The 70,728-nt window shown below is 45.1% G+C and overlaps 1 protein-coding gene and 16 non-coding genes across 17 annotated transcripts; 9 read left to right on the forward strand and 8 right to left on the reverse strand.

Moving 5' to 3' along the window:
* The first annotated feature begins 3,884 nt into the window (after window positions 1–3,884).
* trnan-guu (transfer RNA asparagine (anticodon GUU)) lies at window positions 3,885–3,958 on the forward strand. The gene has a single exon. It is a non-coding gene; the product is annotated as a tRNA-Asn (tRNA).
* A 1,360-nt stretch (window positions 3,959–5,318) lies between these two features.
* trnar-ccu (transfer RNA arginine (anticodon CCU)) lies at window positions 5,319–5,390 on the forward strand. The gene has a single exon. It is a non-coding gene; the product is annotated as a tRNA-Arg (tRNA).
* A 1,533-nt stretch (window positions 5,391–6,923) lies between these two features.
* trnat-agu (transfer RNA threonine (anticodon AGU)) lies at window positions 6,924–6,997 on the forward strand. The gene has a single exon. It is a non-coding gene; the product is annotated as a tRNA-Thr (tRNA).
* A 6,523-nt stretch (window positions 6,998–13,520) lies between these two features.
* On the forward strand, window positions 13,521–13,684 carry LOC148663185 (U1 spliceosomal RNA). The gene has a single exon (XR_015938704.1). It is a non-coding gene; the product is annotated as a U1 spliceosomal RNA (small nuclear RNA).
* An 8,649-nt stretch (window positions 13,685–22,333) lies between these two features.
* Window positions 22,334–22,406, forward strand: trnav-aac (transfer RNA valine (anticodon AAC)). The gene has a single exon. It is a non-coding gene; the product is annotated as a tRNA-Val (tRNA).
* Window positions 22,407–22,981: 575 nt separating this feature from the next.
* Window positions 22,982–23,053, reverse strand: trnah-gug (transfer RNA histidin (anticodon GUG)). Its single transcript has one exon. It is a non-coding gene; the product is annotated as a tRNA-His (tRNA).
* A 7,819-nt stretch (window positions 23,054–30,872) lies between these two features.
* Window positions 30,873–30,944, reverse strand: trnah-gug (transfer RNA histidin (anticodon GUG)). The gene has a single exon. It is a non-coding gene; the product is annotated as a tRNA-His (tRNA).
* Window positions 30,945–31,638: 694 nt separating this feature from the next.
* Window positions 31,639–31,711, forward strand: trnav-cac (transfer RNA valine (anticodon CAC)). The gene has a single exon. It is a non-coding gene; the product is annotated as a tRNA-Val (tRNA).
* Window positions 31,712–35,229: 3,518 nt separating this feature from the next.
* On the reverse strand, window positions 35,230–35,301 carry trnad-guc (transfer RNA aspartic acid (anticodon GUC)). Its single transcript has one exon. It is a non-coding gene; the product is annotated as a tRNA-Asp (tRNA).
* Window positions 35,302–36,323: 1,022 nt separating this feature from the next.
* trnaf-gaa (transfer RNA phenylalanine (anticodon GAA)) lies at window positions 36,324–36,396 on the forward strand. Its single transcript has one exon. It is a non-coding gene; the product is annotated as a tRNA-Phe (tRNA).
* A 109-nt stretch (window positions 36,397–36,505) lies between these two features.
* Window positions 36,506–36,578, forward strand: trnav-aac (transfer RNA valine (anticodon AAC)). The gene has a single exon. It is a non-coding gene; the product is annotated as a tRNA-Val (tRNA).
* A 558-nt stretch (window positions 36,579–37,136) lies between these two features.
* Window positions 37,137–37,208, reverse strand: trnah-gug (transfer RNA histidin (anticodon GUG)). Its single transcript has one exon. It is a non-coding gene; the product is annotated as a tRNA-His (tRNA).
* A 1,344-nt stretch (window positions 37,209–38,552) lies between these two features.
* Window positions 38,553–38,626, reverse strand: trnan-guu (transfer RNA asparagine (anticodon GUU)). The gene has a single exon. It is a non-coding gene; the product is annotated as a tRNA-Asn (tRNA).
* A 6,117-nt stretch (window positions 38,627–44,743) lies between these two features.
* On the reverse strand, window positions 44,744–44,825 carry trnal-uag (transfer RNA leucine (anticodon UAG)). Its single transcript has one exon. It is a non-coding gene; the product is annotated as a tRNA-Leu (tRNA).
* A 5,107-nt stretch (window positions 44,826–49,932) lies between these two features.
* Window positions 49,933–50,020, reverse strand: trnay-gua (transfer RNA tyrosine (anticodon GUA)). The gene is given in 2 exon segments: window positions 49,933–49,968; window positions 49,984–50,020. It is a non-coding gene; the product is annotated as a tRNA-Tyr (tRNA).
* A 754-nt stretch (window positions 50,021–50,774) lies between these two features.
* LOC148663197 (histone H4-like) lies at window positions 50,775–51,278 on the forward strand. The gene has a single exon (XM_088633027.1). The coding sequence runs from the start codon at window positions 50,775–50,777 to the stop codon at window positions 51,084–51,086; it is 312 nt and encodes a 103-aa protein (XP_088489153.1). The 3' UTR covers window positions 51,087–51,278.
* Window positions 51,279–51,384: 106 nt separating this feature from the next.
* Window positions 51,385–51,440, reverse strand: LOC148663198 (U7 small nuclear RNA). The gene has a single exon (XR_015938934.1). It is a non-coding gene; the product is annotated as a U7 small nuclear RNA (small nuclear RNA).
* Between the last annotated feature and the right edge of the window lie 19,288 nt (window positions 51,441–70,728).

The following is a 70,728-nucleotide window of genomic DNA, read 5'->3' on the forward strand; positions in this document are numbered from 1 at the left end:
ATGTGTCTTATTTCCAGCACATGTAGATAAAAGAATGATCAATCAATCGGGCCTGATTTCATCTAGCAATTTCCAAAAACACTGCCTTCACAGAGCACTGAACAACAAAAACAATGTGTATACATCAGGGGAAATACAGAGATAGATACAAGCAAACAGAACAAGCAGCAGAATTGTTCAAATGATAAAAACATCTCACACGTAGACAAAAATGACTAAAATAATCCTTACTACATTAATCCCAGGCAACTGCAGCAAGGCTCAAACTCTAGACTCTTCAGTCAGAACTGATGAGTCATCTTTTCACATTAGGTTTTGGAAGACTGAATGTAACCCGAATGCTTTTAGAAGAATAATTATTTTTGTTTTGAAGTACTCCAGGATGGTTGGGTATGAACTTTGCAAAATAAACATGTTGTCTAATAAACATGTCTGGATGAGTGTTGCCGCAGACATCTGAACACACAGATTGGAAGTCACGTTCCTGCTCAGTGGCTTTTTTGGCTTTGATATAGTCTAGCTTTTTATACTTACATAAGTCATTTTTAATATGTTTGTAATATGCTTTATGTACTGTAAATTGAATGTATCACTTTGGGCTAAATTTTTAAATAAAGCTTTACTTTTCACAGACCTGGTGAAAGTCTTTTTCCTGGTTAATAATATAATATTGAAAGTGACAGTAGGGTTAAGAACTACAACCATATACAGTACATATGGTTCAGCCACAGAACCAGGAGATCATATCTCCTTCTTCTAATAATATTATTGTGGTTTTGTTTTTGTTACAGAGAGATCTTGGTACATAATATATATATAAAACAATTTTTTGTTGTAATTCAAGGTTCTGGATCGTAAAAAAAAAATATTTTTCCTTGCTGAAAGTCTAACAAACAAGAGAGAATGGTGATATACATAGAAAAATTGGTACCAGATGATAATTTATAGCGGCTTCCTGAATATTTGCCCTGTAAGAGGCACTTTTTTGTGGAAACTATCAGGTTTTGTTGTACTACCGTGTGAACTCTTGCTCTTAAGATGGTAAGAGATTGCATTTGGTATTGCATGTAATTAAATGGCAATTCTTTTATTTGCTCTGTTTCCTACAGTATATCAGGAAAATAAAATATATGCTCAGTAGAGGGGCAAAGGTTTTGAGTAGTGTTGTAGGAAGTTTCTCTAAACACTTAAATAAAAAAGCAGAAAGAGATTCTTCTTCAAATAGCGAATATGATGCCTTTTTGGGGCCGAATATTAGACAGAGTCATCGTGCAGAGTTTATTCCTCCTCTACCGCAGTCTCTGCCTTGGACCCACCCCTCTTGGTACATCAATTTTCTGTATAGAACACCGAATATCTTGAGGAAGTCTTGCAAGCGAGGACAGCTGGATTATTGAGGTACAAACATTGGTTCAAAATCAACATCCTCTGCTATTGCCGTTGCTTCTTTGATAGTTTCTTCAAATTCTTCATCTGACCTTCAATATCGATGGATATTTATCATAATACTATACAAATAAACAAGCCTTTTTTACAGATATTTTAGATGGTTGGCAAGGTGTAATCCTCAGCTAAAATATTTTAAAAGTACAACAAAATAACATAATATTGAACAGCACTTACAGTAGGTTAACATTTAGAATTCAAATTAAGGTAAATATACGAAAATATTAAAGTACAACTCCGGTCGACCTGTTGTTTTGGCTTGTCAAGTTCTTAAACAATTTTGCGTTGTATTTTAAATTACTTAAGTTGAACATGCTCACACAAGCTCACACCTGAAGAAGGCTTCACAGCCGAAACGTTGTTTTCTCTCTTCTCTGTTCAGCATTAAATAAACCTATTACTTGTTCCCCTGCAGACTACGCATACTGATGCAGCTACCCACCTGAACTACTTTTATTAATAAAGCCGTTTATTGATGAAATTCATTCTGAATAGTTGTGGTGTCTGGAAAGGAATTTTATTTAAAATAACAATAATCTTCAATCGAGTGGTAAATAAGTTCATTACTTAGTGTCTATATTATTTCCACTACATTGAGGGCAGTTCCAATTGAGGTCAGCTGCAACAATCATGGCTGCTGAAATTTGTCAGCAGCTCTGTACAAAACCTATTCTCAATTGCAACAAACGTAAAATAACAACTGCTGCCCATTAGATGTTACTGAAGTAGGAGACTAACAAACCACCTCTTCACAGGTTAAAGCAACTCAGTAGGGGACTAAGCAGAACATTACATTTGTCCTGAATGTAGTGGAAATAATATAGTCACTAAATAACGAGCTTATGCACCACTCTCTTGAAAATTATTATTATTATATTTAATTACAATTGTTTTCCAGACACCACAACTATTCACGATCAATCTTATGAATACACGTCTTTTATTAATAAAAGTGTTATTTATTAATAATTGTGTTATACGTGTATTTAGATACTATGTCGTTCAGTTTGTCTGTTTGAGCGTCGTCCTGAAATTCCCACACGAGGGAAGTCACACGAAAGAAATCACAGAAAAGATATACAGTATCGTAGAAAGAAATCCAGAGTGGAGACACCGACAATTGAAAACGGCTTCAGACACGCGATGCATGTGGTCTACCACTGAACTTAACTCCACACTGCTCCTTTCGCTTGCGGTTCTTTAATTATGTTAGGAAGAGTGGGAGTCGACTGAACATTTTAAAGGTCGAAGCAAGACACCGGGGTAAAGTTAGCTTGAAGTTCGAAAACGATTTTGGCACGCCTGTAGCGTTTACACGAAACCTCTTAGAGTTGCGAGAATACTTCCTTTGTGTATAAAATATATTGTGAATGCTTTCTCAGCATTTACTTTTAGTTTTTATGACATTTGTTTGACCAAGCACGAATATTCTTTTGTCGATATCTTCGCAATGGAAGCACAGAATGCCTTCAAACCAAATGCATTTTAAAGACCACGACTTGTGGATATTTCCACAGCCTTTACATCAAACTATCAGTGAGCTAATTATCTTTTTTAAAACCTCCGGTTTTTCATTGATGCTTAATTACGCACTATCTGGAACCCGGGGGACCGCTGTGTACAGACGTTCACAACGCGAGAAATACTGTTCAATACGGCTTTGTGTGAAAAACCCGTATATGACCATAGGAAGCAGAACAGCCCTGTCTCCAATTACCCAGACTGTAAGCACGGGAATAAAGCTTTGTTTGATTTCTGAAACCCTTTCTTTATGTCCTGTTTTCATTCAGGTAAGGGTCAACTATATTGACAATACTACTGACAGCAGGAAGATTAAAATATTCTTTACTCAGCAGCTTATTAAAACAGCTCCCATGACGTTCAAACCGACTTTTTTCACAGAACACTGACACAGCTTTGTGTTCTGAATCTCTTTTCTCGTGCTTTTATTTAATGTGGCACAATGCACTGAGATAGCGTGCCAAAACTGTTTTCGAACTTCAACATAACTTTACCCCGGTGGAGGACGCTTGCTCAGCCAGCAGACTCAGCGCTTACAGAACGCAGATGGCTCAGAGCGGTGTGTCCAAGCGGCTGTAAAAGAGGAGAATTCTGCCGGCGCCGTAGCTTAGTTGCTTTAAGTACCTGTCTCGTTAACTGGAGATCCTGGCTCCACATCCCAGCTGAGCCTTTCTTCCTGTCTTTTTGTGCAGAAAGTACCATTTTGGACAACCGCGTAGGGCTTGATTTAGTTTAATGCATGAATGCATTTCCTTTCTGCAACAACTTGTTTTTCAAGACATTAATACAGTTTGTGAAAAATGAAATTTAATTCTTGCCTATCAGAGCAGAAGGAATATTGCCGACAGGCAAGAAAATGCAAGCAATGTTTATTTTTTGACCGGAAAAGTGCGAATGGAGTAGAGCCTCTCTCGTCAGTCTCTGTGGCGCAATCGGTGAGCGCTTTCAGTTGTTAACTGAAAGGTTGGTGGTTCAAGCCCACCCAGGGACGATCTTCTTATTATTGTCAATGTAAACACTGCCTCCGCTAAAGCCGAAACCTTAAACCTCTTTATATTTGCCGAAAATGCAAGTCTTTTGCCCGTGTCCAACAACAACACTTGAGACCGGGGAAGTCCAATAGTGATCAACACCGCAACTCCCCAGACAACCATATTCACCCATGGAAAAGTATCTTTGAAGGGCTGGCGGGAGATATCATTTACACTCCTGTTGCGTCCTCTGCTAAAATAGTTTAGAAATATTTTGATATATTTACCTTCATTTTAACATAAATATAAACATAAATGCTGTATAATCTACGCTGTACAGTCAAACACTGTATATTTTGAGTCTCGTGCTGATCGTCCTGTGGATCCAAAAGAAAATGTTAAAGCTGATACATTTTCGATTGCATCTAGCTATAACGTCCCTGGAAAAGAGATTTTATTAGTTGCGTGCAATCGGTATCTTTTACTTTACGTATGGTAGTGGAAATAGTTTTAAAAATGTTTTCTAAAGAAGATTGTATTGCCAGGACCTGCCTTTAGCGCTCAGTAGCGATGACGCTGTTGATATAGATGGAGAAGAAATGTAAGATGAATTGATGATCTAAGCTAAAATATCCCTAACACGCCTCCTGTAACAGTGTTTGTATTCATAGCAAGTAATATTCTTTTTCAAACCCGAACGTTGCTTTTGCATTAAGTGCTATGTAACCATTAGCGGTTTGGTAGCTTCTGAAGAGCGCACTTTTCCAAACTGAAGCCTATAAGAACATTATTCAAGATGCACCATGGCCCAGAATCGTGCATCGGGACAAGGATCAACATCAATTGAAAGTACTCCCAAATAAAAGATTTGACCGAAAAATTGAAAGAGTAGGCAAGTATTAAAACAAAACCATAACTTCTTGACTTCCAATCTCTTTCCTGGTTCAGGCCATGTAAAATGACATCATCAGTGGAGTCATGCCGAGGTTGTGAGTTTAAGCCTCACCTGGAGCAGCCTGGTTTTCTGTCTTGACAGGTAAACAGTGTTTTGTGTTATTTGCTAAATGGAGAGAGGATTCTGTGTTAATTGTGCTCTCTCCTGGGAGAGGTCAAGATGAGAAGTTCACGAGGCTGGTGGTAAATATCCTGTCCAGGAATATCGGGGTTGTAGGGGGTCAGATCTATAGATGTAGTAAACACATCAGTGGAGACGGTGTGTCTGCTCTCTGTGAGAGAGCCGGGCGGAAAGAATAATCTGTGGTCTGGGAAGAAGAGACCCTCGTTGGAAGAGCGGCGCTCCTCACAGGAGAGAATGAAAAAAATATTTTTCAGGGACGCTGATTGTTCTCTTTGGGGGAATTAAAAGCACGTGTGGCGAGTGACCTCGTGGTGCAACGGTAGCGCGTCTGACTCCTGATCAGAAGGTTGTGTGTTCAAATCATGTCGAGGTCAGCTGATGTGTTTGCAGGTGCTGCTGGTACCAAACCTGGAAATCACACCATGCAGTTGGGTTTTATCTGTCCACCACATAAATAATCTGAATGAAATAACAGTGCAGTACAGAACACCCAGTCAGGAGCGTATGCAGCAAATCATCTTGAACACGACAAGAGAAAAGGCACACTGCACATGTGCGAAACATCACGTCCGACTTTAGAGACAGTAACATCAGAGAATAGAAGTTTCAGACCTTCTTTCTGTTACAGGTTCAAGCAAACCTGAAAGTTAGGGAGTGTTTGGTCACTTTTGTATGAAAAAGTGTCTGAAGCCTGTAATTATAATTTGCCCTTTTTTAATTGTGGTTGAAATCAACTCCCATGTACCAAGACCTTACAGTATATTCATGTTTACTTAAATGACTAACGCTATTGAACATTAGTTGGTGTTTTGTTTTTGTAACGATTTGCTATTTCATGCAGGAAAGAAAGGAACCCAGACCCACCGTTTGCTTTCAGGTGCGGTTCATTTACATAACGGACATCTATTTCTGAGGAGCCTGATTTAAATCACACAACCCCGGTAGAAGTCGAATCGACAATCTAATAAACGAAATCAGACGCGTTATCCATTAAACCACTAGCCCGTCACGTAAATGAATTGCACCACGGTGAGTTCAGCGCCGCTACTAGTAATACCCCACCCCCATCTTAAATTTCTAAATGAGAAACGTGTTTTCTACATTTTTATCAGTTTTAAAAAATCATCACTTTTAAGCAGACAAAGCCTTTATTTGTCGCTCTGAATTTCTAATTGATTTAGAATTCCAAGAAAAAAGCATTTTGTTCCACAGCGGCGTGAAAAATTCATGTCTTTCACTCTACTTCTCTCTAGTAGTAAAGCAGACCTTGCTAGGTGAGCATTTGCTCCGGTAAATTAGGTCACTTTTCATGTTAACTCACTTCTTCTAAACACAACATTTCCTGGTGCATGTTTTCTCCATGAAAAAAGACATTTTCCCTTACATGATTTCTTGTTTTGTTTCATCAAAGAGTACAGAAAGAAGAAAGAAAGGAAAAGTGTCGTAAATGAACTCTGTCATCCTTGGGAGATGTCAAGAGCATTGGACATGAAAAGTGCCCGATAAAAGCCATTTCTGTACGTTTCTCTTAGTGTCGGGGCCCGAATGTAAAGGAGGCAACATGCTCAGCCAGCCGACTCAGCTTACTGAACGCAGGTGTCTCAGAGTGGTGTGTCCAAGCGGCAGTAAAAGAGGAGAATTCTGCCGGCGCCGTGGCTTAGTTGGTTAAAGCACCTGTCTAGTTAACGGGAAATCCTGGCTCCAAATCCCAGCAGTCCATCGCCTGTGTTGCACTAGACACCCTGTAGATAATCAAAAGCATATTGAGCTCCTTGTTAATGAAATTGGCGGATAAAAGCCATTTCACATCCTTTCTCAACTTGCTCAGTGAGCAGGCTCACCGCACACCGAACGAAGATATAACAGAGCAGTGTGTCCAACTGGCTGAAAAAGGGCAGTGCTTTGCCGGCGCTGTGGCTTAGTTGGTTAAAGCGCCTGTCTAGTAAACAGGAGATCCTGGGTTCAAATCCCAGCAGTGCCTTACTTCCTGTCTTTGCCCACCGTTTATTGTTACAGACAATATGCTTCTGCATTATGTTTAAATGAAGTGTTCATTTCGTTTTTGGCACAACTTGTTTTTTAAGAAATCCACACATTGCGAAAGATAAAATGCTCATCTTTCTTATCAGTGCAAAAGAATTACTGCCAGCTGGCAAGAAAATGACAACGATTTTTTTTTTTTACTTTAGCCAAAAATCTGTGAATGTAGAAAAATATGACATGTGTCAGTTTCTATGGCACACTCAGTCGGGGTGTGCTTCAGTTAAACACAATGTTGGTAGATCAAACGCACCCAGAGACACACTTCGAATTAATCTGATCTAAACATTACCTTCTCTAAATGTGATTGAGTTTCTTTCCACGTCCTTAGCCATCTTGATGTTTGCAGAAATTTTCAACTTTTGACACGAGTCAAACTACAAGTAAATAGTGGAGTACCTAAGTCAATATCACCGGGAATGTGAATATAAATGTAAACATCAATATTTCTGCTGTCTCCCGAGAAACACAAGTAAAGAGTCAAAACACAATAAATAATACCAAAAAAACTATTCAGTTAACACCCAGATGTGACAAAACACATTTAAGACTTGCATCCCCTTTAAATATGTATTTCCTTAATATCAGTTCTCTTCCCTCGCCAGGATACCTGCAAATTCACTATCGCATATTAAAAGCTGTGTGTAAGTCTTACGTGTGCTCTGTCACATCTGGGTGTTAAATTAATAGATGTGTTGTGTACTTTAATATGATTTGGCTCTACGCTTGTGTTTCTCAGGAGACAGCAGAAATATTGGGGATTTGCGGCTTCAGAAAATAATGTGAACTTTACAGGCAAATGTAAGGTTACGTTAAAGAAACAAAAACTTATTGTCACCTTTTTCAACGTGATTTTTTAAGACATTTGTTCGGAATAGTATATCTTCTCGTGTCTTTGGCTGTTATCTTACAATAACGGTGTTGAAATAGCAGGAATGTGCGGAAAGAATCGGAGATGGAACAGAAGATTCACCCAGTCGATAGTAAGGTTGTGTATGACCGCACACACTACGGTACCAGTGTTGAGTAGCTTGGTTTAAACCAGAAAAGAGTAGAAATCTAAGGTCTTCGGATCCGTAGTCAGACACGTTATCCATTGCGCCACTGGCATTCCTATAGCATTTCCATACAGCACCACATTGAGCTCAGAGCCGCTATTAGTAATACATCGCTCCGGTCAACATTTTCTCAATTAGATTCACGTGTTTTTGTACGTGTGTCTAATTACTAAGTCTTTCATTATGTCTGGATTAAAATAGTCTCTTTTAAATTGACAAAGGTTTTATGAGTCTCCCCGAAATTCACACACGAAGAATAAAAGATATCGCGTTTAAAAAGAATCCAGAGACGCCGGCAATAGAAAACGGAGCGTCTTAAGTGCGGGCTATCACTGAACTAAACTCCCGATCGGTAAGTTTGTCGGCGGCTTTTTAATTGTGTTAGGAAGAGCAAACAGTCCACAGTGTACATTTTAAAGGTCTAAGCAAAACAATCAGACGTGAGGAATTATTCAGAAAAGGAGCCTCTCCTTCTTTGGATACTGAGCTTTCGGGTGAACGTCAAAGTGAAAGACAAATTCGCAATTTTCACTTTTTGATTAAGGAACAAGAAAACACCATCCTTCAAACTGGATTCAGACCAGGGACATAAGAAATACTCGCTGCTTTTTCTACAGTCTTAAGAGCTAGCAACTGAGCTATCGAGAGGTCGGAAAATAAACGTTTAATCACACGCCCAGTCTAGCCCAGTCTAGTGTAGTGTTCCTCTTTATTTAAATCCCAGTTCGACATCAAAATACTCACACCCATAGTCTCGTTTAGTAAAAGAAATGGACCAGGCTTCTACTCTATAAACGTCCAGAGTTCTTATAAAACATTTAAAGGGATATCAGTGCAGGCGGAAATTGACTCTTTTTCTAATGGGATCAGGATCACATAAAACCTTTCGTTTGGATTGAGAAGAGGATCATGGTGACACTCAAAACAAACAGATGCAGCCATTCAAAATGCGCGGGCAAAACCGCATTAATTTCCGGTACGCTGTACGCAGTCTACCGCAAGCTACCGGTAAATACCGCGAGTTACCGGTAAATACCGCGAGTTACCGTAAATTCTCCTATAGTACGACAAGCAAAATAATAGTATCCGGAATTTCCGCAAGGTGGAGCTAATAAAGCTCAACCTCTCATGTTTGAGCTGTGGCCATCAGTCTTTAACGAAGATATTACTAATAGTATTAATAATGAATGACCTTGGACAAGCTGTAAGTGTAAACTCAAAGTATTGCCCTGGTCAACATTCTTTTTTTCATTGACCGTCTTTGTAAAAGTAACACCACAGGATTTCGCAATCACGCATTTGTTTCCAATCATGCAAAGTACAGTGATTCACCATGCCTTTCACATGCTCTTAAAAGAGATTGATTTAGGAACATAAACATATTACCGTATGCAAACTGTACTGTATACAGTATGTATATGTATATTTAATGTCTTAACTGTGCCCGTTTAAGTATTGAATATTCATATCTAATTTTACCACTGAAGGGAAATCTTAGTAGCTGAGCATAAAAAGAATAGGAGCATACTGCAACGCGTGTGAAGGCCATAAACGATATTAATTTTGGAACATAAACATACAGTATATAGCTGGTCTTGGTACTTTAAAGAAAAAAATACACACCAGTATTCCATTTCTCCCTAAACATTTTAAGTCTTTAACTAACATGATACCGGAGTCAACAAGCATACTTTTAGAATTTGATTAAAAGGGAATATAATATGGAATCGCGTATCTAAAGAATTTAATAACGGTATGATTATATTCGTGTACTGCGACAGGGCTGTGTAAGGCTGTTTCGCCTTCTGTTGATGTGAGTTGTCTTGTAGCCTACTGGTCTATGTGTGTGACTAACAACGCACAAGTTGTGTGTTTGAATCCAGCTGGTGCTGGACCTTTCTTTTAACAAACATTTCTTCGAAAAAATAGAATAGCGATATTATGGACAATCAATTGACTTTTATATTTCAAAATATCTCAACATGATCGATTCTAAGTCATTTTTGATAACAATGAATAGTCACCTTCTTCCCTTCTGACAACGGTTCCTGCTTCTATTGTGTGTGTGTGTGCAACAGAGTAAATTTTTATAGAGAATTGGAGGCTGGACAGTATGTGTTACAATATAAACATTTATATTGATTTAAATCATGTTCTGATTTAAATCGCAAACGCGTGTTTAATTATGTGTTTTTTAATCATAATCAGGCTAATGCATTTCTACATTTTCTGTATGAACCAGCTTAGAGGTTCATACAGAAAGACAGCTTGTGTTTAAATTGAGTGTAAGGTAATTTATGCTTCTAAAGTCATGGTCAGCATTTATTATTGTACTGTGCTGTAAACTTTTTCTGTGCCTAGTCACATTATTTTATAGCGTTTTTGTTGTGTTAGTAAATCTGGTGGCGCTGTGTGTTAGTTTCCTGACTCCCATGTCACATGGTCTGTGATTGTATCCCATGGAACTATGACTTTATTTTTTAACAAACATTTCTTTGAAAAAATGAAACGTTTCCCTTGGTCAGAGATTAAATAAAACCTCACTCACACAAAACAAATTTATATTTCAAAATATCACGACATGATCGAATTTAAGTCTTTTTAATAACAATGAATAGTCACCTATGCGTTACAAAATATACATTTATATTGATTTGAATCGCGTTTTGATTTAAATCGTAAACGCGTGTTTAAATATATGTGTTTAAAGGCGATATACTGTATAAAAGCGCTGATTCCTATGGAGTGTGTTCCGCCGGGGATTCAAAAAAATTATTTTAAATAGGCTGATAAAGCTTAGACTACTGTAACTGTATTCTAGCCTGTATTACAACAGAACATTGGACAATGCAACGTAAATTGCAAAAATGCACTTGGAATCTGTCCAAGCCCTCCTACAAAAATTATTTAAACTGCGGCACTGATCATTCATCTCTAAATAAACTTTATTTTAGCGTTTTAAGCAAATAGGTAATTAGATTGCTCATAAACCTAATCGCTTTTTCTACATGAACACAGCGTGATTGCTCTCTGAAAATGCTTTTCCTTTATATTTACAGTAGGCTCAGATTTCAACTATAGATCATATTATTATAAATTTTCTTGGAAAAATGTATTTTATGTAAACCATGTTTGCTATTAATTCATTTAGGGCTAAAATACGTTCATTGTCTTCCAATCGAGTCGAGTTGACATTGGAAGCTTGCCACACCCGGACTGTTAAACCAACGCATTAGCACGTCAAAGCCCATTGAGGGTATTGAGCCAGTATTGGCTTTAGTATTCCCCCCCTCTCCCCTCAATTCAATTCAAGGTGTTTTATTTGCATGACAGATGGGTACAAGCAGTGTTGGGTATGTATATTGTAACGCTTACGGCCGACAGGCACTGTGTAAGAGCCGGCGTACCAGAGCAGACCGTCACCTCTTTTACGACGCTGCTTTTTTTCCCTTGCGTTTTTCTCTTCTTCCCACGTTCTCTCTCTTCACTGCCTTCATCCCCGCTCTATTTCACTTCAGCCTTTCACTCTTGCTTCCTTCCAATGAAGACAGAGCTTCGGGAGAAAGGGCGCTATAGAGGATCGCTGTGGAGAGCTGCTGTTGTGCTTTGACATCTGAGCTCTGTGGAAAACGATCTCAATACAAATCTGAAAAATTCTGAAAAATTCAGAAGGAGCATGTAAAAACGTTTCCGAAACGTGGTAAAACCTTACTACATGTAAGACTTTGATGCTTAAAATGTTTAGGAAGAAAGTGGAATACTGGTGTGTATTTTTTCTTTAAACTACCAATACGAGCCATATACAGTTTACACTATATGTTTATGTTCCTAAATTAATATAGTTTATGGTGGTGTATCGTGGTTGTAGAGGTTTGATGGGTTTACTGAGACAATTATTAATTGTAGCAGTAATCACGAGGTTGTTCGTTGTGGCTTTTAGAAAATCAATCGTCAGAACAACTAACAACGCACACACACGGGTTCAATACACGAGATACATTTATTCATATAAATTGTGCACCAAACATATACTAGTCTGCCTGGATACGAGCGGCAGACCTTACTGTGAGGGTTATCAATATAAAAGGTATATAATCTCAAAGAGATGCCAACACAAAGAGATACACAACAGAGAATATATATCAATATATATCGTTCGGTTACCAAATCGCTAATCAGTGTTATTACCCACTGTTACTCTAAACTCGGAAGTAAATACATTACTCATGAATTAAATTGATAACAACTTGTGTTGAGGTACAATTGAATTCTCGAGACACAATGTGGAACATGGGGTTTACTTATCCACTGTGTATGGATTTGGAATTTCCCGGCACGAACACCAAACCAGCTGACAGGCTCTGTTGCAGCCTCTGTTCCAGCGGTCACACCTCTTGCAGGAGCAACAGCAACCTGAGCTTTTCCGGGGGGAATCTCCCATCCGGGTGCCGGCTAGGCTCACACCTGCTGGGCTGCCGTGGGTGAGCCCAGTCGAGAGTCGCAGGGTGAGATCTAGTCACCGGGGAGAAACGATACAAGCGAAGGATTACTCGGCTCCCAGCACTTGAAAAGACCGACAAATGACTCGTTCCCGCCGGAGCTGAATGTACCTGCATGTGTCGTGTCGTCTACTTCCCCCGCCCCGCTGTGTTTGCTGTATTGTCTTTGAAGCCGGCCCCTGAGACGAGACGGGCTGTTCCTGTGCCCCAATTAACACTTTACAGGTGCCATTCCCCGGCATTGTGGCCATTGACGGTGGTCACACGCGATAAGATAAGGTGGAGGAGAGCGGGGCATGCCCAGCGCCAGACATTCAAGGAGGGGGCTGTGCGAGGTGAAGTGAGGTGCGACACGCCGGAGCCCCGACGCTGCTAATGCGGAGCACTTGTTGAACTGGCATTGAAAGGACGTGTGTGCACGGAGCGAGCCTTCCCTGCGGCGGAGCGTGGAAACTTTCTCCCCGCGCTGCAGGAGTTGTGTGCGCTGCAGCGGTGCCGAGAGAACAACACAGAAGGCAGCAGGCTCTGGAGAGCAGGTAAGAGACGGAGCCTTGTCGGCAGGCGAGCAGGCCCGTTTTTGGAAATTGCTGAAAAGGCACCGGTGTTTGTTCAGTGTGTGGCAGGCGCACGATGGGAGCTTGCGTAGCGATCTGCCGGTCTGGTGTTATGCAAATGAGGCCGAATTGCGTCCCGGGACATGCTGCGAATGCGCAATGGCGACTGCAGATGTGTAGGAAACGGCGCGCTCGTTTTCTCGTTTTGCCCACCCTTTTGAGTGTTAGTGTGGCGTGTGAGTATGCGAAAGAGTGGGCCCAGCAGGAGGCGGTGGCGTGCGGGGCGAGGAGCTGGCCTAGGCTGTGTGCTTTGTGCTGTGGGTGCGGGCCGCTTGCAGGGGCTTGTACAGCTCATACTTACCTGGCAGGGGAGATACCTTGATCAAGAAGGAGGTTCACCCAGAGCGAGGCTCGGCCATTGCACTCCGGCTGTGCTGACACCTGCAAATTCCCCAAATGTGGGAATCTCGACTGCATAATTTTTGGTAGTGGGGGACTTCGTACGCGCTCTCCCCTGATGTGCTTGGTCCAATATCAGTTACGGAAGAGTAACGACACCACGAGCTGCGATAGGATCCCAGTTCGAAAGGAGTCGATGCCACTGCTGGTTCCCGGTTTCTTTTAGTTAGAGGTCCGGAGAAGCATTTCAAGCTGGTTACACTACTTCTTCCGGACATTCGTTCCCTTTTCAAAGTCAGTCGTTTTGCTGTAGTCTGCATTATTTAGGCTGATTATCGAGGTTAGCCTTTATTTGGTCATGGGGGCCTCGGTACTGTATGCTAATTCTCAAGACAGTTTCACCCGTTTTCTGATTGCTAGGTTCTGTACCAGTGCAGACATGTCAAACAGTGAATGGCTGTACCTCTATTGTATCCGTGCTCAATGAATGAAATCAGTAATAAATTAATATATGTATAGTTATACGAAAAACAAGTGGTTTATCGACTCATCTTCAGTTGCAGATTTAGAGGCAGCTTCGATATTCGTTTTACAAACGGGTTTTTTTTTTATATGGGTCACACACATGCCATAGCAACAAAACACCTCTAGAGATGAGGCTATAGATCACCTTTCCATCCTCCAGGTTTTCCTCCCAAAGCCTACGGTACCAATGGCGACCTCTGCTGGCCGAGAGAGTAAAAGCTTGCAGCACCTGGTATTCCCAGGTGGTCTCTCACCCAAGTACTAACCAGGCCCAACCATGCTTAGCTTCCGAGATCAGACAAGATCGGGCACTTGTCTGCGGGACTGAAGGATCGTTCATATGCAACTCTTTGGAAAGGAGCCTCTTTCCAAATCGCATTGCGTACCTGGATGTTGGCGAATGTGCTCCCTTGTGTTGGCTTGTCCTGCACTGGAGGAGCACAAGGCAAGTCTTCACAAGACAAAAACCTCCAGTGTGTTTTCAGAGTGCTGTGTACTGGAGGTTGGCTGGGAGAGAAGGTCACACACTGTATTATTATTATTGAGAGACAGGCTCACTGTCTGTTCCTCAGGCTAGGACAGGAAGTCACACACTGTATTATTATTATTGAGAGACAGGCTCTGTCTGTTCCTCAGGCTGGGACAGGAGATCATAATCTGCTTTATTATTATTGAGAGACTGGCTCACTCCTGTCTGTTCCTCAGGTTGGGACAAGAGATCACACACTGTATTATTATTATTGAGAGTCTGGCTCACTGTTCCCCAGGCTGGGACAGGAGATCCCACACTGTATTATTATTATTTAGAGACAGACTCACTGTCTTTTCCTCAGTCTGGGACAGATGGTCACACACTGTGTATTATTATTGAGACAGGCTCACTGTCTGTTCCTCAGGCTGGGACAGTAGATCACACTGTATTATTATTATTAATATTATTGAGAGTCTGGCACACTGTTCCCCAGGCTGGGACAGAAGATCACACACTGTGTTATTATTGAGAGACAAGCTCACTGTCTGTTCCTCATTCTGGGACAGGAGATCACATAGTTTATTAATATTATTGTTGAGAGACATGCTCACTGTCTATTCCTCTGGCGGGGGCAGGAAATGACACACTGTATTATTAGTTTTGAGAGACAGGCTCAGTGTTCCCCAGGCTGGGACAGGAGATCACACACTGTATTATTATTATTATTATTATTATTGAGATACAGGCTCACTGTCTGTTCCTCTGGCTGGGACTTGAGATCACACACTGTTCTATTATTATTGAGAGACAGGATCACTGTCTGTTCCTCAGGCTGGGACAGGAAATGACACACTGTATTATTATTATTGAGAGACAGGCTCGCTGTCTGCTCCTCAGGCTGGGACAGGAGGTCACACACTGTATTATTATTATTATTGAGAGACAGGTTCACTGTCTGCTCCTCAGGCTGGGACAGGAGATCACACACTGTATTATTATTATTGAGAGACAGGCTCACTGACTGTTCCTCAGGCTAGGACAGGAAGTCACACACTGTATTATTATTATTATTGAGAGACAGGCTCACTGTCTTTTCCTCAGGCTGGGAAAGGAAGTCACACACTGTATTATTATTATTGAGAGACTGGCTCACTCCTGTCTGTTCCTCAGGTTGGGACAGGAGATCACACACCGTATATGTTACGGATTCGGTAAGAGAAACCGAAACCAGTGAGAGAACCCACTTGCAGGAGCTGACAAAGCCTAGCCGTGATCCAAAGAAAGCCGTAGTCGAAGAAACGAGCCGAGAGTCCAGGGGAAGCCAGAGATCCAAAAGGGAACGAGTTACCGAAGTCAAAGCGTGATCCAAAATCGTAGACAATAGAGCAATCCGATAGTCCAGGGGTAGCCAGAGATCCAAAACAGAGCGTGAGTAACGAAGCCAAGCCGTGATCCGAAAAGCTGTAGTCAAAAGGGGAAAAACCGTAAACCGAAAGCCAAGAAGAACACTAGGTAGAAGAAGGAGTAGGGCAACCAGGAAGCTCGAAAGGGAAACCAATACTGAGCAAGGAGGTAGGGAAAGACAGGTGCTTAAGTAGGATGAGACGGGGGTGTGGTGGTGAATAGGAAAACTGATAGGAAAACTTATTATTATTAGGATTATTATTGAGAGACGGGCTGACTGTCTGTTCCTCAGGCTGGGACAGGAGATCACACAGTTTATTCATATTATTGTTGAGAGACATGCTCACTGTCTGTTCCTCTGGTTGGGGCAGGAAATGACACACTGTATTATTATTATTGAGAGACAGGCTCGCTGTCTGCTCCTCAGGCTGGGACAGGAGATCACACACTGTTGTAGTGTGCTCTCACGAGGCACCAGTTCTGTAGGGGTTTGGGCATTTACGGGGACAATTATTAATTGTGGCAATAAATCACAAAATTGATTCTTTTAATGGTCTTAGAATCCAACCATGCGATATAACTCAAAAAACGCACACACAGGTACTAATATACGAGGATACATTTATTAATATATGGAATATGCATGTAAACCTAACAGATCTTATCGTAAAGGTTATCAGAATACAAAAGATATATATTCATTCAGTTACAGTTACACATATCAAGAGGACATACGTTCAGTATATCATTCATTTAGACCGTTTCGTAATTGAACTTGTTTAAAACTTCTACATTAGATACTCAAAACAAGAACATAACTCTTAGGAATTAAATTGATATCAACTGGTTGGGATAACAATTGAATTCTCGAGCAGTAATGCAGTGAAGTGGAATACTCATTCAATCTCTGGGGATTTAGGTCTCTTGCGGGCTCAATGTCTCCGTGCATGGCTGTGCTGTGTGGCTTGAGACGTTGCGCTGCTGATGCTCTCTGAAGACCGGCTAGTTAGTTTTGGCTGAAACTAGCGAAGTTTGTGCACAGGAGAAAAGATGACTGTGGGTCCCAGCAGGTCAGGAAGAAGACCAGTTCGTTCCTGATGAAGCGATAGTTCTGAATAGTGATTCAGCTGTCCAGAGTTCCGACCTGTTCACGAGGCTTGCTGCTGGTGCTAACCTCGGGTGGATCCTTTGGTTACTCTCTGGCTACCTCCGCTCTCGACTCTTAGAACAAAGCAAAGTTCTGGCACTCGGACACACTGGCCGTTCCGTGGTTGTCCAGGCTGAGTCTCAGGATGGTCAGGAGGCGCGCTGCGAGAATGTTCTGCTCTTGGGAGCCTTTCTGCTCCTGGGCCGTCCCGCCCTGGAATTATGTCACAGCCCTGGAATTCTCCTTTGAATTCCCTTTAGAATAGTCTTGGAGCTTTGTGTTGCCTGTTTTTACCTGGAGGAACTTCAGCTCGTTTATTGGATGAAAGTTTCATGGGCATCAGAGACCCACGTGGGTTACTCTGCCCTACCAGTCCCTGATTGGTTGATCAAGGTGAGATATGAGTCACTTACTCCTGACACTTAGGAATGCAGTCCAGATGTCCATCTGGCACTCCCTAGACAGATAGGCGCCAATGGATGCCCATTGATCATGATAGCCAGGCTTAGCTAAATGCATTCCCATTTGGGAGCTGTCCCTTATCAAAAGAAAACATCTTTAAATCAGCCTGCCTGAATAGCTTCTCTGTGGCTGCACCACAGAGATGAAGAGAGAGATGGGGCCTCATTTGGGAAAGCACAGCAACACTTAATTCTGTCTTATTAACAAGCATTGCCGCTACAATTAGTAGGAAGAAAGATACAATGTTTTGAAAATGTAATATGTTTTAAAGGATTAAAGGGAAAAGAAATACTTTATATACGCAAACTAATTCAACTGAGCTCCTCTAAACAATATCGCCTGAAGAATTGCCAAAGCACAGTGTATGAATTTGGGTGACACTGGGGGAAAAGGATCACAACATTGAAAACCACAAGGCTTATTTTCAACAGCAAAATTTGTGCTTGAAAACATTTGACAAAAAAAGGAATATTACACGCACGGAAACCAATATTTACCACTAGGATAGAATGCAGCATAGAACAGTTGGATAGAAGGTTAGTGTAACTCTATAGTGCATCACAGAGGTCAGTCTCTTCCCCCTCATTATGCAGGCTGACTTCACTGTCCTCCAGCGATAGTCAGCTGTAATCACTGATGCAGACATGATGTTAATACTCTGACAGCATCTTGGCTGATTTGGTTAAAGTGTTTTCCTATTAAACAGGAGATTCTGCGTTCAAATCCCAGCAGTGTCTTTCTTCCTGTCTTGTCTTACAAAATGTTTCACTATGGATGATTACATGCAGCTTGATTTTGTTTAATGCAAGTTTTCATTCCCTTTCTGATGGCTCTCTACAGTAATTTTAAAAGTACTAATCGGGATGGATTACTGTACATATCCTCAGTAAAGGGGAATATATAAGTAGTGACCAACCAAATTGCATTTTTGTGTGAAACACATTTCAGAAAATTGAAAACCAATTTTTTAAAACTCACAATAACAAGACATAGGCAAAACATAAGTTCACTTTCACTTTATGCATATTTACCACAACCTTGCCTTCTGATCATAAAAAGTCTTAATTTTAATATAGCAGTTTTAAATGGAACATTCAGAACATGGCATATGAGAATATATGGTTAACCGAGGATGAGCAAAGGATGATTGCACTTTCTGCTTATTGCTATGAACCTACCCCTGGTTATAAAAATGTCTCAAAATTCTGACACTGAGGTGTGAGACACAATGTAACAGGCTCTCATAATCCCGAAATACAAGAAATTTTACTGTAGCGTTTTATAAATTTGACCCTGTGAACATTGCATGTCCCTCCTTCCTCATTACCAAAACATCTCAATGTCTCGGCATTATGTACATTTGTAATTACAACACTTCACTGTTTCATTTATGAGTTGTGACATTGTGAACATGGCATGTTAAAGTATATAGAAAATCTAGATCAGAACAGGCTAAATGCAATTCCTAGTGATTTATCATTTTCTTACTTTCTAAATGAAAAAAATATTTTTTCAGTGATTATGACACTTCAGTATGACATAAAATATGCTTCAATGACAGAATAAATAATAATAATAATAATAATAATAATAATAATAATAATAATAATAATAATAATAAATAAATAATCATGGAAAAAATACCCAAAGTGGACATTCATAGTTGTGATTATAGGAATGTTAGATATCGGGTGGGTAGATGCGTCAGCATGCGTAGGCTGCAAAGGAACAAGTAAAGGACTATTCCTGCTGAAAAGAGAAGAAAAGAATCACAATGTTTCGGCTGTGGAGCCTTCTTCAGGTGTGAGAAAGACAGGGCAGTAAGCAAAGGTAATTTTCTTTTTATCTTTGCTGAGTGCAGTTTATCGCTGATGTCAACATCAAAGACATTAAGGAGTTTTTACGGCTAACAGCTCCACATCAACTTCCTTTCATAACTAACCTCATCAGATCCTTCAACTCCCAACTCTTCCAGTTTCTCACTTCAGAGAAGGATAAAAAACTCAATCATCCTCTACAGAGAAAAACCATCAACACCCTTATCACCTCCACCAATCCTAACCTTGGACTACACCCTCTGACCTTTCCCTTTCACCCCTTTGCATCCTCAGCTAACATATTTTAACAGTACAACAAAATTACAATAGATTGTACAGTATTTATGTTTAAAATTAAAGTAAATGTGTCAAAATATCGAAGTCCAAATGCACGGTGCTAATGTAACAATGCTTGCAAGTTCCTTAACAAATCTGCATTGTATTTTTAAAATATTTCAGCAGAGGATGCAACGGGGGTATAAATGACGACTCGACTTTTCTTGGGTGAATATGGTTTTCTGGGGAGTTGCGACGTTGGACATACAGTGACTGGACATTTCCCGGTGATTCTGACACGTGTTAAGGACTCGCATTTCCTGCAAATATTAAAATGGTAAAGGTTTCGCTGAGAAATCCAATCGACCTTTGCGAAGACAATGTTTACATCGCAAAAGAAACCTGTCCCTAGGTGGACTGGAACCACCAACCTTTCAGTTAACAACCAAACACGCCACACAGAGGGAATGGTGGGTCCGTGTCTTGCATCACAACTTTCCGGTAAAAAAAAAACCTTTTTTTGCCAGCTGGTAATATTTCTTCTGCACTGATAATCAAGAATTGAATTTAATTTCTCGCAAGCTGTGTGAATTTCTTGAAATACAAGTTTCCCAGAAAGGGTATAAATACATGCATTTAACGAAATCAAGCCCTTTGTGACAGTCCGAAACGGTACGTTATGATAGAAGAAGATAGGAAAAAAAACATGACTGGGATTTTAAGCTACGTGACCTACGGTACCAGACTGGGGTAAAGTTAGCATGAAGTTCAAAAACGATTTTGGCACGCCTGTAGCATTTACACGAAACCTCTAAGAATCGCGAGAATACTTGTGTATAAAACACATTGTGAATGCTTTCTCAGCCTTTACTTTTTCATTTATATGACATTTTTTTGACCAAGCACGAATATTCTTTTGTCCATATCTTCGCAACGGAAGCACAGAACGCCTTCAAACCAAATACATTTTAAAGACCACGACATGTGGATATTTCCACAGCCTCTACATCAAAGTATCAGTGAGCTAATTATCTTTTTTTAAACCTCCGGTTTTTCATCGATGCGTAATTACGCACTTACTGGAACCCGGGGGACCGCTGCATACACAAGTTCACAACACGAGAAATACTGTTCAATACGGCTTCATGCGAAAAACCCATATATGACTATAGGCAACAGAATAGTGCAGTCTCCAATTACTCAGACTGTAAGCACGCAAATAAAGCTTTGTCTGAATTCTAAAACCCTTCCTTTACGTCCTGTTTTCATTCAGGTAAGAGTCAACTATATGCACAATACTACTGACAGCAGGAAGACTAAAATATTCTTTACTCAGCAGCTAATTAAAAACAGCTCCCATGATGTTCAAACCGATTTTTTACACAGAACACTGACACAGCTTTGCGTTCTGAATCTCTTTTTCTCGTGCGTTTATTTAATGTGGCACAATGCACTGGGATAGGGGTATTCTGTTCACAAACCAATAACATTTAAACCACAGCAACCACAATGCTGCAAGTAAGTGTTTTGCACGCTAAGCAGAGAGCGATGTCTTCCTCGTTAGTATAGTGGCAAGTATCCCCACCTGCTACGCGGGAGACCAGGGTACATCAGGACATGCATTGAAGTGAAAGCAGGAAGCGCTGCGACATCCACTGTGCAGATCCCGCCACACTAAGAGGTGAGTGGGTCTGTTCGATCACAGCGCTAGGCGAATCCCCAAACAGTGTGCGTGGCAACAAACGAAACGGGCCTGTTTCCGCTCAGTTTCGATCCGGGGAAATAGGGCCCAGTAGTGGCGGTATCTGTACAGTGCATGTCGCAGCGCTTCAATGTGCTTCCTGATGTCCTACCCCGTGAAAAGAAAAGACAGCGTCCGCAGCAACAACAGCTCAGGTCTCTGCACAGGAGCTAAGCTGCCCCCATCTCCTCTGCTCTGCGGCTCCTGCGGAGCAGAGTCCTGCCTGGAGCCGTGTTTGCAGGCGGCGGCTCCCCGCGCTCTGTCTGTGCGTCGTGTCCAAGAGCTCCTGGGAGGAAGAGCGAGCCCTCCCACTCGGGGGCTTTTCCACGGTCTGTGTGAGGAGGGGCGGGTGTGTCCAGTAGCTTATCGAGCGGAAGCCTGGGGCGGCGGAGAGCTGTGATCGTGCAGACCTTGAGGTGTCACCTCTTTGTCTGCTTTCCCGCCCCCCCTCCGCCCAAGCTCTGCTCCAAAGTAGCCCGGCAACCCCTCACACCTGCACGTGTCACAACCTAAGGTGCGGTCATGAGACACCCATGGGGTGCCGTTCTGTTCTTGCTAATTGTTTCCTGCCCGTTGCAGGCAGGAGTCCATGCGAGGAAGATGCGCTGGACAGAGCTCAGAGGGCGCAGCTGGGTGGCTTTCCTTCTGAGTGACGTTCCTGCAACACTCTCCCGCTCCTCTTGGTGCGCTCATGCCGCAACACAGGAAGGCTGGAGCAGGTGGCTGTATGCTCTCTGCACCGCCGAAATAGCTCAGCTGGGAGAGCGTTAGACTGAAGATCTAAAGGTCCCTGATTCGATCCCGGGTTTCGGCATTCTATTTCATCGCGCCCTTTGTTCCTCTCTCCAGCGCCCCCTGCTTAAGGTGTCGCTTCCCTTTCTCAGCCCGAAACGCAAGCGAGACACCAGCAGCGGTCCCTGCAGGTTTCCGTAGTGTAGGGGCTATCACGTTCGCCTAACACGCGAAAGGTCCCCGGTTCGAGACCGGGCGGAAACAGCCTCGTTTTGCACGCTCCTGTACTTCACAGAGGTCTTGAGCGACCGGTCATTTGTTCCCAATGTATTTCCGGTGCCTTCGTGCACTCTTGTACCAAACGCACGTTCCTTCTGTACGCGGAGCCGATCATTTGCAATTGGGCTGTGCCGACAGACCAGGACGAGCTCTGTCGGCTCAAAAGCAGCGCAGGACCTGCAAGAACAACAGAAAGATTAGCATCCAGCGGGGGCCTCTTAGTGAGCCCAAGAGCTCATCAAGAATCGGCTCCAGCAACAGGGCTGGGCGCATTGTTCCATTCTCCGCCCACTCTTGGTGTAAACAAGTCCCTCCTGGTCTCTGCTTGAAATGCACTTTCCTGCGTTTGCTTTGGTGTAACTGGCTTCCCCTGCATGGGCAAATGTGAAGAAGATCCTTAGTAAGTCATTGAAGAAAACCGAGAAGAGGTCGGAATGGCCTCTGTCGTTCATCAACGATCCAGTCAGGCAGTACTCCTCTGTAAAGCGCCGTTCGTTCACATCGATTGGCTTTTTTTTTGCCTTCATTCGTGCGAGTAGTAAAAGCAGACGCCCCTATTCTGCCGTGACCCGGATTCGAACCGGGGTTGTTGCGGCCACAACGCAAAGTACTGACCACTATACGATCACAGCGAGTTACCGAGACACACACGGCAGGGCGGAAAGGGCTGTGCTCTCTTCGTGTGACATAATTCGGAAAAGTCCTGACGTTGCATTTCAACTGAGCCCCAGTATACATCGACCCTTCGACACTCTGAGTGACAACTCTCTTGCGTGTTTTCTCATATTTATGTAGTTTGCTTGCATGATGCCGGGAACAGCATGGTTGTTCGCTGCCATATAGTCTAGCGGTTAGGGTTCCTGGTTTTCACCCAGGCGGTTCGACTCGGTTTTGCCTCCTGCTTTCCAAAAGATCAGCACCTTGTACGAAAGAGCCGCATTAAAACTACTCGAACGTGCAAAACGTGCGAGAAGAGGGGGCGCTTGTTTCCAACCGAAACTTCTCGCGTGTGAGACGAGCTGATTATCGCTGTGGGAGGGTTACTCTGGTAGACAGGGCTGACCTTCGGCAATAGGATTTATAGTCTCCAAGATGATATTTGCACTTTCTGGAGAGGCGATTTTCTCCACTTCAGTAGCCTGATTTTGTCGATTGCGTGGAGAGGGCTGTAGAATGTGGCGCCGCCTTTCCTGCTCCGTCCATGACAGGCGTGCTGGTCTCTGGAGAGACAGCACAGTCCATCAGCGCACTCCAATAAAGGCACTGGAAGCAGCTGAATCGCATTGGCGAAGCTCAGCACTGGGCCGCTGGGCTCGTCTTACCACCGTTTCCGTAGTGTAGTGGTTATCACGTTCGCCTCACACGCAAAAGGTCTCCGGTTCAAAACCAGGTGGAAACAGACATCTTTTGTCGCCAGGCACAAAAGGGGATTGGGGATTCGCCTAGCGCTGTGATCCAACAGACCCACTCACCTCTTAGTGTGGCGGGATCTGCACAGTGCATATCACAGCGCATCCTGCTTTCACTTCAATGCGCGCCCTGATGTACCACAGTCTCCCGCGTGACAGGTGGGGACAGGTGACAGGTCCTATACTAATGAGGAAGACATCGCTCTCTCCGACCCCCGGCATCGTGTCCCGACCCACCGTGCTGGAAGCCGACGCGTGCTGTGATTCCTTTACGGAGCAGAAATGACAACCGAGGAGCCGAGAGATCATTTCAGCATTTCGCGTCTGAACGGAAAACACAAACGACCAACTCGGAATGACTTGCCTTTGACGCTTTTCAAAGCGTTCTTTGTGCACGACGACTGCGCCGCCTAGCAGATACAAATGGGTTGTACAACTTTGAACTAGCAAATGTTTTTTATTTGTCTTTTGTCTTTTAAATGTCTTTTAGCCCAGTTCGATCTGTCTCCCAGAATCACCAGGGCGCACACACACACACCCGTGCCGTTGAAGTGCTCTGCTTCATTTCTAAGGGCAACTCAACATTCACTCCTACCCCGAGTGCAGAAAAGACAGCGTCCGCAGCAACAACAGCTCAGGTCTCTGCACAGGAGCTAAGCTGCCCCCATCTCCTCTGCTCTGCGGCTCCTGCGGAGCGGAGTCCTGCCTGGAGCCGTGTTTGCAGGCGGCGGCTCCCCGCGCTCTGTCTGTGCATCGTGTCCAAGAGCTCCTGGGAGGAAGAGAGAGCCCTCCCACTCGGGGGCTTTTCCACGTTCTGTGTGAGGAGGGGCGGGTGTGTCCAGTAGCTTATCGAGCAGAAGCCTGGGGCGGCGGAGAGCTGGAGGGTGGGTGTCAGGGCCATACGACACTTCTTTACGCAGGGAGTGGCAGGGGTGGGATGTCAGGGCCTGACGATACTGCTTTACGCAGATAGTGGCGGGGGTGGGATGTCAGGGCCATACGACACTTCTTTACGTAGAGAGTGGCGAGGGTGGGATGTCAGGGCCTGACAACACAGATTAACGCAGATAGTGGAGGGTGGGTGTCAGGGCCATACGACACTTCTTTACGTAGAGAGTGGCAGGGGTGGGATGTCAGGGCTTGACGACACTGTTTTATGCAGAGAGTGGAGGGGTGGGTCTCAGGGTTATACGACAATGCTTTACGCAGAGAGTGGTGGGGGTGTGATGTCAGGGCCATACGACAGTGCTTTACACAGAGAGTGGCGGGGGAGGGATGTCAGGGCTTGACGACACTGCGTTATGTAGAGAGTGGAGGGGAGGGTTTCAGGGCCATAAGAGACTGCTTTATACAGAGAGTGGAGGGATTGGTGTCAGGGCCATATGACACTGCTTTACACAGAGAGTGGCGGGGGTGGGATGTCAGGGCCTGACAACACAGCTTAACGCAGAGAGTGGAGGGGTGGGTGTCAGGGCTAGACGACACTGTTTTATGCAGAGAGTGGAGGGGTGGGTCTCAGGGTTATACGACAGTGCTTTCCGCAGAGAGTGGTGGGGGTGTGATGTCAGGGCCTTATGACAGTGTTTTACACAGAAAGTGGCGGGGGTGGGATGTCAGGGCCTGACAACACAGCTTAACGCAGAGAGTGAAGGGGTGGGTGTCAGTGCCTGAAGATACTGCTTTTCGCAGAGAGCGGAGGAGGTGGGTTACGACAGTGCTTTCCACTGAGAGTGGTGGGGGTGGGATGTCATGGCCATAAGACACTGCTTTATGCAGAGAGTTGAGGGATTGATGTCAGGGCCATACGACAGTGCTCCACTCAGGCTTCTGCTTGAATTTGTACTCCTCCTCTCTCTCCCTACCTCTACCTCTCCCTCTCTCTACCTCTCTCCCTACCTCTCCCTTTTCCCCTCCCTACCTCTCTCCCTACCTCTATTTCAATTCAAGGTGCTTTATTAGCATGACCGATGGGTACAATCAGTGTTACCAAAACAAATAAAAATAATAAAATTAACATGGAACCAAACAAGAAATAGAAGTAAAATAACATCTACAGACATGTTACAGACATTTACAACAAAGACATATTATAAAATATTAACATATACTGTAGGTGGCTGGAGCATTATTGGGAGACAGACTCACTGTTCCTCAGGCTGTGACAGGAGATCACATACTGGGCTGCCAGATCAACTGAGTTCCCTCCTCCCTCTCCCAGTAGGATTGGGACCCGTTGTGGTTTTGGCAGGTGTGGGAACTCTGAGATTAGATTTCTGAATTTCGGGAAGAATGTTTCTCTAATCCCAGAGTATCTGTCACAGTGCAGTAGGGAGTGCACCTCTGTCTCTATTTCTCCCTGCTGGCAGTGGGAGCACAGCCTGTCCTCTCTGGGCAGCCAGGTCTGCCTGTGTCGCCCAGTTTCTATGGCCAGGTTGTGGTCACTGAGCCTGTACTTCGTCAGGGTCTGTTTCTGTTTGTTATTTGTTATTTTGGTCAAATATTCGGCTAGTGTGTATTGTCTGTTTAAGGTTCTGTAGCATTCCAGTTTATGTTGTGTTTGTGTGTGTCGCAGTGTGTGAGATATTGCTGTTTGATCTGTGCTGTGATGTGGTTGAGTCTGGGTTGTGGTGCTCTACCTCTCTCTCTCTGTGGGGCCAGCAGGGGGTGCTCACCCTGCGGTCTGTGTGGGTCCTATTGCCCCAGTATAGTGACGGGGGACACGATCTGGCCCACCAGCGACGAGCAGGTTACCAGATCTTGACAAAGGGGGCAACTCTTAGTCGTATGAGCTTAGTCACACATCGCAGCGATTAAAAAAACAAAACAAACATATTATGTCCGTTACTAACAACTTTTTTTTCCAACATTGAAAGTCTCTTTCCTGGGTGATTTTCTACCGCGCCTGGGGCTCTTCATTTCTCCTCGGTGTCTCATCACAGGCGGATTTGAAACAGACCACAGAACTCTCATCCTGCATCACCAATCTTACACAGGTGGGACGGAGCTGGATTTCTGTCTGGAAAATAAACTCCAGAGTGAGAGAGAGCAGAGAGGGGTAGGGAGAGGTAGAGCGGTAGAGAGGTAGAAAGAGGGAGAGAGGTGGAGGGCAAGGGAGAGGGAGAGAGGTGGAGAGAGAGGGGGTAAGGGAGAGAGGGAGAAGTAGAGAGAGGGAGAGGTAGAGGTAGGGAGGAGGAGTACAAATTCAAGAAGGGGAAAATCCACAACACAACACAGGCATCAGCATGCGTGGGCTACAAAAGGAACAAGTAAAATGTTTCTTCTGGGCTGAAAAGAGAAGGAAGGAAAACACACCGTTGCGGCGCTACGACACGAAGACGCCGAACCATTTAAGCACAGCAAACCCAACCTGTTCTCACAAGTTGCTTGCGCTTCAGGCGAAATAAAAGCTGCTGAGCTAAATCAGGAAAGCGGTAACTATTAGGACTGCTCACTGTTCCTCAGGCTGGGACAGGAGAGCACAAACTGTATTATTATTATTGAGAGACAGGCTCACTGTCTGTTCCTCAGGCTGGGACAGAGGATCACACACTGTATTATTATTATTTAGAGACAGGCTCACTGTCTGTTCCTCAGAGTTTGACAGGAGATCCCACACTGAATAATTATTATAGAGAGACAGGCTCACTGTATGTTCCGCAGGCTGGGTCAGGAACTCACACAGTATTATTATTATTATTGAGAGAACGTCTCACTGTCTGTTCCTCAGGCTGGGACAGGAGATCACACACTGTATTATTATTATTGAGAGACAGGCTCACTGTCTGTTCCCCAGGCTGGGACAGGAGATAACACTGTATTATTATTATTGAGAGTCTGGCTCACTGTTCCCCAGGCTGGGACAGGAGATCCCACACTGTATTATTATTATTTAGAGACAGACTCACTGTCTTTTCCTCAGTCTGGGACAGATGGTCACACACTGTGTATTATTATTGAGACAGGCTCACTGTCTGTTCCTCAGGCTGGGACAGTAGATCACACTGTATTATTATTATTAATATTATTGAGAGTCTGGCACACTGTTCCCCAGGCTGGGACAGGAGATCACACACTGTATTATTATTATTGAGAGACAGTCTCACTGTCTGTTCCTCAGGCTGGGACAGGAGATCACACACTGTATTATTATTATTATTATTGAGAGACAGGCTCACTGTCTGTTCCCCAGGCTGGGACAGGAGATAACACTGTATTATTATTGAGAGACAAACTCACTGTCTGTTCCTCAGGCTGGGACAGTAGATCACACTGTATTATAATTATTGAGAGTCTGGCTCACTGCTCCCCAGGCTGGGACAGGAGATCCCACACTGTATTATTATTATTTAGAGACAGACTCACTGTCTTTTCCTCAGTCTGGGACAGGTGGTCACACACTCTGTATTATTGGAGAGAGGGAGAGAGGGGCTCACTGTCTGTTCCTCTGACTGGGGCAAGAAATGACACACTGTATTATTAGTATTTAGAGACAGGCTCAGTGTTCCCCAGGCTGGGGAACTGTCTGTTCCTCTTGCTGGGACAGGACATTCCACACTGGATTATTATTATTGAGAGAAAGGTTCACTGTCTGTTCCTCAGGCTGGGACAGGAGATCACACACTGTATTATTATTATTGAGAGACAGGCCCTCTGTTCCTCAGGCTTGGACAGGAGATCACACTGTATTATTATTCTTGAGAGACAGGCTCACTGTTCCTCAGGCTGGGACAGGAGATCCAACACTGTAGTATTTTTATTGAGAGACAGGCTCACTGTCTGTTCCTCAGGCTGGAACAGTAGATCACAGTATATTAGCATTATTATTGAGAGTCTGTTTGGCTCACTGTTTGTTCCTTAGACTGGGACAGGACATCCCACACTGGTTTATTATTATTGAGAGACAGGATCACTGTCTGTTCCTCAGGCTAAGACAGGAGATCACATACTGTATTATTATTATTGAGAGAGGCTTACTGTTACGGACGTCCAAAGGGACTAACCGTGGGGAGCAGGAGAGCGGAAAAAGACCCATATGCGAAGCGGCGAGACAGGAAAAAGGCCCGGGCTCATTAGTGCAAAGAGTTCAGGAATCCCGTATAGAAACCAATGCCCTCAGGGAGCGGACGTGGGGCGCCCTGGTGTTAGGCGGGTCTCAGGACATCTGAACGTCAATGCTGAGCGAGGACTGAGTGCAAGACCCGGAAATATATAGCCCAAGGGAAAGAGAGGGACAGGAAGAACAGCAGACTGGAAACTAGGGACAGGACAGAGAAGGAGCGCCCTCTGGCTGCAGAGGGCGTGACATTTACTGTCTGTTCCCAAGGCTGGGACAGGAGATCACACACTGTACTTTTATTATTGAGAGACAGGCTCACAGTCTGTTCCTCAGGCTGGGACAGGAAATCACACACTGTACTTTTATTATTGAGAAACAGGATCACTGTTCCTCAGGCTGGGACAGGGGATCACACTGTATTATTATTATTGAGAGACAAGCTCACTGTTCCTCAGGCTGGGACAGGAGATCACACTGTATTATTATTATTGAGAGTCTGGTTCACTGTTCCCCAAGCTGGGACAGGAGGTCACACACTGTATTATTATTATTGAGAGACAGGTTCGCTGTCTGTTCCTCAGGCTAGTACAGGAGATCAACCACTGTATTATTATTATTGAGATACAGGCTCACTCTGTGTTCCTCAGGCTGAGACAGTAAATCACACTGTATTATAATTATTGAGAGGCTGACTCACTGTTTCCCAGGCTGGGACAGGAGATCACACACTGGATTATTATTATTGAGAGACAGGCTCACTGTCTGTTCCTCTGGCTGGGGCAGGGAATCACATACTGTATTATTAGTATTATTGAGAGACAGACTCGCTGTCTGCTCCTCAGGCTGGGACAGGAGATCAGACACTGTTGTAGTGTGCTCTCATGAGGCACCAGTTCTGTAGGGGTTTGGGCATTTACTGGGACAATTATTTTTGTGGCAGTAAATCACAAAATTAATTCATTTAATGGTCTTAGAATCCAACCATGCGATATAACTCAAACAACGCACACACAGGTACTAATACACGAGGATACATTTATTAAGATATAGAATATGCATGCAAACCTAACAGATCTTATCGTAAGGGTTATCAGAATACAAAAGATATAAATTCATTCAGTTACAAAGAGTTACACATATCAAGAGGACATAAGTTCGGTATATCATTCATTTAGAACTTTAGAAGTTTTCAACTTCGACATTAGATACGCAAAACAAGTACATAACCCTTAGGAATTAAATTGATATCAACTGGTTGGGAGCAGTAATGCAATGAAGTTGAATACTCACTGCCGCTGGGCCTGTATTCTCACCGTTTCCATAGTGTAGCGGTTATCACGTTCGCCTCACACGCGAAAGGTCCCCGGTTCGAAACCTGTAGAATTCTCCGCTCTTGTAGAATTCAGGAAACAGTCTCTTTTTGCACGCTCCTGTACTTCACAGAGGTCTTGAGCGACCGGTCATTTGTTCCCAATGTATTTCCGGTGCCTTCATGCACTCTTGTACCAAACGCACGTTCCTTCTCTACGCGGAGCCAATCATTTGCAATTGGGCTGTGCCGACAGACCAGGACGAGCTCTGTCGGCTCAAAAGCAGCGCAGGACCTGCAAGAACAACAGAAAGATTAGCATCCAGCGGGGGCCTCTTAGTGAGCCCAAGAGCTCATCAAGAATCGGCTCCAGCAACAGGGCTGGGCGCATTGTTCCATTCTCCGCCCACTCTCGGTGTAAACAAGTCCCTCCTGGTCTCTGCTTGAAATGCACTTTCCTGCGTTTGCTTTGGTGTAACTGGCTTCCCCTGCATGGGCGAATGTGAAGAAGATCCTTAGTAAGTCATTGAAGAAAACCGAGAAGAGGTCGGAGTGGCCTCTGTCGTTCATCAACGATCCAGTCAGGCAGTACTCCTCTGTAAAGCGCCGTTCGTTCACGTCGATTGGCTTTTTTTTGCCTTCATTCGTGCGAGTAGTAAAAGCAGACGCCCCTATTCTGCCGTGACCCGGATTCGAACCGGGGTTGTTGCGGCCACAACGCAAAGTACTGACCACTATACGATCACAGCGAGTTACCGAGACACACGCGGCAGGGCGGAAAGGGCTGTGCTCTCTTCGTGTGACATAATTCGGAAAAGTCCTGACGTTGCATTTCAACTGAGCCCCAGTATACATCGACCCTTCGACACTCTGAGTGACAACTCTCTCGCGTGTTTTCTCATATTTATGTAGTTTGCTTGCATGATGCCGGGAACAGCATGGTTGTTCGCTGCCATATAGTCTAGCGGTTAGGGTTCCCGGTTTTCACCCAGGCGGTTCGACTCGGTTTTGCCTCCTGCTTTCCAAAAGATCAGCACCGTGTACGAAAGAGCCGCATTAAAACTACTCGAACGTGCAAAACGTGCGAGAAGAGGGGGCGCTTGTTTCCAACCGAAACTTCTCGCGTGTGAGACGAGCTGATCATCGCTGTGGGAGGGTTACTCTGGTAGACAGGGCTGACCTTCGGCAATAGGATTTATAGTCTCCAAGATGATATTTGCACTTTCTGGAGAGGCGATTTTCTCCACTTCAGTAGCCCGATTTCGTCGATTGCGTGGAGAGGGCTGTAGAATGTGGCGCCGCCTTTCCTGCTCCGTCCATGACAGGCGTGCTGGTCTCTGGAGAGAGAGCACGGTCCATCAGCGCACTCCAATAAAGGCACTGGAAGCAGCTGAATCGCATTGACGAAGCTCAGGGCTGGGCCGCTGGGCATGTCTTACCACCGTTTCCGTAGTGTAGTGGTTATCACGTTCGCCTCACACGCGAAAGGTCCCCGGTTCGAAACCGGGCGGAAACAGACCTCTTTTGTCGCCAGGCACAAAAGGGGATTGGGGATTCGCCTAGCGCTGTGATAGAACAGACCCACTGGACCCACCTCTTAGTGTGGCGGGATCTGCACAGTGCATGTCACAGCGCATCCTGCTTTCACTTCAAGGCGCGTCCTGATGCACCCCAGTCTCCCGCCATGACAGGTGGGGACAGGTGACAGGTCCTATACTAACGAGGAAGACATCGCTCTCTCCGACCCCCGGCATCGTGTCCCGACCCACCGTGCTGGAAGCCGACGCGTGCTGTGATTCCTTTACGGAGCAGAAATGACAACCGAGGAGCCGAGAGATCATTTCAGCATTTCGCGTCTGAACGGAAAACACAAACGACCAACTCGGAATGACTTGCCTTTGACGCTTTTCAAAGTGTTCTTTGTGCACGACGACTGCGCCGCCTAGCAGATACAAAGGGGTTGTACAACTTTGAACTAGCAAATGGAAGAGGGCTAAGCCCCCTCTCTTTTAGCCCAGGTTCGATCTGTCTCCCAGAATCACCAGGGCGCACACACACACACCCGTGCCGTTGAAGTGCTCTGCTTCATTTCTAAGGGCAACTCAACATTCACTCCTACCCCGAGTGCAGAAAAGACAGCATCCACAGCAACAACAGCTCAGGTCTCTGCACAGGAGCTAAGCTGCCCTCATCTCCTCTGCTCTGCGGCTCCTGCGGAGTGGAGTCCTGCCTGGAGCCGTGTTTGCAGGCGGCGGCTCCCCGCGCCCTGTCTGGGCGTCGTGTCCAAGAGCTCCTGGGAGGAAGAGAGAGCCCTCCCACTCGGGGACTTTTCCACGGTCTGTGTGAGGAGGGGCGGGTGTGTCCAGTAGCTTATCGAGCGGAAGCCTGGGGCGGCGGAGAGCTGTGATCGTGCAGACCTTGAGGTGTCACCTCTTTGTCTGCTTTCCCGCCACCCCTCCGCCCAAGCTCTGCTCCAAAGTAGCCCGGAAACCCCTCACACCTGCACGTGTCACAACCTAAGGTGCGGTCATGAGACACCCATGGGGTGTCGTTCTGTTCTTTCTAATTGTTTCCTGCCCGTCGCAGGCAGGAGTCCATGCGAGGAAGATGCGCTGGACAGAGCTCAGAGGGCGCAGCTGGGTGGCTTTCCTTCTGAGTGACGTTCCTGCAACACTCTCCCGCTACTCTTGGTGCGCTCATGCCACAACACAGGAAGGCTGGAGCAGGTGGCTGTGGGCTTTGCGCACTGCCGAAATAGCTCAGTTGGGAGAGCGTTAGACTGAAGATCTAAAGGTCCCTTGTTCGATCCCGGGTTTCGGTATTTTGTTTCATCGCGCCCTTTGTTCCTCTCTCCAGCGCCACCTGCCTAAAGTGACGCGTCCCTTTCTCAGCCCGAAACGCAAGCGAGACACCAGCAGCAGTCCCTACAGGTTTCCGTAGTGTAGCGGCTATCACGTTCGCCAACACGCGAAAGGTCCCCGGTTCGAGACCGGGCGGAAACAGCCTCGTTTTGCACGCTCCTGTACTTCACAGAGGTCTTGAGCGACCGGTCATTTGTTCCCAATGTATTTCCGGTGCCTTCGTGCACTCTTGTACCAAACGCACGTTCCTTCTGTACGCGGAGCCGATCATTTGCAATTGGGCTGTGCCGACAGACCAGGTCGAGCTCTGTCGGCTCAAAAGCAGCGCAGGACCTGCAAGAACAACAGAAAGATTAGCATCCAGCGGGGGCCTCTTAGTGAGCCCAAGAGCTCATCAAGAATCGGCTCCAGCAACAGGGCTGGGCGCATTGTTCCATTCTCCGCCCACTCTCGGTGTAAACAAGTCCCTCCTGGTCTCTGCTTGAAATGCACTTTCCTGCGTTTGCTTTGGTGTAACTGGCTTCCCCTGCATGGGCGAATGTGAAGAAGATCCTTAGTAAGTCATTGAAGAAAACCGAGAAGAGGTCGGAGTGGCCTCTGTCGTTCATCAACGATCCAGTCAGGCAGTACTCCTCTGTAAAGCGCCGTTCGTTCACGTCGATTGGCTTTTTTTTGCCTTCATTCGTGCGAGTAGTAAAAGCAGACGCCCCTATTCTGCCGTGACCCGGATTCGAACCGGTGTTGTTGCGGCCACAACGCAAAGTACTGACCACTATACGATCACAGCGAGTTACCGAGACACACGCGGCAGGGCGGAAAGGGCTGTGCTCTCTTCGTGTGACATAAATCGGAAAAGTCCTGACGTTGCATTTCAACTGAGCCCCAGTATACATCGACCCTTCGACACTCTGAGTGACAACTCTCTCGCGTGTTTTCTCATATTTATGTAGTTTGCTTGCATGATGCCGGGAACAGCATGGTTGTTCGCTGCCATATAGTCTAGCGGTTAGGGTTCCCGGTTTTCACCCAGGCGGTTCGACTCGGTTTTGCCTCCTGCTTTCCAAAAGATCAGCACCGTGTACGAAAGAGCCGCATTAAAACTACTCGAACGTGCAAAACGTGCGAGAAGAGGGGGCGCTTGTTTCCAACCGAAACTTCTCGCGTGTGAGACGAGCTGATCATCGCTGTGGGAGGGTTACTCTGGTAGACAGGGCTGACCTTCGGCAATAGGATTTATAGTCTCCAAGATGATATTTGCACTTTCTGGAGAGGCGATTTTCTCCACTTCAGTAGCCCGATTTCGTCGATTGCGTGGAGAGGGCTGTAGAATGTGGCGCCGCCTTTCCTGCTCCGTCCATGACAGGCGTGCTGGTCTCTGGAGAGAGAGCACGGTCCATCAGCGCACTCCAATAAAGGCACTGGAAGCAGCTAAATCGCATTGGCGAAGCTCAGCGCTGGGCCGCTGGGCACGTCTTACCACCGTTTCCATAGTGTAGTGGTTATCACGTTCGCCTCACACGCGAAAGGTCCCCGGTTCGAAACCAGGCGGAAACAGACATCTTTTGTCGCCAGACACAAAAGGGGATTGGGGATTCGCCTAGCGCTGTGATCGAACAGACCCACTGGGTGACTCTTAGTGTGGCGGGATCTGCACAGTGCATGTCACAGCGCATCCTGCTTTCACTTCAAGGCGCGTCCTGATGCACCCCAGTCTCCCGCGTGACAGGTGGGGACAGGTGACAGGTCCTATACTAACGAGGAAGACATCGCTCTCTCCGACCCCCGGCATCGTGTCCCGACCCACCGTGCTGGAAGCCGACGCGTGCTGTGATTCCTTTACGGAGCAGAAATGACAACCGAGGAGCCGAGAGATCATTTCAGCATTTCGCGTCTGAACGGAAAACACAAACGACCAACTCGGAATGACTTGCCTTTGACGCTTCTCAAAGCGTTCTTTGTGCATCGAACAGACCCACTCACCTCTTAGTGTGGCGGGATCTGCACAGTGCATGTCGCAGCGCTTCCTGCTTTCACTTCAATGTGCTTCCTGATGTCGAGTCGACTGCCGTGCGGAGGCTCTGAAAGCGAGAGCAATGAAAAGGTGCACGACGCTGTGAAAGAAAACAGAGAAGTGAAAGGCAGTCATTTCTCTAAGGAGGTGAAAGAAAAGCTACTCCCCGTCGGGGAATCGAACCCCGGTCTCCCGCGTGACAGGCGGGGATACTGGCCACTATACTAACGAGGAAGACATCGCTCTCTCCAACCCCCGGCATCGTGTCCCGACCCAGCATGCTGGAAGCCGACGCGTGCTGTGATCCCTTTACGGAGCAGAAATGACAACCGAGGAGCCGAGAGATCATGTCAGCATTTCGCGTCTGAACGGAAAACACAAACGACCAACTCGGAATGACTTGCCTTTGACGCTTTTCAAAGTGTTCTTTGTGCACGACGACTGCGCCGCCTAGCAGATACAAAGGGGTTGTACAACTTTGAACTAGCAAATGGAAGAGGGCTAAGCCCCCTCTCTTTTAGCCCAGGTTTGATCTGTCTCCCAGAATCACCAGGGCGCGCACACACACACCCGTGCCGTTGAAGTGCTCTGCTTCATTTCTAAGGGCAACTCAACATTCACTCCTACCCCGAGTGCAGAAAAGACAGCATCCACAGCAACAACAGCTCAGGTCTCTGCACAGGAGCTAAGCTGCCCTCATCTCCTCTGCTCTGCGGCTCCTGCGGAGTGGAGTCCTGCCTGGAGCCGTGTTTGCAGGCGGCGGCTCCCCGCGCCCTGTCTGGGCGTCGTGTCCAAGAGCTCCTGGGAGGAAGAGAGAGCCCTCCCACTCGGGGGCTTTTCCACGGTCTGTGTGAGGAGGGGCGGGTGTGTCCAGTAGCTTATCGAGCGGAAGCCTGGGGCGGCAGAGAGCTGTGATCGTGCAGACCTTGAGGTGTCACCTCTTTGTCTGCTTTCCCGCCCCCCCTCCGCCCAAGCTCTGCTCCAAAGTAGCCCGGCAACCCCTCACACCTGCACGTGTCACAACCTAAGGTGCGGTCATGAGACACCCATGGGGTGTCGTTCTGTTCTTGCTAATTGTTTCCTGCCCGTCGCAGGCAGGAGTCCATGCGAGGAAGATGCGCTGGACAGAGCTCAGAGGGCGCAGCTGGGTGGCTTTCCTTCTGAGTGACGTTCCTGCAACACTCTCCCGCTACTCTTGGTGCGCTCATGCCACAACACAGGAAGGCTGGAGCAGGTGGCTGTGGGCTTTGCGCACTGCCGAAATAGCTCAGTTGGGAGAGCGTTAGACTGAAGATCTAAAGGTCCCTGGTTCGATCCCGGGTTTCGGCATTTTGTTTCATCGCGCCCTTTGTTCCTCTCTCCAGCGCCACCTGCCTAAAGTGACGCGTCCCTTTCTCAGCCCGAAACGCAAGCAAGACACCAGCAGCAGTCCCTACAGGTTTCCGTAGTGTAGCGGCTATCACGTTCGCCTAACACGCGAAAGGTCCCCGGTTCGAGACCGGGCGGAAACAGCCTCGTTTTGCACGCTCCTGTACTTCACAGAGGTCTTGAGCGACCGGTCATTTGTTCCCAATGTATTTCCGGTGCCTTCGTGCACTCTTGTACCAAACGCACGTACCAAACGTACCAAACTCTTGTACCAAACAGACCAGGACGAGCTCTGTCGGCTCAAAAGCAGCGCAGGACCTGCAAGAACAACAGAAAGATTAGCATCCAGCGGGGGCCTCTTAGTGAGCCCAAGAGCTCATCAAGAATCGGCTCCAGCAACAGGGCTGGGCGCATTGTTCCATTCTCCGCCCACTCTCGGTGTAAACAAGTCCCTCCTGGTCTCTGCTTGAAATGCACTTTCCTGCGTTTGCTTTGGTGTAACTGGCTTCCCCTGCGTGGGCGAATGTGAAGAAGATCCTTAGTAAGTCATTGAAGAAAACCGAGAAGAGGTCGGAGTGGCCTCTGTCGTTCATCAACGATCCAGTCAGGCAGTACTCCTCTGTAAAGCGCCGTTCGTTCACATCGATTGGCTTTTTTTTTGCCTTCATTCGTGCGAGTAGTAAAAGCAGACGCCCCTATTCTGCCGTGACCCGGATTCGAACCGGGGTTGTTGCGGCCACAACGCAAAGTACTGACCACTATACGATCACAGCGAGTTACCGAGACACACGCGGCAGGGCGGAAAGGGCTGTGCTCTCTTCGTGTGACATAATTCGGAAAAATCCTGACGTTGCATTTCAACTGAGCCCCAGTATACATCGACCCTTCGACACTCTGAGTGACAACTCTCTTGCGTGTTTTCTCATATTTATGTAGTTTGCTTGCATGATGCCGGTGAAGTGGAAATCTAATAAGTAAATTGATTCTTAAAAATGTAGAGAGCTTTGAAAAAATATATTGGTGCTTTTAGATAATATATTTCAAGGATGTAACTGCTGTGCTACAGTGCGTGCAGAATTTTAGAAAACAGTTCGTCAACAAAGTACACTGTTTAGGTTAGTTTAGAAGACAATGTACCAAAACAATATATGCTGTCTGGGTCATTCGAATTAGCTGAAAGTAACTGATAAGCTTTGAATAACAAATCTAGTTTTTCTTCTCTCGCTCTATGATGTAATCTGTTTTCTCTTAGAGAAAGGGGAAGTTTTAGAAGGGACCAAGTGCTGAACTTTTTTACAGCGCAACGTCTTATAAAAACCCTGTACTGCTTGTAACAAATTGAGTCTCTGGTTGCACTTTGCAGGGCTCCCAAAATTGCAATATTGAAATAAAGACCTTACTCAGGTGAGAACTCTCTCTTGTGGCTTCCTTGATAGTTATATTTCCATGACAATTTGGGGGCTCGTCCGGGATCACAAACCTGAGCGCGAACGGCTGCTGAAACTCCATCCGGACCCGGACAATTTTAGCAAATTGGACGAACCTCGGAGGATAAACTGTTTATCCTTCCAGAGACGCGTCTGGAGAATTGGCAGCTGTCTGACGTCAGTAAGTGATCCTTTAAAATTAATAGTTATATTTCCATGACAAGAGAAAAACCAACAACACCCCTACCACCTCCACCAATCCTAACCTTGTTTTTACTATACCCTCTGACCTTTCCCTTTCACCCCTTTGCATCCTCAGCTAACATATTTTAAAATTACAATAGACTGTATAGTATTTATGTTTAAAATTAAGGTAAATATGTCAAAATATCAAAATCCAACTGCACAGTGCTATTGTAAGAATGCTTGTCAAGTTCTCAAACAAACCTGCATTGTATTTTTAAAATATTTCAGCAGAGGATTCAACTGGAGTATAAATGAAGATTCGACGATAATTTTTTTTGAGTGAATATGGTTTTCTGGGGAGTTGCAATGTTGGGCATTATTGGACATTTCCCGGTGACCCTGACACGTGTTAAACACTCGCATTTCCTGCAAATATTAAAATGGTTAAGGTTTCGCTGAGAAATCCAATCGACTGAAGACAATGTTTATATCGCAAAAGAACCCCGTCCCTGGGTGGACTCGAACCACCAACCTTTCGGTTAACAGCCGAACGCGCTAACCGATTGCGCCACAGAGACTGACTGGTAAGGTCATTTCTCGAATCACAAGTTTTCGGTTAAAAAAAAATCTCTTCCAGTTTATTTTGCCTCCTGTAATATTTCTTCTGCACTGATAACCAAGAATTGAATTTCATTTTTCGCAAGCTGTGTGAATTTCATCAAAAACAAGTTTTCCAGAAAGGAAATGAACACATGCATTTAACGAAATCAAGCCCTTTGTGATTGCCCGAAATGATACGTTCTGTACTACAAGATAGGAAGAAAGACACGGCTGGGATTTGAATCTCGGTTCTTTTGTTTAATAGAGAAGCGCTTTAACCAACTAGGCTACGGTGACAGGACAGTCTTCACCTTTTACAGCCGCTTGGACACACCGCTCTGAGACATCTGCGTTCAGTAAGCGCTGAACCTGCGCTCAGAGCAAATTGCCTCTTTTACATAGCAGCCCCGACACTGAGAAACGAAGAGAACTGGCTTTTATCTGCCATTTTCATGTCCAATGCGTTTGACATCTCCCAAGGGCGACAGAGTTCTTTTGCGACACTATTTCTTCTTCTTTTTTATTTCTGTACGCTTTGATAAAAAAGGAGAAATCGTGCAACGGAAAAATGTCTTTTTTTCATAGAGAAAACGTGCACCAGGAAATGTTGTGTTGAGAAGAAATGATTTAACATGATACGTGACCTAATTTATCGGAGCAATTGCTCGACCAGCAAGATCTGGAGAGGTTGGAGAGTCTGGTGGATGTGATAATTATACGGTGTTGTGGAAGAAAACAGTCTTTCTTTGAATTCTCAGTCAATCGGAATTTCAGTGCGAAACATAAACCCCTTGTCTGTATTTAAAGAGATTATATTTTAAAACTCATAAAAAATCAGAAAACACATGTTTCTCACTTTGAAATTTTAGACGGAGCGGTGCATTACTAGTAGCGGCGCTGAGCACACTATGGGGGAATTCAGGTCATGTGAAATGCCAGCGGTTTAATAAACAACGCGTCTGATTTCGGATCATAAGATTCTAGGTTCGACTTCTACCTGGCTCGTGTAAATTTTATTCAAGCTCCTCAGTAATAGATGTATATTATGTAATGAACCGCACCTGAAAGCAAACGTTGGGTCTGTTTCCTTTGTTTTCCAGCATGAAATAGCAAATCGTTACAAAAAGCACCTGCTAATGTCCAATAGCGGGTTTTGTTTTCAAATTACATTTTCAGGCTTCAGACACTTTTTAATAAAACAAAAGTGTCCGGAAACTCATTAACTTTCAGGTTTGCTTGAACCTGTATTAAAAAAAGTTATCTGAAACTTCCGGGATTCCATTATCTGATGTAGCTGTCTCTAAAGTTGGACGTGATGTTAAGCAGATGTGAACTGTGCCTTTTCTCTTAAAAAAAAAAGTTCTTTTTTCCCCTCCACTCCAATGCTGGAGACTGTAAGCCTGTGTGAGCTCCACACTGCGTGTCCTGTACTGCTCTATTTTGTTTTGATTATCTATGTGGTGTACAGATAGAACTCAACTGCATGGGGTGAATTCCGTGTTCAGGACCAGCAGAACCTGAAAAAGTAACAGCTGACCTCGACATGATTTGAACACGCAGCCTTCTGACCTGGAGTCAGGCGCGCTACCGTTGCGCCATGAAGTCACGGTTGTCAGTGCTGTTGAATTTCCCAAAGGAGACAAATCAGCTTCACAAAAAAAAAATCTGTGAAGAGCGCAGCTCTGCGAAGAGAGTCTCTTCTTCCCAGACCACATTTTATTCTTCCTGCGCAGCTCTTGTGCAGGTGTTGTTCTCAATTACAGTTCCAGGAACACTGATTTTTTTTCTATTTTTTTTTTAATTAAGTACCCCATGGTGCAACGGTAGCACGTCTGACTCTAAATCCCCAAGTTCATTTTCAAAGTATATCGGAGTCAACTGATATTGATCAGGTTCTGCTGCTACTGAACCCCCAGTCTTCACCTTAAGGTTCAATTCCTCAAGCCTTTTGACCTTATATGTCCATCCCTTCTCGTCAAAACTCGTATTTTCACAGAGTACCCTTCAGAAATCGCAGTATAGAATGAAAAAACTCCAGTAGATCTCGGCCGCTGTTGGTGATTTTCCTTTAAAAATAAATGAATCTCTGGAAATTTTACGGAGTGTATCACTTTCACTGAGACCGAGAAGTGTTAAGCTGTACATGAGTCTTTGTGGTTCGGTTGTTAACCAAAAGGGTGGTGGTTTGAGCCCTCCCAGGGACACTATGAGCCTTTTAATGTACACACCCGTCTCACTTTATCTCCACGGCCGGTCTTGTACCGCAATCAAATACAGAGCCCGTAGGAGGCAGTAAGCTCGCATATATAGCTCACTGTGTATATAATGAAGAAGCAGAGGTTAGTTTCTCATCTGCGCGTTACAGAGCCTTACGCAACTCGTACTGTACCAACAGCTAGGGTTTGATCCCTGCACGGGCTATTAGTTGAAAAGCCATTGTAAATGACGTGTAAGAGATTTATAGATACTGTAGATCAGTGGTTCTCAAACTGTGGTACGCGTACCGGCAGTGGTACGTGGAGTGCCACCAGGTGGTACGCCAAATGACCCTGGAACTGTGTAGTGTGCAATGAAAAATCGGGATGGGTTTTCATATTTTGTATTTTAATACGTGTCGAATACGCAGCCTACATACTACGATACAGTGCGTGCTAATACTTCAGTGGACACAAGAGATACTCTGTAATTCTATACCACTCTATAGGAATGCGTGCTACGGATGCAAGTGACCAATTGTATTTAAAAAAAGCTATTGTATCTCCAGCAAATAGGGAGAAAGGAGAATGTGCGTGATTTTGGAACAATGCCAACATTGTAAACACAGGAATGCATAGAAATACGTGCTACGAACGCAGGCAATCTTGTGAGCACACGAAAGCGTGATAGAAAAATATTTAAGAACTGTTCGAATTTGAGAAAAATACACCGAGCGTCTCTGTGTTTCGCTCCCATGCGCATGAAATAAAAACTTTAAATAAATACGGAAATAAAAACGGAAACGCGGAAAAAGCTTGCGGATTGCTAAAGCAGGTAAGCTACACTATTTTGGAAGAACCTTATTTACCGTTGGCAAAAGAGCTGACACGTATTATGTGTGGAAAAAAAGCTGCTAAACAGCTCGACCTGCTGCCCCCCTCCCCCTGAAAGACACAGTCATTCATAGAATTATTGAAATGAAGGATTATATCAAACGTACACTGATAGAGCGCGTTAAGATGAGCAGATGTTTTTCACTGCAATTAGATGAGTCTGTAGTTGATTTGGCCAATTTGCTCGTTTACGTTAGATACGAGTTTGAGGGTATGTCCCATGAAGACTTTCTGTTCTGTAAACCGCTACCAACAGGAACTACAGGAGAGCACATATTTCAGCTTCTGAATGAATTTATCGAAGAGAATGACCTCGACTTGATAAAATGCGTCTGAGTTTGTACAGACGGTGCTAGAGCAATGACAAGCCGACATAACGGTGCAGTTGCACGAATTAGAGAGGTTGCTCCAGAAATTAATGTACGCATTACAACATCCACCGCGAGACCTTTGCCGTCAAGAAAATGCCTGACGATTTAATATCTGTTAGACTCTGTTGTGAATTGTATCAAGGCTCGAAAAATTAATTCACATCTCCTTTGCTCAACTAAATAGGCTCACTCCTCTCACTGAAATGGTGCTTTTTTATTAGTTGTTGTTAATGTTTTTTTTTCTGTAAAATACTTTGAGAAGCCACCTTTAAAGGCGCTATATCAAATAAAGTTCATTATTATAATATTTATTATATGTATGTGTGAGTATGTGCACGTACACTCATGTTGGTCATTGAGAATTTCTGGGGTTCCTATGAGATGATGACTTGTAGGTGGTACTTGGATGCTTTGGTTGGATTAGGGATGGTACTTGGTCCAAAAAGTTTGAGAACCACTGCTGTAGATACTTTATTGATCCCATGAGGGAAATTAATAAAGCTTATCCAGCTGGCTTTTATGTTTCACACTAAATTGCGATCTTGAAACCAAAATAATTAGAAATATGGAACACAACCATTGTTCTCCAAGAAGGAAAGCTGTTTAACACTGACGTCACTCCTTTTTATTTAACCCAGATTGTGAAGACAACTCCACCCTATCAAAGGAAAATGTTGCACAAAAGTTGGAAAGGACACTCTGAATCCATCTGTACTCTATATTTGATTTCCGCGATCCGTTCAAGGCTGCTTGGTGCTTCGCAAGCAAGTCATGTTCAGGGAAGAAACTCAGCTTAGAGAACTACTGGTGCATTTTCACTCATTGAATTTGATCTTTGTACTCTCTTTTCATTCTCAGCTATAATATTTCGAAATTACAGTTTGGATTTGTTGGAAAACTTCACAGGCATTATTAAGTTAGGACTGTACAATTGTATTTTAATATCTTGGTATATTAACCTTCATTTTAATATGGATGTAACCATAAATGTTGTACTTTTGTCGTACATTTTAACTGAGGACGCACGACGACTATTATACCTTGTGATACATGCAAGACATCTGTAAACGAAGATGTAATTAGTCAAATTGGCAATTAACAGAAAACCACAATTGTATAATATTATTTCTCTATGTCGATGATCAGTTGAAGGATTTGAAGAAACTATATATTATTCCTCGATATCGATGATCAGTTGAAGGATTTGAAGAAACAGCAGCGATAGCAGGTGATTTTGGTTTTGAACCCATCTTTACACCTCAATAATCCATTTGTCCTCGAAAAAAGAAAAGACAGGCATGTTTTGAGTCTCATAATGATCATCTTCTCGATCCAAAGAAACATATAAATTTGATTCCTTCCGTAGTATTTTGGATTTTCTTACGAAGATCTCACGAAGTATTGCCAGGATCTATATTTAGCGTTCGGTAGTGATAACACTGCTGATATTGATTGAGTAGAAATCTATGATGTATTGACAACTTTATCTGAAGCGAGAAGTCCTAGAACGCTGTCTATGAAGTGTTAGGATTCATACCAAGATATACTTTTTGTTTTCAACCCAAAATGCTGCTATTGCATTAATCATTATATGAACTATACCAGTTTTGGTAGCTTCTCTGCATGATTTTTCAAAACTGAAACTAATTACAAAATTATTTAAGATCAACCATGACAAAAAATTATAAATCAGGACTAATATTAATATCAACTGATGTTACTACAGAAAAAAAGATTTAACTGAAATATTAATAAGACTATTTGTGATTATGTCACTTCTCTGCTTCAGCAAGGTCAATATAAGACTCTGAAAGTAGTAAAGCAAAACTGAACTCAAAATCATATTAGGAATTCTGAGTGATATCTCCATACAGGTAATCCAACAGAACATTGAAATATTTGAATATCATCTCTCTGTATATTGCGCTGCTTTTAACCTAGAGTAAAACTATTGGATTGAAGGAATGCTAACCGCTGGGTTGAAATGTATAGTTGTTATTTGGAGAAATCTGTAAACTCGTGATCTTATATGTTTTAAAAGACAGCACAGGAAAAAACAGTGCTGATTATTTTCCGGAGACGGAGCACTGATGACCTATCCGAGCTTATCGATAAAACCCACCCAGTGGATACTCTAGCAGAACGTCAAAGAACATTCACCTTTGTATCCAAAGAAACCACAGGAACAACATCAGGTAGCACAATCAATTCCCCTTTTAAATCTTTCCTGTAAGGTATGCTATGTGAATTCATGAAGTTAATCCTCTGATCTCTTTTGAGCACGAACAAAGTATTTCTGATGGAGCGCTCTGTTCAAAGATAAGCTATTACCCCTGCCAACGATTCGGCGTGAAGAATTAAAAGTTTCACAGACAAAAGCAGCTCACCACCACAGCCAATATTAAATTTACTTGCTGGTACACTATCATGTGCACTGCCTCAAAAGTGATCTCGGCAGATGTTGTTCCCTACATAAAGCTGAACGTGCCAAAAATAATTTTTGTTGAGAAAACAAAATATTTTTTCTGCCTTGATGTTAAGCCTGTCTTTTAGAAAGTCTATCTCTAAACACCTCCCGCAGCCTAACAAAAAGTGGTTTTACTGATCGTATTGCAGGTCTTAAAACACTAACATTTGGCAGCGGTGGGATTCGAACCCACGCCCCCAGAGAGACTGGAGCCTAAATCCAGCGCCTTAGACTGCTCGGCCACGCTACCTTCCTCCATGCCCATCTTCCTCACATTCCTGGCTTGGAAAATGCCGGGGGCTTCAGCTCTTGTCGTCGGATCTAATGATATCATGACATGTGGAAGTGACTGCACCTTCATCTTCCGAGATGCTTTCAATAGCACAAATGCTACTTTCACCGGCACAAACATAGCAATAACGAAAGAGGTGGGTTTCATCCTTTGTGCTGTTTGTAGGGGTGCAACTCTACATCGATCTACTGACTTGAAGAGCAAAAATCAAAATCCTCTGCTATTACTGTTGCTTTTTTCATAGTTTCTTTAAATCCTTCATTTGAACATAGATTTTGAAGGATATTGCTGATGATACCACATAAATTGTGGTTTTCTTGTGATCGCCAATTTTTTTCAAATACCAGCCTTTTTTACAGTTCCTTGCGTGTTTCACAAGGTATAATAGCCCCCCTCGCATCCTCAGCTAACATATTTTAAAATTACAATAGATTATACAGCATGCATGTTTACATTTATATTAAAATTAAAGTAAATATACCAGAATACATACAGTGCTAACCCAATAATTCTTGTCAGGTTCTCCAACAAATCTGCGTTGTTATTTTAACATGTTTCAGCTGAGGGTGCAACAGGAGTATAAATGAATTTTCCCGCCAGCCGTTCAAAGACCAAATTCCATGAGTGAACATTATTTTCTCAGAAGCTGCCGGTATTGGACTTTGCCGGTGGTAATGAATTATGTCCACAACTGTTGTAGTAGTTCCTTCTTGAAATTCGACATGTGCAAAGCACTCGTAATATCATAGGTGTTAAAGTTCGCTGAGTCTATTCGAGTCATGGTGTGTATCCCTGCCTATCATTGGGAGACGGGTAGCTTTTTTACACTCAGATTCCAATCTTCAATGCTTTGTGTCAGAGCTTACATAACTTTCATTTTCTCACATTTTCTGACGACTGTTCCAAAGGGGCACCCTGTCAATTCTGAATACTTTTAAAAAATCTGCCTGCATGTTTGATTATTGTCATTTAATTTCGAAAAAGTTCAATATTGATCATAACTAAAGAAAATAATGATCACGAACAAAAAAGGGATAAAGATGCGAGTCGATCTTGAATCACAGCTGGGTGACACGGTCTTCTGTTCTGATATGGTTGTACGAGAAACAGGAGGAATCGCCAATCTCCTATAGAACATAAGTTGAATCAGGAGTGAGACATTTCGTATACTCGTGCATATGTCAACACCTGACCTACATCGTAAAACTAACATTAAGTTGTCAGAGACATTCATTTATATACAAACAAGAGACAGACCAAGTAATAATTCTACATTAGTTCAGGTGGGTAAACCTGAACTAACTAACTAATAAACCTATTAATAATTCTACATTAACGTGTCCTACACTGATCAGACTAATTGACATGGTCTGATTCAGAGCCTGTGCAGTTCGTGCTAATTACAACAAGGACAGTTCTGAACCCTCATCACCGAACTGAGCACAAGTTCAGCTGTTCTCCAGTTTTGTTACGCATGGTTTTTCATTGCAATTGAGTTCAGAGCTGGAGCTGAACTCCAGACAGTACAGTGTTTTGGGTAAGTTGTCGAAATTCGCATGAGGCTGCAGACAACTTACCTAAAGTGTGTTCTATAGCTTTCAGGTGGAGTTCATTTATATAAAAGAATGTAAGTGGTATAAACGAAACAAGCCAGACGGCAGTCCAACCTACAGTATAATTTTCTGATGGAAGTCCTGACACGTTATTCATTACGCCACTGACCCTGCTATTGTAGTGCTAAAATAAAACACGTTTTCTACATTTATGTCTGTTTAAAAATTACTATCTAAAAAAGACAAAGGGTTTGTGTGTCGCGCTAAAATTCCGCTTCATTTCGAATGCAAATAAAAACCATTTTGTTCCAAGAAATCATAAATTTGTCACATCCTTCATACTACTGATAAGTATACGAATAAATACTCGGAAGAAGCCGCTCAGGTATTAGAGAGATTTAAAATCGGATCGGAGGATTTAGAGTCCAGACTGCAAACCAACAGCTGACACAGGTCTTTTATAGAACCGTTTTGATTTCCTCTACTTTGTCCCCGTGACGTCACTGTCCTGCTCACAGCCGAGCCCGACACACGTCTGGTTTCTGTCGCTGGGCGCTCACCCTGCAGTCCATGCGGGTCCTGATACCCCAGTACAATGACGGGGACACTAAACTGTAATCAGGTGCCGTCCTTCAGCTGAGACGTAAAACCGAGGTCCTGAATCTCTGTGCTCATTCAGGAGAATGGTGGTGGTGGAGGGGAGTCCCCATTACCTGTAAAGCGCATTGAGTGGAGTATCCAGAACAGCGCTATATAAGTGTAAGCAATAATGATGATGATGATAATTATTATTATTATAATGTAAAATGCAATAAAAAAATCAAACTTTGATTCAAAATAGATTAATGTAAAAACTGATAAAGCTAATGCTTTTTTCAGGGCTATATCTACTTTTTTTTTAAAAAGCGAAGTCTGTCGCGATTGTGAGAGTTAGAGAATGTGTTCCAGCGGGTGCCTTCATATCATGAGCGTCAGTCTCGCCCGTAGCTGCGAGAAGGTTAAAAGCGCACAAGTGATCTGTAGACGATGTTCGGGGAAGAAATAATTCTGTTTTCAGCACAGGGAGTGAGAATGAGCTCAGCCCGGCTCCCAGCAGAATGCATTCTGGTTTGGTTACTGTTAGACTGTGCGTCTGAGGCTCTTTGGATCGCAACGTAAAAAAAACAATTGCTCACATCGTGTGACTTCCACGACAGGAAGGAAAGATATCACTTTAAAAAATCAGAACTGAAGATTTGGATCCTGGGCCTCAACTTCGAACCCCTCCAATCTGGCTTCCGTCAACTTCACAGCACAGAAACCGCCCTAGTCAAAGTCACCAACGATCTCCTAATAGCTTCTGATTCTGGTTCTCTTTCCATACTCATCCTTCTTGATCTCAGTGCTGCCTTTGACACTGTTGACCATAACACCTTGCTTTCTCGTCTTGAGACTGTGTTTGGAGTCTCTGACACTGCCCTCAAATGGTTTAAGTCTTACCTCACTGATCGCTGTCACTTTGTCTCTCTCAATGGGTACAGGTCTGAAATCGGTCTTGTCAAGTCTGGTGTCCCCCAGGGCTCAATACTGGGCCCCTTGCTCTTCAGCATTTACATGTTCCCACTTGGTCAGCTTTTAAGATCACATGGCCTCAGCTTTCATTTTTACGCTGACGATACTCAAATATACATCCATACCAAACCCGACACTGACGTGGCTGTCTCTATTCTATCTAAATTCATCTCTGACATAAAAATTTGGATGACTCAAAACTTCCTTCATCTTAACTGTGACAAGACTGAAGTCATGCTTATTGGTACCCCCCATCAACTTCGTAAAGCCAGTCCTGTAACCCTGTCTGTAGATGGCTCTGTACTAGAGCTTCAATCAAAATTGAAAAACCTTGGGGTTATATTCGATTCTGGCTTAACATTCGACCCACATGTACAGCATACTGTCAAAACATCTTTTTTTCACCTTAGAAATATCGCAAGACTACGCCCTATGCTATCATTAACTGTGGCTGAAAAGCTGATCAACATATTTGTATTCTCCCGAATTGACTACTGCAATGCTCTGCTCCCTGGTGTATCTAAATCTACTCTGAACAAGCTGCAGTATGTCCAAAATTCAGCAGCCAGAATCCTGACCAGGTCTAGTACAAGTGTTCACATTACTCCTATCCTGGAGTCCTTGCACTGGCTTCCGGTCAAATTCCGCGTAGACTTTAAAATCCTCATGCTCACCTACAAGGCTTTACATGGCTTGGCACCTCAATACCTGTCTGAACTTTTATCGCCCTACTCCCCACCTCGCAACCTCCGCTCTTCAAATTCTGCCCTCCTTACTGTCCCCCAAGCCCGTCTACATTGTATGGGCGACAGGGCCTTCTCCTGCTATGCCCCCAAGCTCTGGAACTCTTTGCCCAAGGATATTAGAGAGACACCTTCTCTAAACTCCTTCAAATCCAGACTCAAAACCTTCTTCTTCAGAAAACCCTTTACTTAACTGGTTCCATTCTTCACCCCTCTGCTCTTCTTAATACCATCTTCCACGGTCTCCTCTATTTTTATTGTTGTATTGTTGTAATTATAATTGTGTCCTGTCTTGTGAAATTTTCTTATTTATTGTTGTAGTCTTCTTATTTATTGTTATTGTCATCCTGTAAAGCGCTTTGAGAAGCCACCTTTAAAGGCGCTATATAAAATAAAGTTTATTATTATTATTATTATTATCAACTTAAAAATAAACAGAGTTTAATGACAGGAAATTGATTCCAGTTGTCAGATCACGTATACGCATACCTTAGCTTTGTGCAACAACCTGAAACTTTCAGGTACCATAAATAATATTATTGCTAAACATATGCCATTCTAATCTGCAATCTGCATTCTAAAAATGCATTAAGTCCTGTTCTACACCTGCATGCTTTGGAAGCGCTGGCCTACCTGTATCAAAATATCAGATTGTGTTTCTGCAACATTTCGTGCATAGTACGCCATCTTATCTAAAACAGTCACAACAAGGGCTTTACATGCAGTCTGGGGTATTTTCCCCTTTTATATTTTTGCCACTTTATATCGAACCTGTTATACTCCCAGAAGTGCACAGTAGCTTGTACTTAATAAAAATGTACAATTCACCGCTGGTATAAACAGATGTGTGCCGTGTTTGCCTTTGTAAGCATTTGTTTAAAAAATAAGTTCACAATACGATAAAAACACAGAAAGCACAAACTTTATAATACAACGATACAAAATCAATACCAAATCATTATGCCAATGAAGTAACTATCCTTTGAAAACAGAGAACACCTTTATATCTACAAAAAACTTGACATTTGTATGTATTTTTGAATTACAAAGCAGACAGTCTAGTCCCTTAATTCAAAGATCAGATCTTGGCCAAAACAAGACAATCAGACGTGGGCTGAATTCGGAACAGGAGCCTTTGCTTAGTCGATTATTGAGCTTTTGATCAATGTCTGAATAAAACGTTTTTAACTCTTTGATTAAATTACACAAAAAGCACCTTCCTTCGAGCCGGAATCGAACCAACAACCTAAGGATTCCTTGTTGACTCCACTACAGTCCTCCGCTCTACCAACTGAGCTATCGAAGGGATGCTGTGGCATTGCTTTCAGGCACATACTGCCCAATGAAGTAAAATGTGAAATGGGTGATTTAAATCCCACTTCGACATCAATTTTCCAACTCGTTTCCTTAGTCTCATTTACCTTGAATTTAAGCCACGAACCAGAATTCTACTGTATAAACTTCCAGGGATATTACAAAATGTTTGATGGGGCATCAATCATTACAGGCGGAAATTGATTCCTTTTTTTTCTCGAGGGATCATATTAAACATTTCATTAGTCTCGAGAGGAGGATCACCATGAGACACAAAACAAACAGTTTCTTTCTGTCTTTATTAGAAAGTAGCGTTTGTGCTACATTAATAATATTTTCGTGAAAATAAAGAAGTTGTAAATTTTAAAAATTTATATCTGAATCGAAATGTGGTTTTGAGTTAAATATTAGCGTGTTCATGTAATTAGTTTGTGTTTGTCATTAATATATATATATATTGCCATGTTACTAGAATTTTTAACTGAAGTTTACTAGTTGTGTTTTTTATAATGATTAGACATTTGAATACAATATTGTATATAATGTATAATTTGAACTACATATTGTTAAGGTGTGAATAATTGTATATTTTAAGAATACATTTCTAAAACAAATCATTGGCTTTATTTACTAGTTTCTACACCTATAAAAATCTTTCTTTGATGTCTAATAGAAATCAAAGAAAGATGTCTATTATACATCAAAGATGAGCAGTGTGTGTCGTGTTCACAGCTGATAACTAGAAGATGTCTGGAAGAGGCAAAGGCGGAAAGGGACCCGGGAAAGGAGGCGCTAAGCGTCACCATAAGGTTCTCCGTGACAACATCCAGGGAATCACCAAACCCGCCATCCGCCGCCTGGCTCGCCGTGGGGGAGTGAAGCGGATCTCCGGGCTGATCTACGAGGAGACCCGCGGGGTGCTGAAGGTGTTCCTGGAGAACGTCATCCGCGACGCCGTCACCTACACCGAGCATGCCAAGAGGAAGACCGTCACCGCCATGGACGTGGTGTACGTGCTGAAGCGCCAGGGCCGCACCCTGTACGGCTTCGGAGGCTAAACAGGAGCGGAGCTTCACTACCGGACCCCGACGTATAAACCCAAGTGACCCAGTGACATTTGTCACTGCTGAGGTTGCTTTATGGGTCTATTTTCTATGCTGATCTGTGCTGATCAATTGGAAATCAAATGCAAAAAAGACCCGTTCCCACACCTAAGGTCAAATATTAGGAATCAAAACTGCTCGAGTGTATGGAAGCACACATTTCCAAGTGCAAGATCTTTTTATTCATAAAAGACCCTATTTATGTTGTATGAGCAATATTAATATTAATACAGAATCTTTTTTCACCAAATAAATGGGCTTCCTGACTTCAGAAAGCCTTCTAGACAAATACTAAAAGAGCAAAAATTCAATTTGGTAAATGAAATGAAAACACATTCCCTACCAAACCTTGAGTACAGGCCATTCAGGATGATAATACAAAACCATTTATAATTCAACAAATAAAACCTGTCAACTGGTAATCACCACTTATCATAAAAAAATAAGTAGCAATACACAGTAGGGGACTCTTGGGTGCAAGTTAAATCCATGCAAGAAGGGGTTTAGTGTTATATTTCCAAATCAGATATGCAAATGAGAGATCTGGCCCAGCCAATCTCAAAGCTCCCTTGGTCTGGAGTGGAGCTGCTCCCCTCTTCTAGTTATTCACACTGGAGTTAGGTTACATATTAGCACATTTCATCTAACAGTTGCTGCAGAAACAAAAACGTAAACAAATGACCTGGAATGTGACCACACCTATTAGAATGTAGTTCAACAGATAACTTGTAAACCTTGTCATAAGATTTTTTTTGTGCTACAAAATATACTTTATTCCGCAAAAAAAAAAAACATCTCAAAAGGAACATCTCACTCATATTAGCACTCCATGGAATAAAAAACAACGGCGGAACGGAGATTGATTGTCCGTTATCAATCTTTGCAAGTGGGGGCGGATTTGCGCAATTAAGAGAGTCCCTCCAAACCTACCACTTGCTATTGTCCTTTAATCCCTGTATAGGGCCCAAAGTCCATTCCAGCACTCCCTCGCCGTGGGGAAACCCCATTTGGCGACGTGGTGCTTCGTCCTCCTCCTGAGGTCCGCCAGGATCCTCTCCTCCAGCTCCCTCGCCCCCCACTTTATGTTGTGCCGGATGAGAGTGTTCCTCGCCTTCCACAGTCATTGTTTTGTGAGGGACAGTAGCAGCCCCCACAGGTCCTGTGTCCCCTTGTCCAGTCCGGTGGGTGCCAGCCCCCAGCAGAATGTACTGGTAACTGAGCACCGCATCCTTTCCCAGGAGTTGCATAATGTTGTCCATTCTGCCCCACACCGCCTTGGCGAAGAGGCAGCTCCAGAACACGTGCTCCTGAGTCTCCTCGACAAAACACGTGTCCCGGGGGCAATGCGGATTCCTGGTTAGCGAGTGTCTGTAGAGAACCTCTCTGGTAGCCAGTCTCTTGTGTACAGCCATCCAGTTGAGGTCCTTCAGTTGGTTGTCAAGTTCTTTGGGCTGTGTCCTTTCCCAGACTTGTCTGGGAACCTGCAGCCTTTCGTCAGCGACCAAATGCCCCCTCACCTCTTTGTACAGGGCTCTGTGGTTGGTGCAGAGCTCTGGCTGTCTCGTGGCCTCGTACCTCCTGCTCCACTTGACAGCGTGGGTGTAGAACTTCGGTCGCCTCTCTGCCTTGGGCCCAGTGTTTGACCACTGGACCAAGTGCCTCATCGGGACGGAGAGCCACAGCCTGACAAAGTACTGGTACTTGTGGCCAATGGGCTCCTGCAGCGCCCGACAGAGGTTGCAGTAGAAGATGCAGTCGAGTTTCAGGGGGAAATGTGGGACATCTCGAACCCCTTCCTCGACCGGCTGACACATCCGGTTTCTCGTGATGTACTCGTACTTGCCACCCCAGACGAAGCCGAAGATCATCCCTTGCGGCGCTCGTCTGAGTCTGGCCGGCAGCGGGTACACCACCGCCAGGTAAACCAAAGCCGGCAGGATGTCTGCTTTCAACACCATCACTTTCCCTGTGTAGGACAGCGACCGTGTTTTCCACAGACCCAGCTTCGCATTCACCTTGGCGATCATCTTGGTCCAGTTGTTGGTCTCGTTGTCCTGGCTCTGGAAGGAAACCCCCAGTATTTTGAGGGGCTCCGTGCAGAGCTCGAGACCCTCCGGCGCTGTCGTCCTGTGCTTCCAGGGCCCGAAGAACTTCAGTTTGCTCTTTCGGCCTCGCCCCCTACTTTCGACCATGAGGCTCTGGAGTATTGCTCCATGACCTGCAGGGCCCTCCTTAACCCCCTGTCCGACCTCAGGAACAGCGTCGTGTCGTCGGCGTACTGGGAGATTTTCAGGGTTTCCCCCGCGCCTCCCGGTATCTCCAGGCCGTCGATGACAGGGTCCCATCTCACCGTCTCTGCTAAGGGCTCTTGAAGAGGAGATGATGCCCTCCCTCATGGTGTCTCCGATTTTCCCCCGGCGGAAGATCTTCTGCGCCACTTCCACCAGATCTGCCGCCAGGGTGTCCCAGAAGCAGGTGTAGAATTCCTTGGGGAGTCCGTCCGGCCCTGGCACCTTGCCATTCTCCATGGACAAGTACGCCGCCTTCAGCTCCTCGGCCGCGATCGGACCCTCCAAGTCCTCCCTCACCTCCTCCGGTACTCGTGCCTTCAGCTCCTCCAGAAAAGCATCGCCTGCCTCCACCTCCGTCTGCTTTTCTGAAAACAGCTCCGTGTAGAAAGCGGTGGCCGCTTCTACCTTGTCGCTTTCGTCCAGCACTTCCTCTCCATCTCCCCGTCTCAGGCCGTGGATCACCCTCTTTTTCTGGGCTCCTCGGACCTGATTGAGTTTGCGGAGCCTCTCCTTCAGGTCCCGTGCCCGGCTGAATTGAAGGCTCCTCCCCCGTTAGCCGAGCTGTACTCCTCCTATAGTTGTCTCTGGAGTCGTGCAGCTTCCTTCCTCTCCCTGGCCGCCTTCCGTCTGAAGTACGTCTGCGCCAGAGTTCGGGTCCTGTCCTTCACCGACTCCCACCATTCCACCATGGAGCTGTAGCCGTCTCTCAGATTGACCCAGCTCGCGTAGTCTTTACGGAACAGTGCCTTGAAGTTGTCTTCCTGCAGTATCTCCCGGTTCAGCTTCCAGTACCCACGACCGAATCCCGGCAGGTTGGTGTTAGCCACCACCGTCAAGCGCTCGTGGCTGGAATACCACTCCGGGGACACCGTCGCCGATTCCAGGGAGCAGGTCGTGTGCAGAAAGATGTAGTCCATGCGGCTGCACACTCCCCGGGAGTTTTTCCATGTCGTTCCGGCGTCGTTAGGGCGGCACCGTCTGAAACCGTCTACCAGGGAGAACTGCTTGAGTAGCGACTCCAGCTCTGCCGAGCTAGCGTTGCTCCCCTTCTCCCGGTCAATGTTGAAGTCCCCGCCAAGCACCACCTGTCTGTAGGTGGTGCAGCAGCTGGCCAGGTCAGCAAACACTTCCTTCCGGATAGAGGGTTCCGTCGGAGCATAGACATTAATTGCTCTCAACTTCTGCCCCCTCCAGTCGATGTCTGCGACCAGGATCCGGCCCTGCACCACCGAGAAGGAGGAAACCAGCGTCATCTCTGGGTTTCTGAGGAGGATTCTCACTCCGGAAGAGTGGACCCCTCCTACGCTCCAGCATGATTCTCCCTTCGTCCATTCCCTGGTGAATGTCAGCTTGTCCCTTTCATCTTTCAGGTGGACCTCCTGTAAGAAACAAACTGAGAAAGACTTTGAGACCAGATCATGAAAGACTCCCCATCTTTTCACCGGGTCTCTTAGCCCTCTCACGTTAGTTGTTAGAAAGGTAAGTTTCACAATCATGATTAAACAAGTGAAAGTTGAACCTCCTCTCTTTGTGCTTACAGTGGAAAACTTGGGAGTCTACATCTGGGCACTGTTTAGCCTAGATGTAACTCCTCTCGTTCGGGTCCTGGGGGGAATATGCTGGGCTCCCTCCAGGTCTCGCTGGGGACTGAAAGGTAAACATGCTGGACAGGTCCAGCCCTACCATCAGTCCCAGCTCCAGGGCGGCTTCAAAGTAATCTTGTCTTCCTCGAGGATACTCTCCGCCACCGCTTCGGGAAGGCTTTTTTCTTCCCTTTCTCCAGGAGTTTCGGGGACCTCCAGTTGCTCCTGGGCCTTGGGGGAGGGGGGCTCCACTTCCTGGGCTGCCTCTTCCTGTTGTTCCTGGGCCTCAGGGGAGGGGGTTCCGACTTCCTGGGCTGCCTCTTCCTGTTGTCCCTGGGCCTCAGGGGAGGGGGTAACCTCTTCCTGGGCTGCCTCCTCCTGTTGTCCGTGGGACTCGGAGGAGGGGGGTTCCGTTTCCTGGGCTGTCACTTCCTGTCATCTTTGGGCCTCGGGGGGGGGGGTTTCCATTTCCTGGGCTGCCTCCTCCGGTTGTTCCTGGGCCTCGGGGGAAGAAAGTTCCGTTTCCTCTAGGACGAGGAAACGGTTCTCCCTTACCACTGTAGGAAAACCGGCTCAGGGACGCCAAATATGTAAGAAAACCGGCTCAGGGACGCCAAATATGTAATCATAGTGGCTCTCTGAAGGCACCAGTTCTGTAGGGTTTGGGCATTTACTGAGACAATTATTAATTGTAGCAGTAAATCACAAAGTTGATTCTTTTGATGGCTTTAGAATCCAACCATGCGACATAACTCAAACAACGCACACACACAGGTACTAATACACGAGGATACATTTATTAATACATAAAATATGCATGTAAACCTAACAGATCTTATCGAGAGGGTTATCAGAATACAAAAGATATATATTCAGTCAGTTACGAAGTGTTACACATATCAAGAGGACATACATTCAGTATATCATTCATTAAGACCGTTTCGTAAAGTGAACTTGGTTACAACTTCTACATTAGATACTCAAAACAAGAACATAACTCTTAGGAATTAAATTGATATCAACTGGTTGGGATTACAATTGAATTCTCGAGCAGTAATGCAGTGAAGTTGAATACTCATCCAATCTCTGGGGATTCAGATCTCCTGCGGGCACAAAGAAACAGTTGCAGGCTGTTGCTGTCCAATCTGCGCTCTCTGGCTCGGTGCCAGGCTGTGCTGTGCGGCTTGCGATGGTGCGCTGCAGATGCTCACTGACCGGCTAGTTAGTGTTGGCTTTAACTAGCAAAGTTTGTGCACAGGAGAAAAGATGACTGTGGGTCCCAGCAAGTCAGGAAGAGGACTGGTTCGTTCCTGATGAAGAGCTAGTTCTGAATAGTGATTCAGCTGTCCACAGTTCCGACCTGTTCACGAGGCCTGCTGCTGGTTTCTCTCTGGCAACCTCCACTCTAGACTCTTAGAACAAAGGAAGGTTCTGGCACTCGGAAACTCTGGCCGTTCCGTGGTTCTCCGGGCTGAGTCTCAGGATGGTCAGGAGGCGCTCTGCGAGAATGTCCTGCCCTTGGGAGCCTTCTGCTCCTGGGCCGTCCTGCCCTGGAATTCTCCTTTGAATTCCCTTTAGAACAGTCCACAGAATCCTCTCCAGAATCTTACTGAATCTTACTGAATCTTACTGAATCTCGTGTTGCCTGTTTTTACCTGGAGGAACTTCAGCTCATTGATTGGCTGAAAGTTCCATGGGCACCAGAGTCCCACGTGGGTTACTCGGCCCTACCAGTCCCTGATTGGTTGATCAAGGTGAGATATGAGTCACTTACTCCCGACACTTAGGAATGCAGTCCAGATGTCCAACTGGCACTCCCTAGACAGATAGGCGCCAATGGGTGACCATTGATCATGATAGCCAGGCTTAGCTAAGTGCATCCCCCTTTGGGAGCTGTCCTTATCAAAAGAAAACATCTTAAATCAGCCTGCATGAATAGTTTCTCTGTGGCTGCACCACAGAGATGAACAGAGAAATGGGGCCTTAATTCTGCCTTATTATTAAGCCTCGCCGCTACACCACTCTTTTCTTTTGTCCTTCCGAAGGTGGATCCGCTTTCCCTTCTTGCTGGGAGTTATCCAGGGCCCTTCCTCCGGTCAGCCATTTTGTCCGTCGTCCTGGCGATCATCTTGAGGCACTGGTGCGGCTGGGGTGTGGCCTCGGCAGTTTCGGTTCTCTGCGGGGGAGGTGCGGGTTCTTTGTTCTCACCTCTCTCCCTTTGTCTTGAGACCGGTTTCTGCTGGTCGGCTTCCACCACCTGCGCAAACGAAGGTTTGCTTACCTTGCATTAGTGAAGGAGGTGTCCCTCGGCGCCGCATCCATCGCACTTTTTGGCTGCCCGGCAGGTTTTTGCCAGGTGCCCCTCTTTGTTACAGTTGTGACATCTGACGATGTCACACGTGTTCTCCTTGTGGCCGGACTGTCTGCACTTCTTGCAGAAATCCGGCATCCTGGGGTAGTAAAGGTACCCCCTGTCGGCTCCGATGTTGAAGCGGGCCGGGGGGTGCTGGAAACCGTCGACGCCCTCTAGGTCCTCTTTCAGGAGGACTCGGTACTGGCGTTTGCCGTACCAGACGCCGCAACTGTCCCTGATCTCCGTCGGTTTGCCCACCACAGTTACATACCTCCCTAGGTACGCTGTTACCAGTGCCATTGGTACGTAGGGGTTGTACGTGAGGATTGTGATGGTCCTCTGGTTTGTCTTCCTCATAGGCTCCGGCCTGAAATCAGAGAAACGGGGGTGCTTACCTTTTTCTCTGATCATTTTCGTTGCCTTTTCATATGAGGCGTCCGTGGCTATGTAGGCCTCCATGTATCTCTCTGCCTTGTTGTCTTGCAGGCAGTAGAGATCTCCGGCCACCAACTGCAGGATCCCTCTCAGGAAGGTAATGAAAAAGGATTTCGCAGTTGGCATCGTCTCTGTTTTCTTGGTCCAGTGGAACCGGATCAGTGTCTTCTTGTCTGCCATCTGGAAAGGAGAAAAAAGAAAAAAGGAGAGAAAGAGAGAGAGCAAGGTCCTGTGGAGAGGAGGGTTTAGCTGCTAAAGGAGCAGCGAGTGAGCCCTGGACTTTGTCCTTGTGGGCAAAGCCCAGCTAGGTGCAGGCGCAGGAACAGAGAGAGAGAGAGAGCGGATAGCGCTTCTGAGTCTCGAGGAAGAAAGCAAGCACCGCGGGCAGGCCACGAGTACCTACTCCCAGCCAAGAGGCCAAGGAGGTGGAGCAAGAGAAAGGGGGAGGGGAGAGGAGAGAGCAGAGAGAGAGAACATTGCTGCCGGATCCCACCCAGCTCAGCTGCTGCTTGGCCTTAACCCCCTAGGCTCAACCTAGGGCGATACCAGCTCAAGCACTCTTCAGGATCTTCGATCGCCTTCTAGAACTTTGGAAAGACAAGAACTGCGGGCATGCCACTTGAACTTGATCTTAGCCAAAAGGCCGATAAAATTGGATTCCAGCTCACTGGCCCTGCAAAACTTAGTTCAAGACTTTAAACTCTCAGACACATATAGATGTATATATCCCACAACAGCAGGATATACATGGTCAGGGAGGAATAGCAGCTCCAGAATTGACTATTGCTTTGTCTCAGAAGGAGTGAAAGTTGTTGGGGTCACTCGCCTGTCTTCTTCTCAGATCATCAGGCTTTAGGGTGTAGAGTGGAACTCCAGGGCGGGACTGTCTTTGGCCCAGGCCTCTGGAAACTCAACACAAAGCTGCTAGAGAACGAGGGGGTAGTATCCCGCTACAAGGAGAAACTATCACAGTGGCTGTCCTTGCAGTGTCTGTACGGGTCAGTAAGAGAGTGGTGGGAGGCGGTGAAGGTGAGGACAAAGGCCTTTTTCATGGCTGAGGGAAGGAAGGCTGCTGCCAGACGGAGAGGAGTGCTAGCCAGGAAACAGAGGCAGCTGCAGCGTCTCTACACGATGCTGCACAGTGGCTTCGATGTGCTTGAGGATATCACCCTTTTAAAAAAGGACATCTGGAGCATAGCCGAAGAAAGCAGTCGAGGAGTGCTGTTAAGAAGCAGAGTGCAGTTCTTGGAAGAAAATGAGAAGTGTACTCGCTTCTTTTTCAGGAAAGTGGTAGGCTCCAAGTCTGTCATGGAAAGTGTAGTTGATGAGGAGGGAAGAGAGAGTACAGAGCTGAGTGCTATCCTCTCCTGCATCGAGGCCTTCTTGTCACGGACGTCCAAAGGGACTAACTGTGGGGAGCAGGAGTGCGGAAAAAGACCCATATGCGTAGCGGCGAGACGGGAAAAAGGCCCGGGCTCATTAGTGCAAAGAGTTCAGGAATGCCGTATAGAAACCTGTGCCCTCAGGGAGCGGACGTGGGGCGCCCTGGTGCTAGGCGGGTCTCAGGACATCCGAACGTCAGTGCTGAGCGAGGACAGAGTGCAAGACCCGGAAATATATAGCCCAAGGGAAAGAGAGGGACAGGAAGGACAGCAGACCAGGAACTAGGGACAGGACAGAGAAGGACCGCCCTCTGGCTGCAGAGGGCGTGACACTTCTACTCAAGACTGTACAGCTCTACAGAGGTAAAGGATGAAGAAATTCATTTTTTTACCTCAAAGCTAGAAAACGTTTTGAGTGAAGAAGATAGGGAAGTACTTGAGGGGGATTTGACAGTAGAAGAGCTGAGAGGCTATGGAGAGCTTACAGAATGGGAAAACTCCGGGTGCTGACAGGCTCCCTAAAGGGGCGTCTGCTTTTACTACTTGCACGAATGAAGGCAAAAAAAAGCCAATCCATGTGAACGAACGGCGCTTTACAGAGGAGTACTGCCTGACTGGATCGTTGATGAACGACAGAGGTCACTCCGACCTCTTCTCGGTTTTCTTCAATGACTTACTAAGGATCTTCTTCACATTCGCCCATGCAGGGGAAGCCAGTTACACCAAAGCAAACGCAGGAAAGTGCAATTCAAGCAGAGACCAGGAGAGACTTGTTTACACCGAGAGTGGGCGGAGAATGGAACAATGCGCCCAGCCCTGTTGCTGGAGCCGATTCTTGATGAGATCTTGGGCTCACTAAGAAGCCCCCGCTGGATGCTAATCTTTCTGTTGTTCTTGCAGGTCCTGCACTGCATTTGAGCCAACAGAGCTCGTCCTGGTCTGTCGGCACAGTCCAATTGCGAATGATCTGCTCCGTGTACAGAAGGAACGTGCGTTTGGTACAAGAGTGCATGAAGGCACCGGAAATACATTGGCAACAAATGACCGGTCGCTCAAGACCTCTGTGAAGTACAGGAGCGTGCAAAACGATGCTGTTTCCGCCCAGTCTCGAACCGGGGACTTTTCAGGTGTTAGGCTGACGTGACAGCCTCTACACTACGGAAACCAACAGGGACTGCTGCTGGTGTCTCGCTTGCATTTCAGGCTGAGAAAGGGAAGCGTCACTTTAGGAAGGGGGTGCTGCAGAGAGGAACAGAGGGCTCCATGAAACAAAACGCTGAAACCCGGGATCGAACCAGGGACCTTTAAATCTTCAGTCTAACACTCACCACACCCACCTGCTCCAGCCTTCCTGTGTTGCGGCATGAGCGCACCAAGAGGAGCGGGAGAGTCTTGCAGGAACGTCACTCAGAAGGAAAGCCACCCAGGTGCGCCCTCTGAGCTCTGTCCAGCGCATCTTCCTCGCATGGACTCCTGCCTGCGACGGGCAGGAAACAATTAGCAAGAACAGAACAACGCCCCATGGGTGTCTCATGACCACAACTTAAGTTGTGAAAGGTGCAGGTGTGAGGGGTTGCCGGGCTACTTTGGAGCAGAGCTTGGGCGGAGGGGGGGCGGGAAAGCAGACAAAGAGGTGACACCTCAAGGTCTGCACGATCACAGCTCTCCGCCGACCCAGGCTTCCGCTCGATAAGCTACTGGACACACCCGCCCCTCCTTACACAGACCGTGGAAAAGCCCCCGAGTGGGAGGGCTCTCTCTTCCACCAAGGAGCTCTTGGACACGACGCACAGACAGGGCGCGGGGAGCTGCCGCCTGCAAACACGGCTCCAGGCAGGACTGCACTCCGCAGGAGCCGCAGAGCAGAGCAGAGGAGATGGGGGCAGCTTAGCTCCTGTGCAGAGACCTGAGCTGTTGTTGCTGCGGACGCTGTCTTTTCTGTTCTCGGGGTAGGACATCAGGAAGCACATTGAAGCGCTGCGACATGCACTGTACAGATCCCGCCACTACTGGGCCCGATTTCCCCGGATCGAAACCGGGCGGAAACAGGCCTGTTTCGTTTGTTGCCACGCACACTGTTTGGGGATTCGCCTAGCGCTGTGATCGAAAAGACCCACTCACCTCTTAGTGTGGCGGGATCTGCACAGTGGATGCCGCAGCGCATCCTGCTTTCACTTCAATGCACGTCCTGATGTACCCCGGTCTCCCGCGTGACAGGTGGGGATACTCGCCACTATACTAACGAGGAAGACATCGCTCTCTGCTTAGTGTGCAAAACACTTACTTGCAGCATTGTGGGTGCTGTGGTTTAAATGCTATTGGTTTGTGAACAGAATACCCCTATCCCAGTGCATTGTGCCACATTAAATAAACGCACGAGAAAAAGAGATTCAGAACGCAAAGCTGTGTCAGTGTTCTGTGTAAAAAATCGGTTTGAACATCATGGGAGCTGTTTTTAATAAGCTGCTGAGTAAAGAATATTTTAATCTTCCTGCTGTCAGTAGTATTGTGCATATAGTTGACTCTTACCTGAATGAAAACAGGACGTAAAGAAAGGGTTTCAGAATTCAGACAAAGCTTTATTCGCGTGCTTACAGTCTGAGTAATTGGAGACTGCACTATTCTGTTGCCTATAGTCATATACGGGTTTTTCGCATGAAGCCGTATTGAACAGCATTTCTCGCGTTGTGATCTTGTGTATACAGCGGTCCCCCAGGTTCCAGTTAGTGCGTAATTACGCATCGATGAAAAACCGGAGGTTTTAAAAAAGATAATTAGCTCACTGATACTTTGATGTAGAGGCTGTGGAAATATCCACATGTCGTGGTCTTTAAAATGTATTTGGTTTGAAGGCGTTCTGTGCTTCCGTTGCGAAGATATGGACAAAAGAATATTCGTGATTGGTCAAAAAATGTCATATAAACGAAAAAGTAAAGGCTGAGAAAGCATTCACAATGTATTTTATACACAAAGCAAGTATTCTCGCGATTCTAAGAGGTTTCGTGTAAACGCTACAGGCGTGCCAAAATCGTTTTCGAACTTCAAGCTAACTTTACTCCGGTCTGGTACCGTAGGTCACGTAGGTTAAAATCCCAGTCATGTTTTTTTTCCTATCTTGTGGTACATAACGTACCATTTCAGACTATCACAAACGCTTGATTTCGTTGAATGCATGTATTCATTTCCTTTCTGGAAAACTTGTATTTCAAGAAATTCACACAGCTTGCGAGAAATGAAATTCAATTCTTGATTATCAGTGCAGAAGAAATATTACCAGCTTAACCTGAAAGTTGTGATGCGAGACACGGACCCACCATTCCATCTGTGTGGCGCGTTCGGTTGTTCACTGAAAGGTTGGTGGTTCGAGTCCACCCAGAGACGTGTTTCTTATGTGATGTAAACATTGTCTTCGCAAAGGTCGATTGGATTTCTCAGCGAAACCTTAACCATTTTAATATTTGCAGGAAATGCGAGTGCTTAACAGGTGTCAGAATCACCGGGGAATGTCCAATTACTGTATGCCCAACATCGCAACTCCCCAGAAAACCATATTCACCCAAGAAAAAGTCGAGTCGTCATTTATACCCCCGTTGCATCCTCTGCTGAAATATTTTAAAAATACAATGCAGATTTGTTTAAGAACATGCAAGCATTGTTACATTAGCACCGTGCATTTGGACTTCGATATTTTGACATATTTACCTTAATTTTAAACATAAATACTGTACAATCTATTGTAATTTTGTTGTACTATTAAAATATGTTAGCTGAGGATGCAAAGGGGTGAAAGGGAACGGTCAGAGGGTGTAGTAACACCAAGGTTAGGATTGGTGGAGGTGATAAGGGTGTTGATGGTTTTTCTCTGTAGAGGATTTTGAGTTTTTTTTCCTTCTCTGAAGTGAGAAACTGGAAGACTTGGGAGTTGAGGGATCTGATGAGGTTAGTTATGTAAGAAGGCTCCACACCCGAAACATTGTGATTCTTTTCTTTTCAGCAGGAATAGTCCTTTACTTGTTCCTTTGCAGCCTACGCATGCTGACGCAGCTACTCACCCGATATCTAACATTCTATAATCACAACTATGAATGTCCACTTTGGGTATTTTTTCGATGATTATTTATTATTATTATTTATTCTGTCATTGAAGCATATTTTATGTCATACTGAAGTGTCATAATCACTGAAAAAATATTTTTTTCATTTAGAAAGTAAGAAAATGATAAATCACTAGGAATTGCATTTAGCCTGTTCTGATCTAGATTTTCTAAATACTTTAACATGCCATGTTCACAATGTCACAACTCATAAATGAAACAGTGAATTGTTGTAATTACAAAAGTACATAGTGTCGGGACATTGAGATGTTTTGGTAATGAGGATGGAGGGACATGCAATGTTCACAGGGTCAAATTTATAAAACGCTACAGTAAAATTTCTTGTATTTCGGGATTATGAGAGCCTGTTACATTGTGTCTCACACCTCAGTGTCAGAATTTTGAGACATTTTTATAACCAGGGGTAGGTTCATAGCGATAAGCAGAAAGTGCGATCATCCTTTGCTCATCCTCGGTTAACCATATATTCTCATATGCCATGTTCTGAATGTCCCATTTAAAACTGCTATATTAAAATTAAGACTTTTTATGATCAGAAGGCAAGGTTGTGGTAAATATGCATAAAGTGCAAGTGAACTTATGTTTTGCCTTTGTCTTGTTATTGTGAGTTTTGAAAATTGTTTTTCGATTTTCTGAAATGTGTTTCACACAAAAATGCAATTTGGATAGTCACTACTTATATATTCCCCTTTACTGAGGATATGTACAGTAATCCATCCCGATTAGTACTTTTAAAAATTACTGTAGAGAGCCATCAGAAAGGGAATGAAAACTTGAATTAAACAAAATCAAGCTGCATGTAATCATCCATAGTGATACATTTTGTAAGACAAGACAAGAAGAAAGACACTGCTGGGATTTGAACGCAGAATCTCCTGTTTAATAGGAAAAAACTTTATCCAAATCAGCCAAGATGCTGTCAGAGTATTAACATCATGTCTGCATCAGTGATTACAGCTGACTATCGCTGGAGGACAGTTCACTGTGAACAAGTCAGCCTGCATAATGAGGGGAAGAGACCAGCCTCTGTGATGCACTATAGAGTTACACTAACCTTCTATCCAACTGTTCTATGCGGCATTCTACCCTAATGGTAAATATTGATTTCCGTGCGTGTAATATTCATTTTTTTGTCAAATATTATCAAGCACAAATTTTGTTGTTGAAAATAAGCCTTGTGGTTTTCAATGTTGTGATCCTTTTCCCCCACTGTCACCCAAATTGATACACTGTGCTTTGACAATTCTTCAGGCGATATTGTTTAGAGGAGCTCAGTAGAATTAGTTTGCGTATATAAAGTATTTCTTTTCCTTTTAATCCTTTAAAACATATTACATTTTCAAAATATTGTATCTTTCTTCCTACTAATTGTAGCGGCAATGCTTGTTAATAAGACAGAATTAAGTGTTGCTGTGCTTTCCCAAATGAGGCCCCATCTCTCTCTTCATCTCTGTGGTGCAGCCACAGAGAAGCTATTCAGGCAGGCTGATTTAAAGATGTTTTCTTTTGATAAGGGACAGCTCCCAAATGGGGATGCATTTAGCTAAGTCTGGCTATCATGATCAATGGGCATCCATTGGCGCCTATCTGTCTAGGGAGTGCCAGATGGACATCTGGACTGCATTCCTAAGTGTCAGGAGTAAGTGACTCATATCTCACCTTGATCAACCAATCAGGGACTGGTAGGGCCGAGTAACCCACGTGGGTCTCTGATGCCCATGAAACTTTCATCCAATAAACGAGCTGAAGTTCCTCCAGGTAAAAACAGGCAACACAGAGCTCCAAGACTATTCTAAAGGGAATTCAAAGGAGAATTCCAGGGCTGTGAGACAATTCCAGGGCGGGACGGCCCAGGAGCAGAAAGGCTCCCAAGGGCAGAACATTCTCGCAGCGCGCCTCCTGACCATCCTGAGACTCAGCCTGGACAACCACGGAACGGCCAGTGTGTCCGAGTGCCAGAACTTTCCTTTGTTCTAAGAGTCGAGAGCGGAGGTTGCCAGAGAGTAACCAAACGATCCACCCGAGGTTAGCACCAGCAGTAGGCCTCGTGAACAGGTCGGAACTGTGGACAGCTGAATCACTATTCAGAACTATCGCTTCATCAGGAACGAACTGGTCTTCTTCCTGACCTGCTGGGACCCACAGTCATCTTTTCTCCTGTGCACAAACTTCGCTAGTTTCAGCCAAAACTATCTAGCCGGTCTTCAGAGAGCATCAGCAGCGCAACGTCGTGTGATCCACTGTCCCAGCCTGAGGAACAGACAGTCAGCCCGTCTCTCAATAATAATAATACGGTGTGTGATCTCCTGTCCCAACCTGAGGAACAGACAGGAGTGAGCCAGTCTCTCAATAATAATAATACAGTGTGTGACTTCCTTTCCCAGCCTGAGGAAAAGACAGTGAGCCTGTCTCTCAATAATAATAATACAGTGTGTGATCTCCTGTCCCAGCCTGAGGAGCAGACAGCGAGCCTGTCTCTCAATAATAATAATACAGTGTGTCATTTCCTGCCCCAGCCAGAGGAACAGACAGTGAACATGTCTCTCAACAATAATATAAATAAACTGTGTGATCTCCTGTCCCAGCCTGTGGAACAGACAGTGAGCCTGTCTCTCAATAATAATAAAACAGTTTTTGATCTCCTGTCCCAGCCTGGGGAACAGACACTAAACCTGTCTCTCAATAATAATAATCCAGTGTGTGATCTCCTGTCTTAGCCTGAGGAACAGACAGTGATCCTGTCTCTCAATAATAATAATCCAGTGTGGAATATCCTGTCCCAGTCTGAGGAACAGACAGTGATCATGTCTCTCAACAATAATATTAATAAACTGTGTGATCTCCTGTCCCTGTCTGAGGAACAGACAGTGAGCCTGTATCTCAATAATAATAATAATAATACATTGTGTGATCTCCTGTCCCAGCCTGGGGAACAGACAGTGAGCCTGTCTCTCAATAATAATAATCCAGTGTGGAATATCCTGTCCCAGTCTGAGGAACAGACAGTGATCATGTCTCTCAACAATAATATTAATAAACTGTGTGATCTCCTGTCCCTGTCTGAGGAACAGACAGTGAGCCTGTATCTCAATAATAATAATAATACATTGTGTGATCTCCTGTCCCAGCCTGGGGAACAGACAGTGAGCCTGTCTCTCAATTATAATAATACAGTGTGTGATCTTCTGTCCCAGTCTGGGGAATGGAAAGTGAGCCTGTCTCTCAGTAATAATAATATAGTGTGTGATCCACTGTCCCATCTTGAGGAACACACAGGAGTGAGCCAGTCTCTCAATAATAATAAAGCAGATTATCATCTCCTGTCCCAGCCTAAGGAACAGTCAAGAAAGAGCAAGTCTCTCGATAATAATAATACAGTGTGTGATCTCCTGTCCAAATCTGAGGAACAGACAGTGAGCCTGTCTCTCAATAATAATAATACAGTTCTTGATCTCCTGTCCCAGCATGAGGAACACTGAGCCTGTCTCTCATTACTAATAATACAGTGTGTCATTTCCTGCCAAAGCCAGAGGAACAGACAGTGAGCATGTCTCTCAACAATAATATTAATAAACCGTGTGATCTCCTGTCCCAGTCGGAGGAACAGACAGTGAACCTATCTCTCAATAATAATAATACAGAGTGTGATCTCCTGTCCCAGCATGAGGAACAGACAGTGAGCCTGTCTCTCAATAATAATAATAATAAAGTGTGATCTCCTGTCCCAGCCTGAGGCACAGACAGTGAGCTTGTCTCTCAATAATAATAATAATACAGTGTGTGACCTCCTGTCCCAGCCTGAGGAAGAGACAGTGAGCCTGTCTCTCAATAAAAATAATACAGTGTGTGATCTCCTGTCCCAGCATGAGGAACAGACAGTGAGCTTGTCTGTCAATAATAATACAGTGGGTGATCTTCTGTCCCAGTCTGGGGAATAGAAAGTGAGCCTGTCTCTCAGTTATAATAATATAGTATGTGATCCACTGTCCCAGCCTGAGGAACAGACAGTCAGCCCGTCTCTCAATAATAATACAGTGTGTGATCTCCTGTCCCAACCTGAGGAACAGACAGGAGTGAGCCAGTCTCTCAATAATAATAAAGCAGATTATGATCTCCTGTCCCAGCCTAAGGAACAGTCAGGAAAGAGCAGGTCTCTCGATAATAATAATACAGTGTGTGATCTCCTCTCCCAGCCTGAGGAACAGACAGTGAACCTGTCTCTCAATAATAATAATACAGTGTATGACTTCCTGTCCTAGCCTGAGGAACAGACAGTGAGCCTGTCTCTCAATAATAATAATACAGTGTGATCTACTGTCCCAGCCTGAGGAACAGTGAGCCTGTCTCTCAATAATATTAATACAATGTGTGATCTCCTGTCCCAGCGTGAGGAACAGACAGTGAGCCTGTCTCTCAATAATAATAATAATACAGTGTGTGACTTCCTGTCCTAGCCTGAGGAACAGACAGTGAGCCTGTCTCTCAATAATAATAATACAGTGTGTGACCTCCTCTCCGACCCAGAGGAACAGTGAGCTTGTCTCTCAATAATAATAATACAGTGTGATCTCCTGTCCCAGCCTGAGGAACAGTGAACCTGTCTCTCAATAATAAAAATACAGTGTGTGATCTCCTGTCCCAGCCTGAGGAACAGACAGTTAGCCTGTCTCTCAATAATAATAATACAGTGTGTGACCTCCTCTCCCAGCCTGGGGAACAGTGAGCCAGACTCTCAATAATAATAATACAGTGTGATCTCCTGTCCCAGCCTGAGGAACAGTGAGCTTGTCTCTCAATAATAATAATGCAGTGTGTGATCTCCTTTCCCTGCATTAGGAACAGACAGTGAACCTCTCTCTCAGTAATAAAAATACATACAGTGAGCCTGTCTCTCAATAATAATAATTCAGTATGTCATCTCCTGTCCCACCCTGAGGAACAGTGAGCCTGTCTCTCAATAATAAAAATACAGTGTGTGATCTCCTGTCCCAGCCTGAGGAACAGACAGTGAGCCTGTCTTTCAATAATAATAATAATAATAATAATAATAATAATAATAATAATAATAATAATAATAATAATACAGTTGTAGTGTGCTCTCACGAGGCACCAGTTCTGTAGGGTTTGGGCATTTACTGGGACAATTATTAATTGTAGCAGTAAATAATAAAATGATTCTTTTAATGGCCTTAGAATCCAACCATGCGATATAACTCAAACAACGCATACACACAGGTACTAATACACGAGGAAATATTTATTAATAAAATATTTATACATAAAATATTTATACATAAAATGTGCATCTTATCGAGAGGGTTATCAGAATACAAAAGGTATATATTCAATCAGTTACGAAGAGTTACGTATATCAAGAGGACATACGTTCAGTATATCATTCATTTAGACCGTTTCGTAAATGAACTTGGTTATAACTTCTACATTAGATACTCAAAACAAGTACATAACTCTTAGGAATTAAATTGATATCAACTGGTTGGAATAACAATTGAATTCTCGAGCTGTGATGCAGTGCAGTTGAATGCTCATCCAATCTCTGGGGATGTAGATATCCTGCGGGCTCTCTGGCTCCGTGCCAGGCTGTGCTGTGTGGCTTGCGACGGTGCGCTGCTGATGCTCACTGACCGGCTAGTTAGTGTTGGCTTTAACTAGCAAAGTTTGTGCACAGGAGAAAAGATAAGTGTGGGTCCCAGCAGGTGAGGAAGAATACCGGTTCGTTCCTGATGAAGCGCTAGTTCTGAATAGTGATTCAGCTGTCCACAGTTCTGACCTGTTCACAAGGCTTGCTGCTGGTGCTAACCTCGTGTTGATCCTCTGGTTACTCTCTGGTAACCTCCGCTCTAGACTCTTAGAATAGAGGAAAGTTCTGGCACTCTGACACACTGGCCGTTCCGTGGTTGTCCGGGCTGAGTCTCAGGATGGTCAGGAGGCGCGCTGCGAGAATGTCCTGCCCTTGGGAGCCTTTCTGCACCTGGGCTGTCCTGCCCTGGAACTGTCTCGCACCCCTGGAGTTCTCCTTTGAATAGTTCTGTGTTGCCTGTTTTTACCTGGAGGAACTTCAGCTTGTTCATTGGCTGAAAGTTTCGTTGGCATCAGAGACCCACGTGGGTTACTCGGCCCTACCAGTCCCTGATTGGTTGATCAAGGTGAGATATGAGTCACTTACTCCTGACACTTAGGAATGCAGTCCAGATGTCCATCTGGCACTCCCTAGACAGATAGGCGCCAATGGATGACCATTGATCATGATAGCCAGTCTTAGCTAAGTGCATTCCCATTTGGGAGCTGTCTCTTATCAATAGAAAACATCTTTAAATCAGCCTGCATGAATAGCTTCTCATTGGCTGCACTACATAGATGAACAGAGAGATGGGGCCTCATTTGGGAAAGCACAGCAACACTTAATTCTGTCTTATTAACAAGCATTGCCGCTACAAGTGAAAGACTGAAGTGAAATAGAGTGGGGACGAAGGCAGTGAAGAGAGAGAACGTGGGAAGAAGAGAAAAACGCAAGGGAAAAAAGCAGCGTCGAAAAAAGAGGTGACGGAGCTGTCCTCTCTATAAGAAAGGTGCCATTGTGCCCTGCTCTCGCTTACGGCCACACCCCCTTGAGCAGGCCCTCTGACGTCACAGGGGCCGTGGTCAGCGTGAGAGCAGGAAGAAGGAGAGGAATAGAGCATTTGTTTGTCTCAAGTAAGACTTTGTTTTTTGTGAATTTTTGTGTTTTTTTGTGAATTTTTGGTTGATTTTTGAAGCCCTCCCCTTCAGCCTAGCGCTGTTTGGGGAGGGGAGAGACTTTTGGTTTTTTGTTGTTGCTTTTTTGTTGCTTTCTGAGTCCTGTTTGTGTTTTAATGGAAGGAAAAAACATGGAGGCAGAGAATGTTATTGTAGTGGAGGAGGAGAGTGGTGTAGGAAAGAGAAGGATGAGGAATTCGGATCGACCCCCCAGGCGGGTTTTTGCAAGGGCGCATACTGTTGTGGTGGATGTGAGCGGTGTGGAAAAACCATCTGCGGGTGCTATAATCGCAGCGGTGCATGGCGTCTGTGGGGAGGGCTCTCTTTTTGCCTGCCGCCCCCAGACGCCAAAAGAGTTTGAACTGACTCTGTACTCAAAAGAACACGCGGAGCCTGCCGCTGGCTGGAGCAGAAGGAGGTAGTGGTTTCCTTCCTCCACCTCCCGGCATATATCTCAGACGAGACTATCAAGGAGAAGCTGAGTAGCTGGGGGGTGAGAGTGATTTCGGACATCAGGATGCGCCACTACCCTGGGACCACCATTGCTGATGGCATGTAGCCTCGTTGCCATACAGCACCCGCTTCGCCACGGCAGAGGGGGACCAGTACTTCAGGGTCCTCCACGACCAGCAACAAAGGGTGTGTCATGTCTGCCTGGACTCGGGGCACATTGCCAAGGACT

Source organism: Lepisosteus platostomus, chromosome 5 (assembly GCF_059453375.1).
Source record: "Lepisosteus platostomus isolate fLepPlt1 chromosome 5, fLepPlt1.hap1, whole genome shotgun sequence".
NCBI classification, from domain to species: Eukaryota; Metazoa; Chordata; class Actinopteri; order Semionotiformes; family Lepisosteidae; genus Lepisosteus; species Lepisosteus platostomus.

Bases quoted from the DNA above. Each gene is read 5' to 3' on its own strand.
- LOC148663197 (XM_088633027.1), top strand. From the start codon at position 50,775: ATGTCTGGAAGAGGCAAAGGCGGAAAGGGACCCGGGAAAGGAGGCGCT.